The sequence below is a fragment of the Ciconia boyciana genome, chromosome 1 (genome assembly GCF_034638445.1).
Source record: "Ciconia boyciana chromosome 1, ASM3463844v1, whole genome shotgun sequence".
In the NCBI taxonomy this organism is placed as follows: domain Eukaryota; kingdom Metazoa; phylum Chordata; class Aves; order Ciconiiformes; family Ciconiidae; genus Ciconia; species Ciconia boyciana.
Window position 1 is genome coordinate 36,819,685 of NC_132934.1, and position 72,089 is coordinate 36,891,773.

Sequence of the window (72,089 nt, forward strand, 5' to 3'; positions counted from 1 at the left end):
AGTTCTTCCTACCTTTATGGTCTTGTATTTGACTATAATACAGCACATTCTGTTTCACTACAAACAATTCAGTGTACCCTGTGCTATTCACCTATCCTTGTATCATCTAAAGAATAAATCTGATTTTATTTATCCCCAGGTTATTGCTGAAAATAGTTAAGCTTAAAAACAGATGTCCATAAAAGGCTGCTTAGTAACAGCTCTTCTGAACAACAGTACATCTTTAAAAATTGTTTTCAAAATCAGCTATTTATCAGTTATTTAACTTTTTTAAGAAGTGTTTTATTGTTCTTATACAAAACTATTTTGAAACCAAACTATTATGTGCTACTAATCCCTTTGATAAAATGTATTCCATACATGAGATTTCCAGTACTGGTCATATTTGATTATTCATTAGAAAACACCACACACAGATTTTATTTATTTTCCATAAAACCACACAGACTAGTAGTAATCTTATCTATGAGCCTGAATTCTTATTTGCTAGCATATTAGAAAACAGGCTGGCCTTGGAAATCTAGTTCTTTAAACTTCTGATCTTAACCATAATAATAATAGTAATAAAATACCTATAGTTCTGAGCTGAAAGTATTTATCTCAAGTTTTGCTTCATAAGAATGAAGAGATTCACAGTAATTGTTTTGATTTCCTCTATGCCCCCTGAAAATATTTTTCTGGCAATAAAAACTGACTTTGTGAGTGGCCACATCATACTAGAGTTCCTGGAATTTAAATTTAAAGTATTTAATTTATAAAATACCTTTTTATTAAACAAGAAATGTGAATAGTATAAAAATCACATCTGCTTTACAGTTATCTATATTTGTTTGTCTGATGCATTTACTGAAAACTGTTTTGCGTATTACTTGTGAATGTGTGTGTACATGATAATATGGTTTGCAAAAGCATACCCAAAGTATAATCACAGAACAAGTACACTGTTTCCTTTTAAAACAGTTTTGAAAGTTACAGTCTAAAAAAGCTCATTAGTGGTCTCCTTCCCAGTGCCTATATCTCAAAAATGTTAGGATATACCAAATTCAATTCTGTGTAGTTCCCACTCTGAAGTTTGGCTCCAGCAAGAAATGGAGTCAACTACTGATTGAAAAATGACTGCATTTCTTTGTTAATAGGATACAATATGTGCACCATTTGGTCAGAATATCCTGGATTCAGTACAGATATTCTGGGAAGTGTGCTGCCATCCTGCCTTAAGTTTCTCCTTATTGATTGGCTTTCACCACTGTCAAAAGTAAAAAGTAAAATAGAAAATCCTGATAACTCACAGATCTGGGGGGTTTTTTTTCTTATTTTTAATAGGGAAGCATTCAGGGGGCAACAGCCTATCAAAACACACAGAATCAGTAACAAGGAATATACACTGAAGTTCTAAAGCAAGACACAGATAATTAAAAGTGGCATTCTAGATGTAATGTCATAAGTTTTGAGGATTCAGTATTCAAATGCCAGTGTCTTATATTCAGCCATGAGCAGATGTCAGTTTCTTTTTTCTGTAGAGTCAGGAACAGGGACCTTTAATAACTTAACATACTATGAAACATCACCAGCATAATTATTCTTACCAAGCTTATGTATAACCTGAAACAGATGCTTGCATGTATTGATTGTCTGTCATTATTATTTGTGGCAAACTAAGTATGGGATTAGAAAGTGCTTTACATACTTGGAAAAATGTGTCCACATCATCAAAGCCACCAAAGGTGGAAATCATTCTTTAAAGATTATGGGCCTAATCAATCCACCTTGAACGTGTTAAAAAGTTTACATTTAATATTCTGTCCATGAGTGTATTCAAGCGCAATGACTAAAACCTCCCAAGCCACACGAGTAATACTTTGAAATTTTAAATACACTTTCACATACTTTGAAAAACCATTTTGTTTCAGCCAATGTTACAAAATAGCACAGTGTTTAGCCAATGGAACCAGATGCAGAAGAGCTCAAAAATACAAAATTTTCCCCTTCCATTTTTTTCTCTCCCCCTTCTCTTACAAAGCGATTTAGCAATGTGTGTTACTGCTTCATTATCAGTCTTTGGCATGCAGAACCTCTTTAAATAACAATGCTAACATATGTTCAGTAATTCTTCATTTGGCAGACTGGTTTCCATTGTTAGAGAATCCATTTCAATACCAAGAAACTGTTATCACCTGTGGTAGACCATCATGATTGGACTTCATTGAGGACAACGCTATTTCAGTTGTCACCTTTTCAAACACATGTGCACAATTACACACCGAGATCTGTGAAGGCTTGGGCCTTCATCCAAGTGGAAAATCATCTGGAGCATCCTAATTTACTGTGAAATGTGCAAATACTCATTCATACAGAAATTGAGACCTTCACAGGAAGCATAACCACAAATACAGAGAAAAAAATCTGTTCATTGGCATGTAACACCTAACTTTCTGAACTTCTCATCTAGGAGCTGAGCTTCAGCCTAGTCTCTTTTTCACTGTTGATGAGTAAATCAAGATAATTGCTTGATCAGTGTTAAGTGCCACAGAGGACAGATGCTATTGAGGTCTTAAGAAAACAACCTGTAAAAAGAGGATTCTCTCTTCATAAAAAAAGAGAATGATGACAAATATATGTCCTTCTTTTCAATTAAGATAAAATCTGACTTCTTTTTGAAGACTAGTCTAAAAAGAATGGAAACTCCTCTCTGCATCAGTTTCTTACTTCCACAACTACTTTCTTACCAAAAAATTAGTAATTCTAACTGGATTCAGGGTTTTGGGTTTTGGTGCACTAATGTGGGCCACCAGTCTTGGCTTCTCTTTCCACCTTTTCCTGAATGCACACTGCAGCTTCAGGCACCAAACTCTTATCTATATTAGCAGCTGTGATTCACAGTTATAATTTTGAAAATTCCTCCCCTGCCTTAATTCCCCCCAAAACTTTGCATACTGAAATCATGTGTAAGTAGATCTCCTACATGCTGAAGTGATTGCATATGACCTAGGTCCATTGAATAGGATTCAGGGTATATGACAGAAAGCACACTCTCCAGCATTTTAGAAATCTCTCATACCCCAAGAAAATGAATAAAATTGAAGCCTCTAAATTGAAACACTTCTTATTTTGATGGCATTTCTGTATAATAAGGTTTATGCATCCCTTACTTGTCTTTAAAAAATAATTACTGTATGGCAACCAAAATTTCTAGTAATTAATACACTGCTTAAATTAATCAGGGTTCAAATAATTTTAGCAGGAACTAAGCCCACCAAACACCTACAAAACCTCATTTTCACTTCCCTCAACATTTGGGTTATTTACCCTGCTCTTTCCCTAAATACCATCTATGTCCCTCATATCATGCCAGAAAGTCACCAGATCTGAGCTATTTTGGAGCAGGTAGGTAGTGTAATGTTTTGAAATCTCACTGATCTAGAAACACTCTCCACCAGCTACATCTTCCTTTTTACAGGAAGAGGGGACCACCCCCAGGACTTCTGCTGACTGCAATATGGCAGAGGAATGAGCACAAATACCATACCCTTCATATTTCAGCATCATATACAATCTATCCAGATCAGTTTTAATCTAATTTTAGTGCAGCAACCAATGTCTAGTTTTCACAAAGGTATCAAAAAATATTAATATATTTGATACAAAGTTGTTCCGCCATAGAGAAGATAATTCCTACAGTAATTGTGTGAAATCAGAAAAGTAAACACTTTTTATAGGATTTGTCTGCTGCTATTTTTAACTGCTTATTTATAACTTCAACCACCCTACCACTAAGTTGCCTATGGCAAGGGTACAATGAAAAAAAGATGGGACTTTACGCTATCTGAAATAAGATAATGTTTTTTATATTGACAGTATTTGAGGCAAACAGCAATGCCAACGATGTAAATTGTGAGAAACAGACAGAGATGGCAGATAAATTTTCCCTCCAAACAACATATTGCTATAATCACTTACGTCTTGAAAATGCTAGCCCCAGAAACCCAAAGGAACAATCACAAATAGAATAGATGGTTTTATCTTCCCACAAATATGCTATTATTCATACACTAGATTAGAAATTAATTTACAGGAATGATCTACTTGAAATTACTAAAATAGCCCTCAACAATCTCCTTTTATACAATTTAAAGCAAAGAAACCATTCTAGAAAAGAAAGCAGTTAATTAATTTTTTTAAAAGATAATTGGAGTTGGAGAGAACAATAGATCTTAACTATAGCTGCTGGCAGAAAAAACAGAAATGGGGATCATCCTGAAGGAGGATAAGCCTTAGTCCCCAAGTCTTGTAAGGCACTAACGAAGGTCAAGCATTTAATATTCTATTCATAACTTACAATAAAAATGAATGAGCAAGAAAATTCCATCCCGTACGAGTCAGATTACTATGTATCACTCATAAAGCTCAAGAGTTTTATATGTGGATCTATAGCTCTCTATTTTTGCAGTCCTTCACTATATAAGCCTTTGGATGTAGACAATCTTTTATAGAGACTTAACCACAGTATCAATGACTCACTGCTTTGTATGAATGAGTAAAAATAATTCTCTATATAAATGCTATGCACATAATACATTATTGTTACAAATAACAGTAATATTGTGTGTGGGAAGAGAATGTGTAAAGATGTACAGGATGAGAAATGCTGGCAATACATATGGAGATACCATGGGGAAACTTCCAGATTAAAAAAAGATACCTTGATGCTTTTGTTTCCTCATACAATCCTGTTTACATAATTAGCAAGTTGAATTATTCACTAAACTGCAATATCACTTGGTTACAGTAGCATCAGATAGCACATAAATTATAACCTGCACATCTCCTGAATTCCAAAGACAATAGCCAAGGAAACTGTGACAGCTACTTAATTTTGTTGTCCATTCTCAATTACACTGCTCATAACTGAGAGGGTTGCTGGTTTGAATCAATCATCTCTACTTGCTAAGTTTTCAAAGGAAAAAAAAGTCTCTAGCTAATTCAGGAACAGAATTATTTTAAGCAGCAATTTTAACATATTCCTCTATAATTGCCAAATTAAAAAAAAAATGCCAGTGATGTCACTGATTTCATATAACATGGTGCATGGCAATCAGTTTTGAGCAGAGAAATCTTATCAATATGGTTAATCTTTAACTCATTTTAAATATGGCCAAATCATGGGATTTTAATGAATTCTTTTTTACTTTCATTCGGGCAAACTCTCATCAACTTTACTGGCAATCTTATGTACTTTCCTTATTCCTCATTTTGTGGAACTGACAAAATGGGGAGTTTGCCTGGGTTAGAGGTGAGTGCACTCGGCCAGGATTAAATGCAGTTTTATAACCAAGAGTAAAATGGAGCTTAATCACTTCTAGTTTTACCAATACAAAATTTATCAACTCTGATAGATACTTAATGTCGTGGTATTATTATTATTATTATTATTATTATTATTATTATTATTTCTCAGTGTTATGCTACTGTTTGACCTATTCAAACAAATTTAGTCTTTGGTTTTAACTTCTTACTTTGCCTTAACAGTTACAGGTAGATAAAAAGAAAACAAACTGGACATTGTTAATAACCTGATTTATGAGGGTTTCAGAAATAGACTTGTGTCTCTCTATTAATAAAAGCTGAAACTGCACATAAACATCAACATAAGCATCTGTCTTACCCAGAGCAATAACATTTTAGATGGCTTGTGTCTTCCAAAGACTGCATAGTAAAATGCATAGTCATAATATTGCTGGAGTGATACAGTATTATACAAATGAACTGTTCTGTTTCTTTTTTTAATTTAAGTGCTTTTTAACATAGGTAAGACTTATTCTAACCAAGGATATAGCTTGGTTAACACTGATTTAAAGGCTGGATAGGAAAGAAAGAATATGCCACTGGTGAGGGCATCAATAGGGACCGCTATTGGGAGTGCTCTATGAACCAATGTTAGATTTAACATTTAAATAAATTGGAAGTTTTTTACTCTCTACTAACCTATTAAAACATATTCTTACTTTATGAGTACTGTATCATAGTTTAATATCCCTTCCACAGTTAGGTATCTGCAACTTAGGTTACATAACAGCTAATGCAAAACCTCTTCATAAAAATCTTCTGCTAGGCAAAATAGATACATACAGTGAAAGTAAGAACAAAATAAGAAGTTATTCACAATTCCCACACTGTTAAATTTCCCTGAGATCTCACTTACACAATTAATTTTAAGATGAATGGCCATTTAGTAGAGTTATAATTCATACACAAAGCTACTTCTTCAGCAGGAAATATAATCTCATGGGAGACATCAGTGAAGCACTGGCCACTTTCAAAATAATAACTACAGTTTAACTGCCTGTACGTAAGGTGCTTCTGTCTGAATGACCCAAATTTCCAATTATTTTCTGTTACAAAACTGACCATCCACTTAAATATAACAGAGTCTTTCTCTGACTCCTGGAAATACAGAGAATTCCTGTGTTTTATTCCAGCATCTTATTATGGTTAAAATGAATGGAAATTTAAATATATTCTAGTATCAATTCATGAGAAGATGCCCAAACAACATTAATCTTGTCTAGTAATGATGATATGATGGAAGAAAACACTCCATGCATTTTCAAATTAATTTGCTTTTATCTGATGTCTAGAATATTAAGAAGTTTTTAATCAGTCATGTTATTACTGTTATTATTATCAGATAGAGCTTATATTATTTGTATACAGCATCTACATTTTCATACCAGAAAACTGTTTAATATATTTATTTTGTCTCTAATGCTGAATATTCTGTGAAAATTTTTATTTATTTGGGGAATTATAACCCTGTAATCTGTTTTATTGCAAATTACTGATTCATAAATCTCTCTCAATTAATTTTTTGCTTGTGACTATTTTATTGTTTTAATATAACAGGATTAAGCCTTCCTATGTTCAGCACTGTGTCAGACATTTAGGAAAATGTTGTTCCTGCCCCAAGGAGCTAACATTCTGACTGAGGATTTACCTGTGATATTTGTTTGTGAAGAGAGAATGTAAAAGGACAAGTTCACTTTCCTCTCTGATTATTTTCACCTTTTTCTGAAGCATTGCACTTAAACTACAAAAGAAGAGCATAATGACTATTACAAAAACATCAGCAGCTAATCACGTCTAGTCAATATATACAGTTATATTCTAGTATTGTGTAACCTCCCTTTGATATAATTTTTAAGACATAGATGTGGCATTCCTGTTTACTGTCAAGCTGCAGCATAGTTTTTTCCAGTAGGCCACCGATGTGTCTTATGTGGCTGCACATTTTTTAAAATGTCGACATTAACTCAGCTCCTCATTGTTGTTAGAGAGCATCGTTCTTCCTGTAGATGCAGATATTCAGGACGTGCAGTTTTCTTGTTGCTGGGTTGGTTCTTGCTCCTGTTATCTGAAGCACCTGCTGGTTCACTTTTAGAAATGTATTCTTTCTCATCTGTTAGTTTTGGCAACACGCCCGCTCACAAGGTTGTATGTTGGTGTGAAGAGGGAGTAAATATCATGGCTGAAAATAGGTTATGAGAATTAGCTTTCAAACAACTGAAACTGATACCCCAGGTTCTCTCATGATGGCTGTTTGGAAAAGGAGTCTAGCTTTCAGTCTGATAAATGCTATGGGAGCAATATAGTAAGATAGAATAAATGATCATTTAATTCATCATTTAAATAAGCATTAAACAGTATTTTGAATGTAGAAATTATGAAAACATATGCCATGACTTTTTCTTCTTCCTCTCTCAATCATGCACACAAACATTCTGTTCAGTCACAGAGCAACGATTCACCACTCAAAGAGCAGGAGATGACTGACAGAAACTATACATTTTTTTCTGGCTGTGTGGCCTGGTGAAGAAAAACACAAATGTTTTGTTTGTTTTCTTCAGACAAGCTGTTCTTCTCTTGGTCATGGCCATCTTTTTCAAACACTGCACAGCCAGGGCAAGAGCTGGAGAAGAGGATACAGCCAACCATACATCATTATCTCTTGCCTAAAGAGATTCTAAAACAGCAAAGATGAAGGAAGTACCTCAAGGTCAAATCGAGGCTGTTTGTGCAAAACTTATATTAAAGTATCTCAGAGATTTCTGATTTGCTGTGCATCTACACATCTTTAAAAAGCTGGAGCATGTCTTTCATCACACAATATTTCTGTATGGTAATGGTGGCTTTTATCCATAGTTCCCTTCTTCCGCTATCTTAGGAGTTACAGTAGATAAGACAAAGAAGCAGATAAAAGGGAGCATTTGCTAATCAGGCATCACAAGAGGCAACAGCCACACATTTTCAGTCTTCCTGATCACGTATCAGGTTAAGTTTTGTTTTGCTTTAATGGGCTCAGCAGAATCAGAAATGAAGCTTCATTTGAATGTTATTTTCTCTGACTTTATTGATGACTTGGAGTTTCAAAAGAGCAATGTATTTTTGTCTCATCTTTGAGCAGCTATATCGTATGTGAATAATTTGTTGGCCTGCTGATGCAACTCTGTCATGAACAATTTAAAGTGTAATGTTGTCTTCGCACTGATGCACCCAGCATCTCTGTAATGGTATTCTGCTAGCCTTCTTTAACTTTAGATATGGAAACAAAGATTAGTTTTAATTCTGTTATAAAGTAAATTTTCTATCATTATTGTTTATTTAAGTATTCAACATGACAACTTTGATCACAGATTTTATTTTAATTTTAAACAAGCTATATCTGTTTTCAGAAATGGCAGAATAAAACAAGATTGGTTAATTGACACCATAAAAGAATGCATCCAAATTTTCTCAGGTTCATACTGCAATAAGTAAAAATAATTTTGCACGTGGGGATGGTTGTACACCCGAGCTAAACTATAAACTATAAACTATATAAGGTTTTTAGTAGTATTTATTCATTGATCAAGTTCTTACTCCATGTAAAGTTCATGTTGCAAATAAAACTTATTTTTAGATTAAAGTATTACTTTCCAGTTTAGAATGAAAATGCAGTTTATTTTTTTACAAATATTTTAAAAGCCCTAGAAAGAACAAATACTTTGCTTTTGGAGTTATTGATCTTGTCTAAGAAATGCTATTTTAAATAAGATGTTGGTAGAATGCTAATGTTGAATGAGAACTTCCCCTGGTGACAATGAACAAAACCCAATGCATTTTTAGAAAACATAAGACTGAACAATGTAAAAATTAGCCAACAATTGCACAGAAAGCCTGCTGTAGCTGTCTTCATATGTGATAGCAGACCTTCCAAAAAGCCTAAATGAATCTGGACTGAAAAGTTATTGTCCAAATACATTTGGTAAAATTTCTGAAGGCAATCACTTCAGAATATTTATGAGTTCAACCACTCCAAACAAGACAAAAAAAACCCCAAGAAAAATCAAACCAATCACTCTAAAGGTTTTCAGTAAACTCTATAAACTCTAGAATGTATATATGCTGGACACTTTAGAATACATAAATGCTATACACATTAGGATTAGACATTAAACAAAAACACATATATATATATATGAAGCTTATTGTTGCTGTTTTAATTAATTTGATGTTTTCTTAAGATGGATGAAAGAAAATTATTAAAGGAAGACGTCAGGATTTAACCAGTAACTGATAACAATCACCAGAATAATTAATGATCACTGGTATGAAATGCAATACTTTCGGTTACCTGGACAAAACTCTGAACTGCTGAAGTTTACAGCTAACTTAAAACAAGTAGCATTGTAAACTTTGGAGCTAATTAAATGAGATTTCTTTTGGATTTGTGTCTCACCTGGATTTCCTGATGACACCTAAGACGAATTCTGAGGTAGCTTTCCCCACTGTTAAGGTCAATTGTACCTGTTTGGTATAAGATTTCCTGGTATTTAAAAAGGTGTGACTTCACTCCTCTTCTGCTTCCTCAGTTAGAAAATCTTTGCAGGTCTGTCTCCTCAACCTGGGCACCCATTTCATATAACAGGTAGGGCCTTAATTTTCTCTTGGTTAAAGTAAGGCAGTTGCTCTTTTGGTCAAAATAGGAGATCAATACAGGGGCATAGTGTTTCAACAGCATGATGGGATGGGAGTCCTCTCAGCAATTTGTAAGTGAAAACAAATTACACTGGAAGCTGGAGTAACTCCAGCCTTATAGCTTGGGACCAACTGGCTGGGAAGCTGCTCTGCTGAAAAGGACCTCAGAGTCATGGCAGGCAGCATTTTGGACATGTGTCAGCAATGCAGCCTTCTGGTAATGAAGTTTAATCACACACTGGACTTCATCAGCAAGAACACATAAAAGGAATGGAGGGAAGTGTTTTTCCATCTGTATTCAGTACTCACTAGGCTGCATCTGGAGAACTGTATCCAGTTTTAGGCCCCTAGTACAAAAAAGACATTGAAAAACTGCACCATATCCAGAGAAAAGTCCCCATGATGGGGAGAGGGGTGGAGCACATGACATACAAGAATAAGCTGGGGAAGCCAGGTTTATTGGGTTTGGAAAAGAGAAAGTTAAAGGATATTAATGTTATCTTCAGTAACCTAATGGGGGTTGCAAAGAGGCAGTCAGACTGTACTTGGAGGCACACAACAAAAGGACAAGACTTCAAGGGAAATTCTGATTCAATAGAAAGAAAAAAAAAAATCCTTTGAGGGAGTTTAAACCCTGGGACAGGTTGGCTGCAGAGGTTGTGGAATCCTCATCCTTGGAAATATTCAAAACTAAACTGGACAAGGTGCTGAGCAACCTGGTATGACCCTAAAGTGAGATCAGATTTTGAGCAGGGAACTGAATCAGACGATCTCCATAGGTTCTCTCCAATCCAGATTGTGCTATTCTTCTGAAGACAAAATGTGGACACACAGATTACACGCACATGCCCTCACACAGACACATAGGAATCACATTACCATAGGATATCACACAAAAAAGTGTAAAATTATTATCTACTGATTTTATTCATGACATGTTCACCTTATTCTAGAAATCACATCAGTGGCAAAATAGTTATAAGAGTTAACCTGAGGCTTCTTCCTTCAAAATGGTCACAGAATTTCAAACAGGGTAAGTTACCCCAGCAGAGTTTTGCCTAAGCAGCAAAATATGACAACCCTTGCACACTGAATGAAATGAGCTTGACCCATAACTATTTTGTGTCTTGCTGAGCCATATATATTGGTGGAAAATAAGTATTAATTGCCTTTATTTTTTATCTAGGAGTGTTCTGAAATGCTATATACATTTAGGTTGCAAAAACATATGGGACAGCACAAAATAAAAATTAGTGGATAGTCAGGATTACCTGACAGTAAGTAATTAGGATTTTATGTCTTGTGGTTTTTCATTTTCATACTAATCTTTCTGCTTGACGCCTTCTCCTAGGTTCATCTTTGTCCTTCAAATTGCCTAATATTTTGAGACTTTCGTTCTTTTTATTAATCCACAGACATGCAGCAAGCACAGATACAAGATTAAAAGTTTCTAATTAATTCACATCTAGGGAAAATCTAAAACCAAACAACAACAAACAACAACAATAAAAAACCCAAACAAACAAACCAAAAAACCCTAAAAGGGTAATGGGGATACAAAATTATTTGCTAATGAGAAACTATTTAGAATAAAATTTTCTTCCTGTAAACTTAATTAAATAATTCTGAGCCCCACATGACCACATCCAGATCAGCAAGCGCTGCAGCTGATCCCCTCCACTCCACAATGTGAATCTCCAAAGTTTAGTAAGCAGAGATGGTCAGGAGATTCTTTTCAAAAGCACAGACCTTCCACCAAAAAAAACCCCAAACCAAACCCCAAACATTTATTCTAATGACATTGCTCAAAACACTAACGTCAATGTGCCCTCTTTTGCTAAGTAGAATGGACTGGAACGCTTTTCGGGATCACCTCCAGTACTGACAACAGACGTAAGAGAGAATAAAAGTTCTGCTCCTGGTCCCCACTTCAATAGATCTGAGGATTTAGTTCATTGATTGCTGCTATATTAAGATTCAGTTTTTCAATGTGCATAACCATCTCCAGCTATTAGAATCCAAAATGAATGCAAAATACTGCAGCCCATACAAAGCATAGAATCCTGATTTAATTGTGTGAGTAGGAAGTAAAACATGAAAGGCCAGATATATTTTCTTTAATGAAAATCTAAAAATATCATTTTGACTGCAAAGGTGTTTTCTAACAAAAAATTGTTTTACTAACATTCTAAGAAAATGAAAAGGCAGCCACATCCAGAACTGTAATAAGCACCTGCATGCATAGTCCTATTGACTTCACAGCAAACATGTTCTTATGAATGGCTCTGCTTTTAAGGTTATAATTCATCATATAAAAAGCAATTTTGTTTAAACATGAAATGCTGTCTTTCATAAAGGTGACTATAAAAAGGGTATCTTTTAAAGTAATTTTATGGAAGTCTTTATGAAGAAAACAGGATAATTGTTTACTATTGTGGGGGGGAATGTATACATTTTATTCATTGTTTTTTGTAAGGAAAATATCAACTCTGGTCTTCCCTGGTTACACTACAGGTCACAGAGAATGCATAGTCTTATATTTACTATCTAATCTAAGGGCTTTGTTGTTACATCATTAACAAAGACTTTCTTTCTTCAAAGTGCTAATTAAACAAAGATAAAATGCAGTTTGAAACTTGTAGAGAAAAAAACTTTCTTCCACTAATTGTACACACAATTGTTGAGTTGTTGGTTTTGGGGGCTTTTTAGCTTTTGTTTTATGATAAACTTGGCTTACAGTTTGACTGATACTACTTCATTACAGACATGCTCCCAACAAAGACTGTGATGGTGGAGATATGGTATTCAGAGACCAAGAGGGAGTACCCAACTGTACTACTGAACATTGAAACTGGGCATGCTCAAACAGGGTCTAGAAGACACAGATGTGTTTATATCCATGCAAACCTTAGATACATTTATTTATAAGAACTATACCAATGTTTCAGTGAAAGAGAGAAATGGAATTCTTAAACACAAGTATATTAAGTCCCCTATAGTTGATTAAACATTTCCAGAGTGAAAAAGCAAACAGTAATAAGAACCTCCATTGAAAAATTTGACTCCAGAAATCTCCTTTCAGGATTTATTTGTGAATTACAATGGTGAAGAAGAAAAGGAACAAATCTATTCCCCACCTTCTCAATTGCTTGTTAAAAAACAAACAGAAGCAATATTGTTCTCCATTCCACAGCAACTCCTGGAGAAGCCAGGAGAGTTGGGAATCTGTTGACGCTTGATAAGTTTTCGGTAGATACAGTAATTCCAAAGGGCAGTTGTTGACAGATTTACTATTGTTCACTGATCTGTAAGGCAGCAGTGTTCTTGGCACTGGTTATGTTAGTATAACAAGTAGACCCATTTGATGTAGCAGCAGTAAATATTGCATGAGGTAGGTCATTAATGGGTCTTTTCGGTTCACGCTGGCAGAACTGTGACGGATCTCCCACGGTTCAGTAAGGTATTAGGCATTTTTCATATCACTTGTTCATTTAATCTGATTCATTTAAAAGTCAGAAATTTGAATTGCTGTTTGTATTTTGTAAAGCTTGATTTTTTTGAGCTAACATATGAGAAACACTGTTACAGATCTGAATTACTACAGATTAAATGTCTGTATTTTCTGCTGGTTTTCAGTATGTTTTTCAAACTGAAGAAGGAAGCAAATATATCAGAGAATAATCTGTCTGGCAAATGGGCTATAGAGTGTCCACTGATGTATAAGTATGAAAAGAGATAGTTTAACCTGGTATTTTCCTGGTGTTCAGGAAATAAATTACTTATATAATATTACACTGCAATGGGAAGGACCCTGCTAATCTCATGTCTGTGCTACTTGAGTTTAATTTTATTTCTTCTCTTGCAAAAAACATAAGTAGTGAATTATTTTTAACTACAACGATCAATATAAATTACAATTAACTTATTTTCACTTCAGTAATGCCAAAAAATTTGAGAGGCCTTATTGGCCTAGATTCAATGAGAAGGTTGAGCTGGGTTTTGCCATTATTCTGGTACTGAAAGCATTTTAATTAAAAAATAAAAATATGTTTTTAAATCATGGCTATCTGAAAAGGCAATTGTTCCCATGTTGCAGGAATTTCTTGCTTCCCGCAATCCACAGGCACTGAGGCAAAATACAAGTGCTTAGCAGCTTTCTCCTAACTCGTGATGAAATTGAAGGGGAAGTACTGGTTTTGGCTGGGATAGAGTTAATTTTCTTCATATTAGTTTGTATGCTGCTGCGTTTTTGATTTATAATGAAAACTGTGTTGACAACAAAGGGATGTTTTAGTTACTGCTGAGCAGTGCTTACACAGAGTCAAGGCTTTTGGGCTTCTCACCCCACCCCACCAGCGAGCAGGCTGCACAAGAAGCTGGGAGGGGACACAGCTGGGGCAGCTGACCCCACTGACCAAAGGGATATCCCACACCATATGGTGTCATGCTCAGCATAAAACCTGGGGGAAGAAGGAAGAAGGGAGGGCATTCAGAGTTAGGGTGTTTGTCTTCCCAAGTAACAGTTACACGTGATGGAGCCCTGCTTTCCTGGAGATGGCTGAACACCTGCCTGCCCATGGGAAGGAGTGCACAAATTCCTTGTTTTGTTTTGCTCACAATCCCAGCTTTTTTGCTTTACCTATTAAACTGTCTTTATCTCAACCCATGAGTTTTCTCACTTTTTCTCTTCCAATTCTCAACTCAACCATCTGGGGGGAAGTGAGCAAGCAGTTGTGTGGGGCTTAGCTGCTACTGGGGTTAAACCACAACAGGCAAAAAGTGAGTACCTTGATTGCCAGGCTTGGGTGCTTAAGTGTCATTATGTAAATCTAGGCATTTGAGAATTTTCAGAAAAAACATGGAGGTGGCTTTGTGACCTTTTGAATCTCCAGTGCAGAATTTATTGCTGTCTTGAAATAAAGACATTAAAAGTAGCCTAACTCGGATTTTATCTGACAAATCTTACTCTTCATCTTATTCTAGGTCCCTGTTTAAAGGAATTAAAAGTATATTCAAAATGGTCTTTTTACAGTAATAAATTAAACAAAAATTGAATTTTAAGATTTTTTAATTTAATCTATTTACATCCTTTGTTGAAAATGTTATGGCTAGCTTAAACACAAGGTTAAATGTTTTGCTGAATGAAGAACTATATGTTACATAAAAACAGAGTAAAGAACCCACAGTTCTTGGAGAATTTTAGTTTAATTATTTTTTACCACACTCTTCCTATCTTGAATGATAGCTTAGCTTCTGTTACAGTTACAATTTGTTCAGCTTTCCAGTTGGTGTAACAGATGTGTTATCTACCTTAGAAAACTGTAGTTACTGGTACTAAACATAACAGGTTAGTGTTACTGGCAATATTGCCATACTGGCACAGACCTGTGATCCACTTAGTCCAACATGCTGCCTGTGAGAAGGGCCAGCACCAGATCTTCCTGATGCAATTGACTACAAACAGAAAACCCAATAACTTGTAGAAAGACACCAAATGCCTCCCACATAGTTTTTTTCTGTGAGCGTTACTGTAGCAGTGTAACATTGAACCTACCTCATGAGACTCTACAAAGACGCCAGCTCCATCAGCTGCAGCACTGTAGGTGCTGCAGCTGATCATGATGTAAGGCACGTACCTTGCTTAAATTATAAGCTGGTGTGGCAGCAAGGGTGAGGATGCAAGGAAAGGCCAACTGAGAATGGCCCAGAGGGCCTGACTGCTGGAGGGATCCCATCCTCCCTTGCCCTGTACAGGCAATACATAAAGCACATACACTTGGACTTCTCACTGATGGACCCTGAGCCAAAACACCAAATAACACCTGCAAAGCCCAAGTAAAAAGTCATTTTCAGCCCAGTGCTGCCACAGTTGCAACTTACTGTGAGGCATATTGTGTATGAAGGCATGAAGAGACAGTACTGAGAGAAACATAGCTAACTGCTCTGTCGTGGTTTAACCCCAGCCGGCAACTAAGCCCCACCCAGCCGCTCGCTCACTCCCCCCTGGTGGGATGGGGGAGAGAATCAAAAGAGTAAAAGTGAGAAAACTCATGGGCTGAAATAAAGACATTTTAATAGGGAAAGCAAAAGCTGCACACGCAAACAAAGCAAAACAAGGAATTCATTCACTCCTTCCCATGGGCAGGCAGGTGTTCAGCCATTTCCAGGAAAGCAGGGCTCCATCACACATAACAGCTACTTGGGAAGACAAACACCATCACTCTGAACACCACCCCCCACTTCCTTCTTCTTTCCTCAGCTTTATATACTGAGCATGACATCATATGGTATGGAATATCCCTTTGGTCAGTTGGGGTCAGCTGTCCCAGCTGTGTCCCCTCCCAACTTCTTGTGCACCTGTCAGGGCATGGGAAACTGAAAAGTCCTTGATTTAGTATAAGCACTACTTAGCAACAACTGAAATATCTCTGTGTTATCAACACTGTTTTCAGCAAAAATCCAAAACATAGCCCCATACTAGCTCATATGAAGAAAATTAACTCTATCCCAGCCAAAACCAGCACATGCTCCCACTTGCAGCCTTTCAGAGTTTGGCCCCTGCCATCTTGGGTTTTGCCATCTCTCTCAAGGTGAGAAGATGCAACTCCCTCCAGCTCCTCTCCTCTCTCATCTCTGTTCATTACCACCTCATTGCTACATGTACTGCCTCCCCCAAAACTCCTTGCAAACAGTTAATTTCTGTCCAAATGAGCTGTTACCCTAAATAGTTACATAGCCTTTGCAAAGCTCCCCCTGAATGAGAACTAATACCTGTGTTTGAAAGCAAGCATCTACCTGCTACACAGAACCTTCCATTTGTCCCTTCCATTGCTGTTAGAAACTTTTCCAAAGGCAGCCCTGAAGTGTAAATATGCTTTGTGAACATTAAAATGTCATTTCAGTGCTTGTCTGGGTATTATTGATTTCATCTAACAACTAGGTGAAAGTGTCCATGGAGCAATGCTGTGTAACTGCTGCTGTGACACAGACAGCCAGCACCACGCCGGCCAGAAGTTTTTTGATCATAATCAATACCGAGTCTACCTCTTTCACACTCAAAGTTCCTTCAGTAAAACATGGACATGGACAACATCAAACAGGCAGGTGATATTATTTGCACTTTGACAGTCAGACCTTCATATCAACTCGTTAGGAAGTTTGAAATTTAAAGTGACATGTGCCTCTTTTCCTTTCTATCAGCCTCATTTTTTACTCAGTGAAAGCTCTGTCTTTTACCCTGTGGATTTTTTGATGTCTTAAATTGATTTTATTTTCAATTTCAGCAGACTTCCTATTTGGAAGCAATGGAAGAATGCAGTTTCAACAATAAAATACAAAACTGTAAATCAGTGGTAGTTTGGCTCTTTCCACAATGAAGAATAAATGAAAGACTATGAATTTCACTTGTACTACACCAATTGATAATAGACTGACTTTAAATACACATATTGATGTGGGGGAGAGTGAGTAGTAAGGGGGTGTTCCTGAAGTAGTCATATGTCTTTATGAATGTAAGAGGGAGGAAAATTAAGTCTCCAACCTTTTTTCCAAGATAGATTGGAGTAAAACTCGTACATATGACTGAGAAATTAATCCTGAATTTGCTTCAGTAAATGTCTGCTAAAGTGTTTTAAGTATTCAAAAAATCTTTTTTCTTCAGGATATCCCATTATCTCTCCTGAGCCAAACTTGAAATTCAAGCATAAATACACCTGTTTCCAGGAATGTTTTTACGAGGATGATTATGTTCCTGAAACAAAAGTAGTGAAATGACCCCATAACATCCTGCCTTTCCAGTATCCATCAGAATGTCAAAGATTGGAATACAACATGGCAGGACATATGACCTAGCAAATTCTAAGCTTTCCATCTAAAGCACTCATGCCAGATTGTTTGATGAATCATGGCCTATATCTTTGGATTCATCCTGGACAAGTCTAAGGCTGAAGCCTAAAGTTCGGATTAACTTTAACTCCCACTCAGCTGTCACTGGAGTCAATGGAGAGTGATGGAAATGTGTATTGCTCCAGACAGATACCCATGACTTATGACTGTCTTGACTAGTAAAGTAGCCTATGTTGACATTTACCCTACTTCAAACAGGACGGGTGAATCTAGGCTTTTCCATTGCACCAATTGCAAATTTGGGGGGGTGTCTGTACTTCAGCCTTGGCAGGATCATCTAAGCCTCAGAAAAATAAAATTAGCAGTGAATTTACTCCCTCCTTCACCACACATTACTTCTAGCAGTTGAAGAACAGCAGGCAGATTCAAAACTTTCCTCATGACCTGATCTTCCAGGCTACTTTTCCTTAGCCATGAAAAATAACCTGTAAAAACAGGTACATGTTACAGCATCACATTTAGAAGAATAAAAAAGTTTCTTTCTATTACATCACAACACTGCAGTTAGGCTATGAAAGTAAAAGGAAAATTACGCAACTTCTTCCTTAACTTCTTTTTGACACATGAAAATGAGCTTAAAAAACGTCTTTTTTTTTCTTTACTTTTTTTTATTTAAGGATCATTTGGCACTTGTATTGCACATTTTGTTACATGGCTGGGCAAGAATTAATGCTTCTAGAAAGAGAGAAACTTTAATTCAGGCATGGAGAACCATAGCTTTGTATAAGATTTGGTGAACATCCTACTGAAATAATACACTTTTGTCAGCAACACAAGATCTCAACAATAGGCACTTACATTCATGTTTTGTCTGGAACTTCAGTTTTTTCACTCTCTGTTTTATGACGCAAAGTCTGGTAAGACGCTGGGCTTGTACTGGACTGCAGAGGAAGCCAGTATTTAACCTATCAACGGGATGTCCCTAATAATCTAATGCCATATTTAATGCTGAATTTCTGTGAATAGGGGCTGGATTAAAGCCATTCCTGAAAATACAGCATCCTACATAGGAATCACCTATTTCTGCTTAAAAAGAACACACAAGGAGAAAAGGAAATTTGCATAATTTCTTTGAGAAATTCCAAGACTGACACAATCAGTTAACGGATTATGCATGTACTTTTTCTTTTGTCCATAAAACAATGAAATTGTGGCTTTAGTTTGTCAAGGATCCAACATTACAGATACTAATACCAATTTGCTATATGTATAGGAGACTATGATACTGCTGAAAGTAATTTCTGATATTTACAATCCAGTAAACAGCCACAGTGGTTAGAAGGGCCTGGTTGCAATTCTTCTTTTCTTTGATTCAATTTATATTATATCTTGGCATTTCTTTGTTCAGCATCAGCAAGTTGGAGAAATAACTGTATTGTCTCCTCTTCCCAAAAACTCTAGGGAAAATGGGTCAGAAACTTCAAACTATGTATTCTGTTCTTACCATCTTCAAATCTAACCCATCCAACAACGGAATACTGCTCATAATTAAGTACTATTTAGTGCATTAATTCCATTGGGGATTGTTGATAATTATATCCCAGTATGATTTCCTCAAAGATATCATATAGGCCATTGATAAACAGCTGAGGAGAAAAATCAGGGGATTAACTGTAATTATAGCAAAGTGGCTTGCTATTAAATTAATTGAATAAAAAGTAATTGGATTATGTATGATCTTCAGCAGCTCCTAGACTTTAAACTTTAATTAAATTATCATACTTCTCATTCAAAAATTGAGTGGTTGAACATTAGCTATTTTGACACTACTAAAGTAGGAGAAACAAAATGCAAAATATTTGTGCTGAATGCAGTGCTCAGTGTTAGTATAGTACAGTAACAAAAGAATCTCTCTTGCCCAGTTCACTCATTATGTTAAACTTTTTATTTTTCATTTACATTTTATTTAAATATTACTTCCTGATTAAAAATTTCATAACTGACAAAGGTTCTCTTCTTCTTAAACATTTAAACATATTACATTCATTAAGCAAAACCTGATTACCTAATTTTGTCTGAAAGTTTTTCAAATGGGAATCTGTTATTTCCTAGTAGAGATTACATAGTGTGTTGGACCAAGTAGAATAAAAAACATCTGTTTGTTTTACTATTTTATTAGGCCATAAATGTACTATGTATAAAATATTCATTTTTTGGTTTTAAATGTACTATTATTAAAAATGTATATATTTTTAATTTATTTTTCCCCAAATAAATAATTTTTGGAGGGAAAAATAAAATGCTTTTTCAATTAAATGGACATGGAGGCTACATGATATTAATTTCCTTTAAAAATGAACCCTTTAAATACAATATAAAAAAAAGTTGTTATTTGAGGTAAGATGAATATTAAGTAAAATTCCTGAAACAAAAATACAAAATATTCCCCTAAATGCATTAAAATAGCTTTAGAATAATAATAAAACACAAATGAAAAAATGTTTAGTTCAAACGAAATAATCCAATAGATAATCCAACAAAAAGGCAAAAAAGAATTGGAAATAAAGAATGGACTTGAGCATTCAGAGGGGCAAATATTTTGTGTACATACCTTGTCTGTATGTATACAGGTACTGAGGTGTGCAAGCATAGCAGATATTCTTTTTGGGTTCATTATACCTTCATGCCATGCTTTATGGCTATCCTTAAAAGCTAAAGTATGTATGCAGTGAGTTATTCTAAAAAGATCATAAGTGTAGAAAATAACTGGCTGTCTGCATAAAGACTCAATTTTTTCACATTATGGATGCCGTAAACTCTGATGTATAATCAATAAAGGGAAGGGTAAAAGGTAATATTGTCGATGACACTGTCTAGCACAGTTAGACGGGGCCATTGAGGTACTGTTGGAAAACAGAATAAAAGACAGAATGCAATCAAAGCATTGCTCAAAATTTAAATGTTGTAACCTCTGTGTGTGTGAAAGTCTCCAATAAGATAATGAACTGTCTTGGCTGAAGCAGTAAATAAAAATTGATGGAAGGTAAGGGCATTCAGCATTTTATAGGATTAGACATAACTGGAAATTGAGGCAATCAGGATTTTTGGAGTAAAAAAAATTCTCCTTGTCTCTGCCTTGTTCTGAGGGGAAAATGCTCTGTGAGGTGGACTCCTGGTGGTTTAACTGGAAGTGAGGCAGCCAGACCCAAAGGCTTTCAATGGGAGTTAGCTGTCTACCTTTGAAAACCTCTTTTGTTAACCTAAAAGCAAACCTAGTGTATACGGTGTGCTCAGGTTCATATTCCAAGCTTCTGTGGAGTGATAGATAGCCCACAATCAACCTATCAACATTTCCATCACATCTATTAAGTGATATTAAAAAAATAATTAAATGTAAAATGTCATATGAGGTTATATAATTAATGCAAATATTTAATTCACTTTGGCATTACTTTACCTTACTTAATCTGTATTTCTTCCTTTAATCTCTCTTTGGCAATTTCAGCACTATAAACCCAGCATTCAGAACTTAGGATCAGGCTCAAAGAAGTTCTGTAGGGAAGACCTGGCAAAGGATCCTCCACAGAAGCTGTCCTAAACAAGTGGGGTAGACCACATCAAGCAGGTATGCTGAGCTCATTGACCAGGATCTAGTGCCCTAACAGAATTAAACTGCCTAAATTGTCATCCTCCTTTATTCATCCACTTAAAACCATAAAGTATTTTACAAAGTCCATACTATCACTGTTAAGCTACTTCCATATCATCTCCACACATGGCTTCAAGCCCATCCAAATCCTTCCAACACTTCATCACGGATCACAGACTATTGATGTCTTAGTGTTACTGACAGATAATGTAGCAAGTGCAGAAGCAGACGTACTCAATAACTTAAAAGTTATCAAAAGATTCATGAAAAACAGCTCATAGAAAAGATTGTAGAGATAACAAACACTAATTAAAATCAAGTAAGACCTTAATAACAAGAAAAGGAGGTGAGCACATGCAATCAGTTCTGAGAAATGGACTACTTAAACCCTTAACTGATTTAAGAGTCAATCAAGTTTACTACATGGATATAAAGAGGCAAGATTTCTCATTGCATGATACATATAAAGCTTATTTTATAGGGGTAGATGTTTCAATCTTGAGAAAAAAATGTTAATTTTCCTACATCATTTAACTGTAGTCTCTGGTCATGTAGTTAGTGGGGGATCAATCTGGGCCTGTTCTCTAGATCCAGGTTTGTCTCATACTTCTAACATGGGCAATAAGATTTCAAAGTTTATGCTGTACTCAAAAAAGAAGTGAATGTAACAAGACTAAAATTGGCATAATATGCTCATGCGTTTTGGTTTCATAGCCTTGCAGCTGAGTCCTGAACTAACCAAAGCATATTGATCAATTTGTCAAGCAAACCTGCTGAGAATGTTACAACAGACCAACTGAGTCATAATAAAAGAGTGCGTTAGCTTTTCAGAAGCATATTTGAAATACAAGGTAAGACTTAAGCAGTGTTTCTCAGAGATCAGAAGTTAGATTTAACTGTTACTTTGAAGATCAGTTCGGAGATGAACCACGAATAAAAACAACACACCTGGACAACATAAAGCTCTTCCAGGTGTCAGATATCATTCATCAAAGTAATTTCCAAAAGTAGGTACAGTTCCAAGCTAGTTTTTGGAGCCTTGTGGAAGTACTTCAGTTTTAACTGAGTTCAACCATTGAAAACCTTTTTTTTTTGGCTGTCTTGATGTATATTAAACAAATCCTCAAACTTAAGCCTATTCTACTAACATTATCATTAGCATCTGATGCAGGACATTTGATGGCTAATCAACAGTGACTGGATCAAATTTCACTTTTAAAATATGTCTTCACTATTCTCTGCAATATTCTGTCTTTACATTTGGAAGGTTAAAACACACAGAAAGACCATATATCTATTAAGTATTGGATACAGGCTTCTCACATTCAGCACAAAAAATATAAGAAATACAGTCAATGTTTTTGACAGGTATAAATTCAGAGAGTCTTCAGATTTCAAGGGCCAGTAACATGCTTGTTTGTATTTAATACATAGTGTGTGGTTTGGTCCATATTTTTATGGCACCTCATTTTATCACTATAAAATGACAAAGTAATGTAAAATACAGATAAGGTTCTCTTAAAATAGAGATAAATAATTAATGCTGTCTGACAGAAACATTACGCTGTGTTATTGTGACTTTTGCAGCAATGATTATGAGACAATCTTGCATCAGGAATAATTACAAATTGGAACAGAGAAAAAGTAGTCATTTCAGATGGACCAAAGACAAAAAAAAAAAAGATTCCTGATGGTCTATATTCCAAACTCCCTGATGTCTGTGGGTTTTCAGATGTAATATGTAGGCTTACGTTATAATGGCAGTCCCTGGTATAAAATTAAATCTGGTTGTAGGTTTTGTACTGTACCTTTTAAACACACTAGAGGTTTGTTTCTACTTATTTCAGCTAAGCAATGGTAAACTCAAATTTCTAAATTCAGTTATATATATTTAATTTCTTTTTTTCTTCAGAAAATAAATCTGACCCTAACAATTGTTTGATTAATATTTTGTCTTTTTGCTTACCAAAATAAATTTTACTACAAAATTCAAGGGATTCATCATTCCACCTGAGATATCAACAAGAACATTCTCACGATAGTTATGTGATTAGGAAAGGCGGAGACAGAACTAAGTACTTCTGCATGAACAATATTGGCCACTTATTAGTATCACATGCCATATATTGAAGTTCTATTTCCCTGTAATGTAAGAGACTACAATTGTGGACAGTCACTTTATTCAACAGGATGCTTTAAATTTAGTTAGAAAAATCAGAACTAGTAATCAGATTTTTATAAAAGCACAAAATGGAGAAAGTCTTGACAATTCCATTAAATTTGTCCTTTTTGGTCTAATAGTAAAAGAATACAGTGACAAAACAGCTTGACTATTAGGCTTTTAATTTAAAATAATCACTTTCCAAATATCCTTGACAGTCTTAAAGGGTAAATAAAGATAGAAAAAGGTGATGCAATCTGTTTTATCTGTTGCCCATACTCACAAAGAAACTTATTCAAGCCAGCATATGCTAGAAGAACCTATCAAGCTACTTCATCACAGTAGTCCTATCTTCTACCCTTAGACATAAGCAAAACATAATTGAAACAGAACAAATAGTCAACAATCAAAATTTAGAAATGTCTAAGGCTTTATGTAAGCTGGTAAATGGATAGTTTTATATTTAAAGTTCAATCTTTTTCTTCTCCCTTTCCTTTTCTGCTGTCATCCTTTTCTCTGTACTGTCCCATTTCTGTACTATGTAGTCATTCTTCCTATGCTTTTTCATGCTATAATGAAGAGTATATGGCATGTAAAAATATTCCTCATTTTGACAAATAAAGATATAGTTCTGTTTCCTTCCTCTTTTCCCTGCTCCTCTTTATAAAAAAAAAAGAAATTTTCATATAGCTTTCATACTCTGAAAACAGACAAATCTATTAGCCTACAGTAGGAGCGGCCATGCTAATCTTTCTCATGTGTGAATAAAATTTCTAAAAGAAGCCTAATTTTGAGATCAGGCTTTCCAAAAATAATTTTGTCAATAAATAGCAATTCCTAACTATATATTACTGTTCTTAATGAGCAAATATAAACATTTGTATAATTCGTGTTACTTTCTTTAATTTGTCAAATATTTTGACCATTTAGAAAAACTGGCTTTCAGAACTGTGACCTTGCATGCCAAGTCTGAGCTTATAGCAATTTTTACAGCTGAGTTATCACCCCTTGAAGACTGGCATTATAATGAAAGTGCTGACACAACCTTTACTATAGCAATGCTGTTGTAATAAAATTTATAAGGGGCAATCAAGTCTCTGGGATGTCTCAGGCACTGTCATCTCTTGATGCATTTCTTGGTACCAAAATGGATCAAAAGAGTGACAATTCAGATGATTATATTATTGTAATAGCTTATCAAAGCAATGATGGAAAGAACACCGAAGTGATTTAATTTTGAAGAGCTTTTTGTTGTTCTTTTGAGAAATACAGAATTATGTAATTCTTGTTGAAAAGAAAAGGTAAGAATTGAACCGAGGAATGATGATCCTTGTAGACTACAATTATCATTACCTCTTATTCTTACCAAAATGTGGCATGGCCTAACATATCACAAAAAGATCAAACCACCAATAGGTTCTTTAAAAAATAGTAATCAAAGATGCATATAATGCTGAATTTTGACTTAAAAGGAAATAGGAACTACTGCACAAAACAGGGAAATGTTAATCATACAGTGGTAGCCTATCCTCTCAAATATTTAATTCAATTCATTCCAGAGAAAGAAGTAAGGAATACATTACTGACAGTATGCAAAATATGAAATGAGAAGGCAAACACTGTCTTCCTTTTGAAGAACGTTTGTTAGGGGTTGCAGACTGATTGCTTAGTATATACTTTGAATTAAAGGGCATTATAGCAATAAAAGCTAACTGAGAATCTTCCCATTTGCTATTCAGAATAAAAAATGTTAGAAAACGTATGAAAGATGTGTATAAGATGAATTTCTAAAGAGATGACCAAAAAGAGTTCTCACTATTTGGATGTCAACTCTTAATACATGTTAGTTCCTGCTGGACACTATTTTGTGGAAATTCATGTATATGCATATGCATTCAGTTGGAAGCCCATATTTGTGAATAAGAAGACATAAAAATTATGTCATGCATTTCATATTGTTGAAGACAAATATCTCTACTACCATAACTAGTATTGGAAAGCTTTTTCTGTTTTATATTACTAAGAAAAAATTAAATTTTTTTTAAGCATAAGTAAAACACTAAACCTCAGACTAAAATCTATGTTCAAATCTTTCCATGCTTGAAGAAATCCAGATTTCATCTGTGTCACTTGACCCACATAGATGGAGAACTGCCAGTTTTACCATGTAAGTTAAAAACGCTAAAAGAAACGAAACTTGAAAAGTTAGTGAATGAAATGATAACCAGACAAGATCAGAATTCAGCTTATTTCAGTAATATAGTGGTTTTGCACTGTAAAGCACAGTGGGGTCTATTCAAGGTCCTTTGACCTCACTGAGAGCAAGTGCAGATTAGCTGTTGATGTGCATCTTACTGAACATCCAACAGGTTTAGAGAGTTTCTGTGATCCTCCTTTCTTCTGAACATAGCTAATATTGGTTAATGCTGATAAACCATCCACAGCAAATCACATCATTGCATACCACCTTGTATGTATACACACCATATAGTTGAACATCACAACACATTTTTCAGTGTCATGTATACTTGTCTGCAATTTTATACTGTAATCGATGTCCAAACATCAGTTAAAATAACTGCAACATAGCTCCAGACAAAGGGTCTATCTAGACCAATATTCGGTGTAGAGGGACACCATTTACACAAAGTTCATGCTGTCCTAGTTGGTCCACTCTGAAGACACATCCTTATAGGCATATCTCTGTCACAGACGCTCAGGCTGAATAATCTGAAGACACTGCTAAGCTTCAGATAATACCCTGAAAGGTCTGCAAAATTCAGCCTCATGGTATGCTTTTTTGCTTTTATAACACATCCCCACAAGATACAAACAAGAAACGCTGCTGCATTTTCTGAAATGCTTTGTCTGTCACATATTTTGTGACTTTATATAAGTATACAGCTTTTAACCTAGTGTGTTATGTTGCGTGTTTTGGATGTGATGTGGCAGTGTCTGCCTCATGAAGCTGCCAAGTATCAAGTAACTGTCATATAATTTATGATCTAAATCAGCATATTTCCATTTCTCGTTGCGCAAACCTTATCAAATTCCTAACCATGAAGTAAATCCTGAGGGAAAAACAAAAACATAACAGAACAAAATACGTTGTATGTAACTAGCATGGTTATTTTTTTCCTTTGATAAATCAATTTCTGCAAAAGTTGAAAGCCATCATGTCAGCAAATTATAAACATTCACCATGCCTAGAAGGTAAGAAGAAAATAAGAATGACAATTGTAGGGAAATAATAAATGAACAAGCAAAAAAATTTTCTCAAATATCGAAAGAAAAATAAGACCCATTGTGTGAAGCAGCCCAGATGAATGTTACTGATGGCTAGAATAATATAAGCGTTATGGGTTGTTGGTTTTTTGCCATGCACTGAGAAGGTACAACAATAGTATGAATATTTTTTCCTGAAGAAACACTGTCATGTTTCTTAAATCGTGCATTTATTATAGTATTTGAATATTTTTAATACTTTCATATTCTAAGGAGTGAATATGTACACAGTGCTATGTAAGAAAAAGCAAAGTTTCAGGAGTAAAATTCTGAGACTAATCCTTTCCTAAACAGAAACAATATCACAATTAGCTTTCTAACTTGAGCTAAAACATTTTGGAATTTATGGATTTTATTTATTTTTATGTAGGGGAGGAGGAGGATGAGTACAATCAATATTACAGCAATTCCTAAGACTGAACCTGAATGAGGTTGTTGAACTGAGCAGAATTCCATTTATGAAAATGAAATCAGAGAACTGGCAGATGTAGAGGTACAAAATCTAAGCTTTGCCCATTGGTATTCTGTCTGTTCTTCAAAGTTTAAAGATGGGTTAAAGTGACCTTTTTCAGTTAATAATGTATTTCAAGCTGTAGCTGAGGTTTCACTTCAAAGCTAAAGGCTCAACAAGCACAACACATTTATGTAGCTGAAGAAACAATGTTCAGAAAAAGAGACTTATTCCTATTTGGCATCTTGGTGAATCTGTAAGTTCACATTTGGGAGAAACACTGCATTAGATAAGTTTTGTACTTGGGCTTCTGCAGTCCCTGGGGACATGTCAGCATTCCCAGGCATGGAGAGACAAAAGGTAGAAACCACCTCTGATTCTGAAATAATTTAGAAATGCTAGTTCACTAGAAACACTTGTGCACTAACAGCTTCTAGAATGACCATGTGGGGATTTGTTCCCTTTCAGCTCAGAGAATTAATAGCTCTAGCTTGCAACCATCTCACCATATAGGCATCCAGTGAGAGACTGACTGACCTTGCATGATTTGCATGGTTCTATAAGACTGGAAGCACAGATTACATTCTCCTTCCAAAGAAGAGTTGAATGTGTGACGGTGATGACACCAAGAGAGCACACCCTGCCCTTGCCACGGGAAGAGATGATAGGGCCTTGGTAGACTGGAACACAGTCTGTGTGTGGAAGCAGTTCAGTTGTATCACCTGTTTCAGGGAAAATTAATACACAAAGTGTTTTGTGGGGTTTTTTGTTTGTTTTGGGTTTTTTTGTTTTCAAATGTTCCCTCCTGCCTTATGTAAAGGATAAAACGCCTTGAACACAAGTCATGAGAACAGGACGTCATGTGGAACTCAGCAGTAAGGAGTAAGCTACATCACGTTACTATCCAAAAGGCAGAAGATCAGAAAGTCCTTGTCTTTTGGGACCTTGTCTCTGGAGTTGAATATAGTTTGTATCCCACTATCTCATGGGAGTTTTTCTGAGTCAATGCTCTTAGTCTCCTCCAGCACTTTGTATTAAAAGGGTCAACATGTTCAGATTGATCAAAACCACCTGAAGTTATATTAATTGAACCAACTTTTTCAGTTCATATGTCTTTAAAATACAGAATTAGGGAAGGTTTAATATTGTGCATTTGTGAAAATTGTATTACAAACACTGAGAGCTTCACCTCATCCTTTCTAACTTCATGTGTAGATTTGTTTCATATGTTACCTGGCAAGTAAGTCACCACTAATGGTGATTTTAGAAGAGCAGTTACCCATTTGAATCTATGCTGCTGCTGACATCTGGTTGAAGGGTTATCTAACAGTGTGCAAAGAAAACTTGCACATCTATCTAGCAGTGTGTCTTGGATGAGATGATTCCTGGTCTATACCCCTACACACAGAAGCACAACTGCAATCTTATTTTGGAGTCTCAGTCACTAATGCACACTTGTCTGTCCTGTTTCACACTCCTTTAAAAGGCATGAGAAAGTAAGCAGCAACAGTGACCTACTGAGCAGCACATTTTATTCCTGGAGTTCTGAACTGGGTTGGCACATGAAGTTGTTTGACTCCTTTTTCTTCTCATTTAGCAAATACTCTCTTACAACAAAACAGCAGTTTTGCAAAAGAGGTCCTTACATTTTAAGTAGGTTTAGTCCTTACCGCATCTGTTTAAAAATCTCTTTCTAGTCTTTGTTCAGTTAATATTTAATAATCCCAAACTCTCATGGACCCTGACATGGTAAGCAGAGAGTAAAGGTCCTGTCAAGAGTAACTCAAGAGCTTTCTGTATGTTCACAATTACTTTCCCTCTCTACCTTCTTAGACAAATTGATCTGAGGCTTTCATATGTGTAAGAGTTAGCATTTATTCTGCTTGCAGAGGTGGATGAGAGGAAATCTGTACCAGACTCCCTGAAAGCAAGCCTCGGCTTTTCCTGGTATAGTACACCTGAAAAATAGAGAATAGTTAAGTGTCAGTGTAGAGGTTCTAGTGTTTTTTATGAGTCTGTCATTCTCCATACCTGCCCTGACAGTGTCCTAGGACTCAGGTCTTCATGGTTGAGGCTGATCATCGCTCAGTGCATTAGCTGTTTCTCTATCTGAGTTATAGTTAAAATAAAAAGGAGAGGGAAAAAAAGGAAAAAAAAAATCATAGTTGTAGGTTTATGTGAGAAAAATGGACTGATTATTCATGATTCATGTAGAGTGATTTGAGAGAATAAAGTACATACAGCTTCCATATAGGAAAGGAAACCTAGTAATTATTCCTTGTGAATGGATGCAGTCTTATATATCAAAAGTGAATGGAATGATTCAGATATAACCTGAAAGAGACTTTTTTGTGGTAGCTGTGTGTGGTTAACTGGTATGTACAAATAAAGAAGATAACTGATGTGTGTGTCTGTATAGGTCAGTATTCTTTTCTCCTTAAATACAGCTAAACTTTAATGATAACTTTGCAATAGAAAAACTATATATGCAATATATTAGAGTCCAATAGAGAATTAAGTAGGTAAACTCTGAATAAAATGCATTGCAGCATTAGCAGTAGGACAATAACAATAGGTATGTATAAAAAGATTTAAGATATAGAAAATAAATATAAGGGTAGCTTAATAATTCTCTCCTCAATATGCTACTCCAGACTCTTTCTAGGCAGCAGTTTGGCTACCTCTCTGACTTTCGCTCTCCTTCTCCAATAACTTCTGCTGACCCATTGAAAACAAAGCTAAGAAAGGCATTTAGGTGCCCAAAGATATTCAATTCTCATACTTTTCTTTCACAGCACAGTGAAGGAAATTAACAGTTACCTTTTCTTAGCCTGCTGGCTGTTATGTCCAATAGCACAATTCTTCTATTTGTTGGTAGGGAATTGCAGATTATGTCCTTTTAAAATAGTCAGCTGGGCAGGAAAAAGGTGTCCTCTTGTTTGTCTTAGCTGAAGGGCATGTGGTTCAAATGGAGGAGAACCCTTCTGGAGGAGATGGCTCTTTCCCTGAGAGCAACGAATGGTGAGAATGGGCAAACCAGAAGTCTGCAGCACAACAGACCGAGAGACTCCTGAAAAGAGCAGAGAGCAGACATACGCTCTAACTTAACACTAGCAGAAAAGAGGTGATTTTCCAAAAATCCAGATGTGACTGAAAAATGGTTGCAACCATTTTCAAGAACTATTCAAGGACATGGTAGGAGATGGGAGGATTTTCTTCGAAGTCTTTCTACCTTATCACAGCCTTTAAGTTATCCTTATTCAAAAGTGTTTCTTGTACCAATTGTGTTCAAATAAAACCTATTGTAACCTGTAACACCTTTCAGTGTCTTCAACATGTTCTAAAAACAACAGCTACAGCAGTGATCTGACTTCAAGCCCATCACAGATGGTCAGTTAGCGTGTGCAACTGGATCAGTGGCACTTGACACAGAACCTCCTGCCATTTACAAACCTGGTAGCGGATAAGTGCAGGAGAAACCTGAAGGTACTAGCAGCTTTGTAGGGGAGCAGGAAAATGGAGGGGATAAGGGCCAGGGAGATGCTGGAGTTATCTGGTCTTCTTCATGACTAAGTCACCCAGCTCTAGAAACTAGCTATTGACCAATCTAATTTACATGACCTGATGATTACTCAAATGCTTCATTTTGGCATAGGCAGGGACACAGCTTCCTGTGTGTAGGCTCCTTTCAAAAAAAACCCACCACCATCACCAACAAAAAAACCTCAGAAAGCAAAAGATTCACTCAAATATTTAGAAGTTCCCATTCATCTTATCGCAGAGTGAAGGAAACATGAATGTCCTGGACCTGTATCGTCTAATCCCAACAAAGTACCTATCTCCACTTGTTGACTTCGGAATGTCTATGAGAGACTTCCTCAGGAAAGATTTTGGGCTAACAGGAAGTACAGCAGTATTCACTTTCGAAATATACAGCTTGATACTTATGGTACTGAGACTTCAGATAACAAAGGAATCCCAAGAGACCTTACACCCAAACTTTGGAAATATATCAAAACTTGTAACGAACAACCTTCAACACTGAGTCTATGGATTTAAATTCTTTGCTTGAATTATGTTTTCTGGGGTGCTGAAAGGACAGTACAATCCTTTCTTCTTCTTTGTACAGAACCCACAGTTTCCATTCAAATAAGAAAACAGTGAAAGAAGGTTAAAAAATTTTTTTTTTCAATTACACATTGCCATTGTAATTATTTTTTAAATACAACAGAGATGTCTTCAGGTCATTCTCAACCATGAAGCAATCTGTATTTTTAAGTTTTTGCTGTACTTACAGCAGATCAGTTGGAAACCCACATAAAAAATAGCTTGAGAGCTGTACAACCTGTTTGATATATTTCGTATTTCTGCACCTAATGTTGCAGAAGGATTTGTCAACTAAGTCCTTGCAGAACAACTAGCAGAACATCTGGAAAACTGTAATATGCAACATATCAGCTGGTCACACTCGCACAAAACAGATAAGTAGTAAATAATTATGACAATTATCTTTCCTTCCAGAACTCTGTTCATTTCTGCCTTGGGCCTACGAGAACTATTAACACACAAGGAATAAAATACCTCAATAAAGTATTAAGAAGAGAAACGATGTAGCCTGAAGTAGAGGTAACTAATAGCTCTTGTAGGGAAGTATGGTTATTTGTACATGCACAAGTTTGCTTGTACTTTGAAGAGGAATTAGGCATAACAGAAGTGAAAGGGTTAACAAGATTGAAGTACTGAGAGTTTGGGTTATGCCTGAGGGAAGGAGGCTGTGTGTCAGGAGTAGGAGTGGATGGGATTGGAGAGAGATAGGTGAGCGCATGATTTTTTGTTGTGAAGAAAGGAGCTGCAAAGTTGCAAAAAGATAGCCAATTGTATTAGTTGAAGGAACGCATGAAGGACGTGTGGACAAGACATATAAACCAATAAGAGTTCTTTCAGTAGCGCATGTACAAACAATTAGAAAGTATATAAGCCATGTAATAGTTCAATAAAGGGTCTTCGATTTATCCCAGCACCGGAGTCCGTGTCTCATTCCCTTCAGTACTTCACAAACAAGTTTCATTCCAAGTAGAAGTGCTTCAGAGAAATAACAGCCAGCGCATCTCTGTAGGCTATTCTCAGTGCCTTTGACAAGGTGGCAAGATTGATAACAATTCACCTCACCTTGAAGAAAGTTCCCTGACAGTAATTCCCTTTTAGGCATCTCAGGGGAACTGCAGAGCTCCTATATGAAGGTGTGTCCAGAGGCGGTTCTTTTGGATAAAAATCTGAGGTTTTCACCAGCAGATATAATGGTAATATTTGAATCCTTTATTTTTTTTTCAGATATAGTGGAAAATACAGTTATGATAAGATCTGTAGCCATTTCTTTCAAGTTCTGAATATAACCTGATGATCATCTAATACCACAGTCTTTTCTTCTGGAATCTAATGGAAAGTTTGTCACCTTTTACTTCAGCAATATTCTTGTACTTAGGCCAGAAATGGACACTTTGAGTTATGTTTTGTCCCAATCAACACAATCAATTTACAGGACTTTTACAACTCAAACTCTGCCTCTAACTCCACTTTAATTGCCAATTAATTCTTCCTACCAAGACACAGGATTTGACACAAGCTTTATTTCCAATAGCAAGTACCTTGTTCATTCAATCTCATGACCTGACATTGCCATTAGGTCGTTACACTTTTTCTTTAGTTCCCCTTTTAACTCATGTCATTCAATCTATTGACACCAGCCTTCACCCTCAGAATTGCTCGCATATTCCAGGGCTTAAAGTCCTGATCAAGTTACTGCAGCTTAACTTTGGCTGATATGCAGTAACTGTTTATTTGTGCATATTTTGTTGCAGCAATGTAAGTTAACACATTTAAAGAGCTGTAGTATTAATGTTGTTTGGTCCACTTTCATTGCAAGCTAAATTAAGACACTTTAATCCACACTGTCGGTGAACTAAAACTGTGCACATATCGGTTGTATTCAACTGATGCATGACAAATTGTTATGCATAATAACATAATGGATCAAGACTTTATGTTTTATTAATTTATTTGAATCAAGTACCTAAACCTTAACCATCTCATTTGAATGGCAGTCTGTATCTCTCCTCCAGACTCTAGTTCTGCTCCATAGGCAAACCTACTTTGGTCAGGGAGACTGTTGTGTATGGGGCGAGCAAGATTTTCAGTCCCCAAGAACTCATTGCCATTTCCATTGTGATGAGCACAACTGAGATCTAACTTTGTTAGGTGCGGCATTTGTCTTTCAATTGTCTGAAGTAGATCTAAAGAAGTTACCATAAAAGTTGACATCAGGATTTTTAGCAACATGAGAACAAAAATCCCTGTTTTATGAATGGCACCATTTTATGAATGGTAGTTCATGGTTGATCTGGCTTCTGACCTCGTGTTGTCCATTCCTGTCCATCCCTTACAGCTTCCCAAAGGTACAGACCTATTTGTTAATCTCCTGTATCTGTCTGTCAAATAATGTCTTACAGAAAAGTAAAGCAGTTCTTTTTAACTCTTCCCACTCTTTTACTCGTACTAGCATTATTAGCCCCCTTGCTGTGTTTTGCTAAACAGGCTATCTGCCGTGTCTCTGACAAGAAATGCAGCACTGTATTAAATCAATAAATTTTATGTTAAGTCATTTAATGCATGGTTTCAAAGTGCTGTTTTGATCATATGTATCAGAGGTTAAAATACTGAAGAAAAGGACAAATAAGGGAAAAGAAGCTTTTTTGCCAACTTTCAACATACACTTCACTTAGATGTCTCAACTTAAAGAAAATAATTTGCTTTCTATCTGACAATGCATGCAACTATAAATGGTAGGCAACAAGCCTATACATGGTAAACAAAGTTCTTCTGAGAAAGGTCAATCTTAAGTCAAAAGCCCCACAGTTTCAAATCCTAAAAGTGGAATTTGACATTTTTATTTACAAAGGGCATTAAAATAACCAATCTATACTTTTTCATCTATTTGAATTTGTGACATCATTGAAAAAAATTGCAAGACAATGGAGAACTGCTATTTAAATCATGGTCAGATCTCTCATAACCCTTATTGCAAGACTACTAAAAAAGTCCCAAGTAAAACATACACATACACATACACATACACATGGCCGATAGCAGGCCATAGTTTTTCTTTTCCTTTCTAGTAGAAGGAAAGTCTACTTACACACAAGAAGTTCCAGCCCCATGATAGAGCATAAAATGCAGGGTAAAGCATTTTTTTTCTTGCCTCTGAATTTCTGGAAAGCAGATTCAGTTCTGCTTTCTGGCTAAAATTACCACTGAACTCACTCACTAAAGTTACATTTCAAAACATCGTTGACATTTAAATCTATTTTCTATGTAGTATGTCTCCTAATTCCATTTCAATTTGAAAATTATTTAATAGGCCACTGTTTAGAAGGGTGTGCGATAATTCTTTGCTTTTCGTCTGGTTTATAGATACATTTCATACATTCATTTCTCTAACTACAGAACTCAAGTCGCATAACTGTATTTACAGGGGAAAAAAACATCCTTAGTGTTAATTAAATTTGCCACTTCTACAGACTGTTAATTAACTTGTGACCCACTTTGTGAATATCCAATGGCATTAGTTGGTTTCCAAAAATAACAAACACATTAAGCATTATGAGACTAGAAAGATGCATAAAATGTCTGTCTTTACACAAATTGTCCACTGCCATCTTATAATCAGAAGTATTTACGTGAAATATATTGTCTGGAAAATTAATACAACCTTGTTATTATCCTAAATGGTCATTAGGTGTCATTATCATTGTTACCTGGGAATATGGTCAGAATTAGTCTTACATGTGTTATAAGAGCTCTTATTTAAGGCACAAATTCTCTTATGAAATGTTATGGGTAGGATACTGTCCTAAGCAAAATTTATGATTTTTGCAGTTTCCCCAAGTTCTGTCTGAGCAGATATTCCTGGGACTGGATTCAAAAAGGCTAAAAATAGTTAACATTGTACAAGAATAAAGCAATGGCACAAATGGAAGAGAAGAAAAAAAACAAGGAAATTTTCATGCCATAACTACAATTATTACCTTGATTTGTATAGACTGTGGATAGATCTGAATATAAAAAGGTACTAAAAACATTAAATCTCCCAGTGATGAAGATGAAAGAATTCAATTTATTTCAGTGTCTTAAAGCATCTCAGCAATTTGTGGTTGTGTTTCCAAAGGAATAGTCTGTCTTAAGATCTTAACTTGAACAAAATCTGCAACTAGCAGGTTATCTACTGAATCCATTAAAACAAAGATTGGCCTCTCAGTCTTACAACTATAAATTACTTCCTGATTTTTGAGAGTATCTTCTCTCCTTTAAGGTTTTACATTTAGCTCACAGACTTGCCTTATGATCCCTTTATCTAGAGGGCAGGAGGAAAGAGATGCTATGGAGTCCTCATGGCTATCCGAAGATGACCGTAGAATAATTTAATGACGGAAACAGCCACTAGATACCCTTTGGTATGCACTCAGGTCTTTTTAATCAGATATTTCTAAAAAGGCAAAAGTGATGGGTGTATTGTTTTCTCCATGTGCATTTCTTCACATGTTCGCCTATATTACCTTTGGGAAGTGTTAGGAGGATAACCTAAGAAGCAGAATAGTTATTGCTGGTGACTGTGGAGACTGTTCACTAAATTTCATTCCTACAAGATAGACCAAATGTTTCATGCCAGAGAGTTTTATTTCTTACTGCTTTGTCCTAACTATTCGATATTTAGAGAAAAGTTTAGCACGGCTTGATCCGTAAGATCTAATATTAGAAGAGTAGCAAAAAAGCAAATTTTACAGGACAAAGGAATATTCACAACAAATGATAGTGCTAGATGTGCATTATTTACTGCAAGAGAGCCTTGTGAATCTGGAGAGGAAAGAATATATAGAGTAAAAAAAAATTTAAAAAGTCAGAGCAGTGGCTGAATCACTGGCTTTTCTTTTCTAACTTGCAGAATGCACATTCCACAGAGAATCTTACATAAAGAACCAGGGGGTCATTTTAGGAACCTGTGTTCTCACCTTACTGTGTTCTTCATCCCATCTGCCTCTTTTTAGAGGGCTTGTATCCCTTGGAGTTAGTATCAGAAAATACAAGAAAATTATAAGCAGCATATTTCAAGACATGATTGTTGCACTGTGGCAGAAAAGGTGAATCATTTTCAAGTACAGGAGTACTAGCTGACCACGTATGCTAACTTTCAACAGAAGTTGTGTTGTGAAGGATCTTATACTTCTTACTCACCTTTCAGAATGGCACTATCTCGGATCAGAAAGGTTATTCAAGCTGCAAAAGAATGTGATGCTCTTCAGATTTTAGACCAGCTGTACAGAAATGCCATGTTATGCTACCTTTCGTAAACCCAAAAAAGCTTCTCTGGTCTTTGCCAACAGATTAACTAGTATTCTCCAGTGTATATCATTAAAATAATTGTCTTGCAACCACTACAGAAATTGGTCTAAAAAGGCTGAACAGAGAGTCATTGTACTGTATCCTAAGTTGCAATTAATGCCATATATTTAAAAATTAAAAGGGTCCTAGTGGTGATATTTCACCCAACTCCATGCCTTTCATTGCATATGGCAGTAGAGATTTTCAAACGAGTTTATGGGAATCATAAAATTCCTTCATTTTCTTAATAAACGTCTAGACATGACAACAGCAAGCTATTATTTCAATAACTGGGCAACCCTTTGTGATAAAAATAGGAATCATTCAAGATTTTGTTCATACAGACCTGTTCACATGAACTGATGTGTGTCTATGTCTTTGTACTGTTTCTCTAGCCAAAGGCTTACAGCAAGTGTAATTCACTATTGCATTATGACAGTTCATGCTGTTGCAACTTTTTGTAAATCAGTGTGTGATCCATGTGCAGCCAATGTCAAATCAGTGTCAAATCTGGTCTTATCAGGGCAATTCTTCTATAGGAATATCCGCAATTATAAAGACAATGCTCTTATATTAATCTTTAGTGACTAAGATGTCTTTATATGCATTGTGTATAACCTGAAGCAGCTTGGAATATATGATATAAACTAGGTCCTAGATAATGCATTTTAATACAAAATTTGTGGTTATTTGTATATTTATTTTCTTACAAGCTGTAGAGTCACCTTAAAGAAGAAAAAAAGGAAATCAGCCAACAGGCTTGCCAGATGCTTTATGGTCATTATGAGCACTTTTCTAGCATTACGGTCATCACATAAGAAGTCTGCATTGCTAAATCTGTTTCAGAACTTAATCATATTACTTGTACATGCTATCCCTCACCATTAGTTGGAAAGTAAACTCATGGTATACAGAGAGCAGATTCAGATAAAAAACTGTAATTGCCTTTGATAAAACATAAAGCTTTACAATACTTACAGGGTAGGTAGACACCAGCACCAGCGTCCCCAAGCCACTCTCTGCCCCAGCTTAGTCGTTTTTGGAAACTGGTTTTATTTGTGCCCCCAAACCAATTAAGCCCATTGGACCACTGCTAAAAGCTCAGATCATTATTTCAATTCTTCTTATTACATGGCAACCTAATAAATTTCATTTTACTTGCTGAGAATAAAACAAAGAAACAAACAAAAAACAACTGAACAACAAGGTTTGGAATAGGATATTTCTCTGTGGCTTAACTTTGAGGTTTGGGATAGGAAATTTCTCTGTAAATTAACCTTGGAGGGTTGTTTCAGATAACTATCCTCGGAGCCTATAACCTCTCTGAGGAATGTGCAGGCTGACTGGCCTCCCAACCCAACAGCTTGCTGCCTCCATGCAAACTTATGTGCTTTGATGTAGCTCCACTGTCCCTCTCTCAATCTGTATGTAAAAATTAAAACAGCTCTCAGCTAAGCCTCCCCAAAGTCACAGTAGAGAAAGAATGATTGAATAATGTCACAACTGCAAAACCATTCCTTGTAGAGATAGAAAAGAATGGATTATTTTATATTTCACATTAACTTGTTGCACATCTTCATTTACCAGAGGAGTGACATTCACACTGTAATAATTTTAAGTCCTTGTGAATACAATAAATGGTTTATCTCTCCAATTATGTCCAAAACAAGAATAAAACATTTTCAGTATTATTACTTCCTTTTTAAATATAACAGTGTTTTAAAGCCATCCTTAACAAAATTATATAAAACGTCAAGTGAGTTGTCATGTAAAGCAAAAGCGGTAACAGAAGAATTTCAGGCTTTCCCTGGTAGTTTCCCTGGTAGTTTTCCTTGGTAGTTTTCCCTGCTTAAAGCCTTTCCCCTATGGGTCTGTCTAGCCACTCATGCCAAAAGAGAAGGGATGCAAAAAACCATTTTTCCTAGATTGTAGGGTTCTTTAAATCCACACAGACAGAAAAGTGCACAATCCTTTTTTTGCTTGGCAAAGTAGAAGGGAAAGAAGTATGATTACAGCCAGTTTCTGTGATGACGCTACTAGCAAATTGAGAAGAATTTGAATGGGCACAGAGATTATTCTCACTGCTGGATGGCCTGATCAAAGCAAGGCTGAGGCCCAAGGAAGGAATGACAATGGGCCCTGTGAATTTGCGGCAGATTCCCTGCAAGGTCATTTTAGGACTTTGGGACACTTAGCTCTAAAGAAAGAACTCCACAACCCCAAACACATCTGTGTTCCTTAGTTCTAAGTTCATCAACAATAATGAATTGTTTCACCACATGGATCCAGAACTATTTTTGACAAAAATGGTAGTATTTTCAGATGTGCTATTTTATGGTCCTTAAAATGTATCTAATGTATGGTGTGCACTATCTCTGCAATTTTTAGAGGAGCACGAGTCAACAAATGGGAAAAGTAGGTATTCAATTTCCCATATATTCCTGCTTCCAACAAATTGCTATTTCTCTGTCTCTTCAGGAAATAATGTTTGCCACCATTTCAAGGTGATGTTATAACACCTTTTTTCCTTTCATCCTGTGGCTTGTCACAGGTTTGGTTGTTGTTGAGGTTTTTTTTCCCTTTTTTAAGACTATATGGTACAATAAATCATATCCAAAGCTGGTGATTAATAATGAGACACTTCATAGTGAAGCCTCTGCAAAGAAGGAAATTGTGCAAACAGGCAGAGTTATCTGTCACCAGATGACAAAGTTCAAGTTTAAGAAGCTGCTTGTCAAATACAATCGACTGAACGAGTGATAGATTAGATCTTAATAGCAGTAAAAGTAAGCTATAAACCATTGCCTTCCCTTACAATATAAAAGCCTCTCCTTTTAAACACTCTATGATGAAATGCAGTAAAACAAAATAAAAAATGGTAGTGGGAGAACCAGTGATGTTTCTTCCTTACTCACAACACAGTTAACTGTGTTAATATTTTTAATGCTCAGTTCCTGTCAAGGTCAATTTAATTTTGTTGTTGTTGTTGTTGTTATGAAAAAGGAACCTAGACAAAAATACATCTAGCCACTTTCATGATTTCTGTAAGCTTGCTAATGTTTCAAAATCTCTCTTTAATTCTGCAGCCTGTAAGCAGCTTTGGCAATAATTACTTGCTACATTTTTTAGTTAGGTTATTTAAATGTTACTCTGTTTCTCCTGAATGGTATAAAATATATTATCTTCCAGTGGAAAAACACAGAATACAATTCCATAATTGAATGGTGAGTTTAGAGAAGAAGTGGATTTCTATGGTTTAGAAAACTCACATATTTTTAGTTTATTTCCATTCTGAAATGTAAACAATGTTTTTCTTCAGTTCTTCAGAAAAATAAAATCCCCCAACACACGAGATATCAAATCAGACAAAACATTTCATTTGAAACCTCAAAATCTTCCTTCTTAGTTATATACATTTCTATTTATTATAAACAACATGCAATAAATATATATTATGTTGTTGTGTTATGATGTACTTGAAAAACCCTTGAGTGGTTATTTAGTCCATTTTATTTCCCCAAGGCACCTTTGGTATGCACTTCAAAGGGCACTATGGAAACACCATGTAAATATGAGTTCACAGAAGGTGTCTCAATTCCTTCTTATTCCATTAATATTGTTACAATTATCTCACAAGGTTTATTAATGGTTTTATATTATTTATATTATTTGTACCATTATTCTTTGATTTCACTGAAACATTAAGCTGTTACTTTTTCATACATCTACCACTAGCTGAAAGAAGAATCAACACACTGCAATTTACAAGCCGCAAATTTGAGGTTTAGGGAAGATTTTGTAGCCCAGCTGCCCTTTTTCACTTCAGTGTAGCTGTGCAATAACTTTTTGTTTTAGTAGTTAAGGCTAAGAAAACATCTCTAGGCTCTGGCAAAACGCTTGCCTCTTCAAAATGAACTTTGCAAAATGCAAGAAGTTGCCTAATTTCATTCTTCAGTATTGTAGAATACTCTTAGTTTGTGGATAAGTGTAAATAATGTATGAACTCAAACTGTTAAAGACAGTGCAGTCTGAAGACTGGAGTGCCAGACTAGCACTCCTGGTAACTATTCACAGTTTTGCTATGGATCTGCTGTGTGACGTTGAACAAGGCACTTCCTTGTGTTCCTACTGTCTTTACACACAAAAAATGTACGAAGTAACAGCTACCCCCTTGGAGAAGCACTCTGAAATCACTGGCTATCAAAATTAGCTCAATTAGAGCAGAAGATTTGGGGACTGATTCTTTACCAAGACTTTAGTGAACTTTATAAAAGTTGTCGAAACATCTGGCCAAGCTTTATTACCTCTGCAGTTGTCAGATCTGCCCTCCCAAGCACAGATGTTCTGAGTGTTACAGAAAGAGCTGTATGAGCTCTGAAGGAGCATCACAGAGACAGTGCAGGAAATTGCAGGTAAACTGCTGGAATTAAAACTGGAACAGAAATAAAAGTAATTGAAGAGAACTCTCATCAGAATTTAATTTGAATGTGCTTTACATAGACTAGAGTGTTTGCTTATAAAATTTTACCAGTATCAATGTTTGGTAAACTATATATATTACATTTTAATGTTTGATATTAACATTTCTGGGAACATTTAAGGACCTTTAAAAAGAAGAAGTGGAAAGAAAGCTCATAGTCAGAAAACATAATTATTACCAGATTGCCTCTTTTAAAAATGTATGGGAATTCTACACCTCCACTATAGTTCAAGGAACTAACTTCTTCTAGGTCCTTATCAGGAATCCAGGACAAAAGCAACCTTAAAGGTCATCAGATACAGTCCCTTCCATTTACGTGATAAAATTTCAAATAAACTCTTTTATACACTAAACAAGTGTCATTTTAAAACTGGTCAAGCTTCTTCTAAAACCCTCTGAAGATTAATACCCATAAGTGTAATTACATGCTAAATTAATTTATTTCCAGCTTATATTTAATTTTTTTTATACCAGTATTGTTCTTCTGTGTTGAGCTTTTCTGTATCTCCAGCCATTATTGCCAGTTAGTAGAGCACAGTTACAATCCTGTTCATCTTCATTTTGCTGCATCATATGCGTTTTCAGTCCCCTTTGAGAGAGTGTCCTAAAATGGTCTTCCTAAAATTACTTTTGCACACATGCTGAAGGTTAACTTTCTTCTTTTTCAAACATTTACTACCTGTCACATAAGCAGTAGCTCAGGTGAACTCTTATCACTCCTTCCTGCAATAGCATTGATGTTTTCATTCACCAAGAAATATTTGCTCGGCAACTCCTCACACTACATTTCCCTTTTTCATGGCAACTTTACAGTGGCAACAAAATGTTAGCCATCCTTCTCTGTCATATCCTATTGATGTATCCACAGTTACACCTTTTTGTTTTCCAGGGTTTTTTGGTTTTGGGGTAGGTTTTTTGTTTGTTTGTTTGTTTGTTTTTGCTATTTGTTCACAGATACTTGATCTTGTGCATTACATTCTTAAATGTCATCTGTTTCACAGGTTTTCCTAAGGCTTTAGAACTACCAACAAATATGGACAAGATGGTACTTAGTACTGAAATATGTCCTTTCTGTTTCTTGATAACATCTCCAAAGTTGCCTGGAAGATTTCTCAGGCTTTCAGGGAAGAAATACGTATTTGATCTCTGAGGGACAACTTGTGATACATGTTTCCTTGCAAGTAGTGTTTGAAACAGTGGACTTATAAGACAACTACATATCTAGCAATTTGGAATGCCAGGAAAAAAAATCCAGGCTCCAAGATCCTTAGAGTTCATAAAAATCCAGGTTTGCTCAGTCTGAAACTAGCAACAGTTTGTGTTCTTAAGAACTTGTGAGCAGCCTTCAGAGCTTTAGAAATGTATAGATCTGTTATAAAATGGAGACAAGGCCTATGTTATGCTATTATCTTTTAGACACATTTTCGGAGCATCCAAGAAATCACCACAAACTCCATGTAGAACATGTATCATTTTGCATCCAATATACAATACATTTCACCCTTATGAGGAACCACATAGCGAGGAACATCCTGTTATTTCTGCTTCTCCTTTCCTATACTTCTAGGAACATGTCTTATTTCAGTTTTAGATTACCCTAGCAATATTCCATTAGACTGTCTAGGCAACAGTTTGCCTGATCCAGTTCCACATGTTCACCTTTCTAACTTCTTCTGTAACCCATTTCAGGCCATTCTAAGGAACATACATTTCTTCCAGTATGTTTAAGCATTTTTGCACATAAAAATCATATTTACAATGAAAGACAGCAGAACTACTGTAGTTTCTGCACACAAGTAAAAAAAAGGCTTCTTGTCAAATATGTTCCTGAATTTCTGTACTCTTTCTTTGATGTACCTTGTTTATTATTTTTTAGATCTTCACAAAGTAACTAGAAAATTCTAAGTGATCTTCACGCCATCACTTAAGTATGATGACTTTCTCAATTCAACATCCAGACTATTCTGCAAACAAACACAATAACCCGAAAAGAAAGTCTGCATCTTCGAGGGTGCTTGCACCCTTTCACATAAACTTTGAATTTCTATCAGTGCATGAACCTGAAGTATTTAAAATTTTTTTTCATAACATAAAAATTAGATAAAACAAACATGCAGTGCAAATAGAAAATGTTTCCTAACTGGGATAACCAATTTGAAGTACACAGGTTCTCCTTAAAATAAATAAATAAATAAATAAATCTGGACTTGCCATGGACAGACTTTATTAACATCCATTGAATCACCTTCCAATTTAACAAAAATATCTTTTTTGTTATTCCACAAAAGTAAGGTTTCTAAATGATCTCAGTGCACTTATCCCCCAACAAGCAACTTTTGTTCTCTTGGGATTTAAGCATTATAACCACAAAATTGAGTGAATCAAACTTTTTTCTCATTCCCATGCATTCCCTTTCTAACCTGTACATCAAAACTCCCTTTTAATGACTATAATAACATTCACTAACAAACCAGAAGAGATTTATTCTCACATGATGGAGATTACTGTGAAAACTGGGTCACTGAACTATTATTCCATATCTATACCTATTGATAAGATCTTGTCAGAAAAATGTCAGGAAGAAGTTCAGGAAGAAAACAAAGGGAGGTGAAAAGCCACGCTATTTGACTCCTAACTGAATTTATTTCTGTATTAAAAGATGCCAAAAATGAACTACTGTAGACTACCTAATGATATTCCTACCACATTCCATTGCAACTTAATAGGGCAAGTTCTTGAGCCAATGAAGCTTCAGTGGCTTCCTGGAAAACCATCTTAAATGAAATGTATAGAGCCAGCCACAACTAGTAGCAGGAGTACCTTGTGTGGGCATCAAGACACACCATGGCTGTCATTTGGCAACAACAGCGAATAGTTGTTATGCTCTTGGATTTCTGGCACACGTTTTATTAAAATAGGTCATAGGCTGAGTACCACCGTTAGTGGAACATACCTGGAGAAGCTCCCAAGGAGAAATAACTACTTTGAGTTTCAGTGATTCCAGTGCTTCAAGTTAAGCTTTTAAATGAACTCACAGTCCTGTCCTTTTCCCCCACTTCTATGGAATCTTATAATTTCTAGGCTTTGCAGCAGAGAAATACCTACATTTTATGCCATCACAGAGCACAAAGCAAAGCTAGAGTCACATCTGACCACTTCTGCTGAAAAAGCTGAATCGGAATGCACAGAGTTCATATCAAAACCTGATAACTTTCTTAAACAGTGGTGGGGATTGCCACTTTTTGTGAAAACCTTTTTCCCTACCAGACTGGGAGGTAAGCTACCAAATTGTGAAAGAAATTGCCAAAGTAGGTGTTGCGTTAAGAGTTACAGTCGCATACAAATAGGAGTCTGAGGAGTGGCTGGGGGGGGGGAACCTTCCCGTTGAGTCACGAGGTTCAGACAGGACCCCCTTGCTTTCTAAACTCCTTCTCAGAGAGGAGTCTAGGTGCGGCTAGGTCCAGTCTTAGTCTCAGACTTGGTCAATGGTTTATTTTCTAAGGACTGTGTGTATAGCCACTTATTAGTTCAGGGCTTTCGTTAAGGCAACAGCATCAGTTTTACACCCCCCAGTCTGGTCGTGTTGAAGGAACTATCACGGCCAGAGCAGTGAAGAGTGCAGTTTATTAAAGCAACAGACACACAGATTCTTTGGATTACCGGTGATAAATTCACTGTCTGCAAAGCACATACAAATACCAAGAATATGAGTATGAATAACATGGCCGGACACGAACAAGTATATAACACGGCCGGACAAGAATATAAGTAACACGACCGGACACAAACACGTTAAAAGAACAAGAAAGCAACTCTATAGAGATTTCTAAGTTTTCCGCGGAGGCACTTGATATAACCAAGTGTTCGACTCTTACCCAAAGGCATCCCGATGGGGGGAAAGAGAGGCTCAGCCCGTCGACTGATCCCAAACGTCAGAGTGGTACGCGATGGTGTCTTCCCCAACATTCTCTTTCTCTTAAACCATTTTATACTATCTTTCACCTTTCGGGTGGAGCTTGAGTGACTCTAGTCATACATACCTTTGTTTAGGATTGGTGCAGAGTTTTCTCACTTCACTTTTAAAGGTATAAGCTAGAAAAATTCAGTGCGCAAGCTCAGTGAGGGGTGGTCGCACCTTGGAGGCGGGTAGCTTTTGGGATGGAGGTGTGTTTTGGTATTATAATGATGTTATAATGAGCAAAGTTCACCAAAAGGACAGCATTTCGTCAAAAAAGTGGCAGGCTGTTGGCCCAGGGTAGTAAATATGCAGCTTATCAGTTCCATGACACCTTTAAGTTCCCCTATTATTGCAGAGCCTGGCCGCGGCACCTCCACACTGCACCACCCTCCGGGCAGCGCCTCTTAGAGTCAGCACACCAAGTTCCCCTGGCGTTACCAACATCTAAGTTTGCAGGCCTAGGGAACTCCCATGGAATGGATTCCTTACATGTCAGCCGCATTCCACCTGGGGAGCTTCTTCAATGCTGTGCCTTACCTAAAAGTGTGAATATAAGTTCTAATTTTAAGTCACCTCAGCCATTACCCCACAGTAGGTAAGTGCTAAGCAACCCTATACTGGATTTACAGAGGTCCTGCATAGGCTGGAGTTGCTACATATGAACAGATCAATTGTAACACCTGGGACCTTGTCCTGACGACTCCTGGACCTACCAGTGGTAGGATGTCTACATGTATATTCACCAATGTAAGCCTTAAAATGCACCTCAGAGAACTGTACTTATTGGTTGCTGTTTCTTCTACTGTTTCATTTCTGGGAACACAGTGAGACAAAAGTTGAAGGTGTAGAAAATCTCACTCTAGATTAATAAATACATAGAGAAACCAAGAAATAATTTTCTATATATATTGCAACAGGAAGAGAAGTCTGTGCATGCCTGCAGGGTAAATAGGTGGAATCAAACAACTTCTTTCAGCAGCTAGGAACACTTTAACGAGGAAGGGTTTCAGCACAGAGCAACAGCATGCATGGAAATAGTTCATATTCTTTTCAGCTGTGAACATTTTCAGTACAGTCTTTCCTTATCACATCAGCTGGTAAGACTATTTGGGCTTTTGACCCAACAGGAATGTCATCTGGGTCACAAGCTTCCAATTTCTCACTGCTTGAAATCTGTCCATTCCAGTAAAGGGAGTTTCCTGGAGGCAGTCATGAATAGAAACATAGACAGATAAGCCTCTTATATGCATAACTACACTTTGATAGAAATAGGACAAAGTGTGTGAATCTGAAGTGCACTGAATAGACTTAAATTTGCATCTAGAACATCTGATATGGTTAGATTCTTCATTGATAAAAAACCCAAATCAATAAACAAAAACTGAATAAAATTGTGAAAGGAAATTAAAAAAATCCAGAATAGCAAATAATAGGAATAAGAATAAATTGAAGCTACATCTTCAGACATGATTAAAACTTAAAAAAATTTATTTCTCCTCTGTCAGAGGGGAATGGGAACTTGCATGCACTGAGAACACCATCTCTTCATGGCATCCTTTGGTGAGACTTGTAAGAATGCTGCCACAATATCCTGCCATTGAGTGTTTCAGGAAAGGAGGCAGCTACAGGTGGATGCATTAAATTCACCTGCCAAAGTAATGGTTTCATATATTAGAATGTCAAGACCTTGCACTACAGGCAAGAGAACGCATAGTAGATTAATGACATCTAAATTGCCAATGCAAGTAATTGCGACATATTTTCCCATGCTTTTTTTTTCCCCTTACAATAATGAACATGCTCATGATTTGTAAATATTATACAATAGCTTAGTAGTTCCTATCTTGAAAAAATTCCTCAAATCATGTTCTTTATAGAGTGACTTAGTGCGAGTTCAGTATTTGATTAGGTCAGAAAGGGTATTGCTACTGGGGTAGATAAAATATGCAAGAAAAAACCCTCTGTTTGCACTACCTCCTTACACCAGACAGATTCTGACAGAATCATCACTCCTTTCAATATTTCTAGTCAGCTTCTGAGCTCTCCAGCAGAGGTAACCTTTTAAAAAAACCCAGTGGAGTAATGCAACAGCTGGTGCTTATCTCAGTCAGAAAGGTTCTCTCATCAGTGTTTCAGCACTGGCTTTTGCCTCTCTGTTAAGAGCGAGGCCTGGAAAGGACAGTTGGCAACACCCCAGACCATGATGAGATTGAGAGGGGGCCTGGACTGGGGAATTCAGGTGCAACAGAGAAAGTGACTCTACATCTGCAAAGAGACAATTATTAGCTAGCAAAAGAGATTAAAATGATCAGAAAATAGAGCAAAATATGGCTAAATATATGTAAGACCGAACACAGAGGTGCCACATGTGAATTGCAGTTTTGCTGTATGTTTGACTAATCAGTGAAATGGCCTCTTGGTATCTCTAATAAAGTTTGTAATTAAAAAAATACCAAACAAACAAAAAAACCCCCCTCTTTTAAGAAGAGTCTGATAAGCAGGGGCACCAGCAACATAGCCCAGTGAAGAACACTGAGCAATACTTGCAGAAAAATGATGCAGGTCATTCGCTTTGGGATTTTCACAGCCAGTCTTCTCCAACCTGAGGACCTCGTTCTCCTGCATGTGGAAATGGTATGTCAAAGGTCTAAAAAACATTTGAAACATTATCTGGGAAGGAGGAACACTGAAATGGAATATATATCTTGTTAAAAATCTTTCTGAAATAAAACTGAACTTTTTTTTTTCATTATTATGACATCCACATCCTAGAGCTGGCAGGGCCCTGCAAATATTAAGTTCTATCCAAATCTCCATGCGAAAGATAAAAGAGAGGCCTGGGAATCTACGCATGCCAAGCATTGCTAATTGTTTTTATATTTGAATAAACAGTATTCAGAAAAACAGCGGGGGGTGTGGGGGTGCAGTAAGTCTTTTGTGTGTGTGTGTGTGTGTGTAAACTTATTTGATCACTGCATTAGCCACTGGTCACTGCTTTTAGAAACCTAGAGCTGCAGGTCTTATTCACCTAACCCAAACATGCAGTAACCACAGCAAGTACAAGCACAGAAAATGGATAATCCAAATGAATCTTAGTATGGGTTTCCACCATAAAATCTAGACTGAAAGCCAAGCAGCAAAGGACTCTTGAAGTCAAAAGGTATTACATGTACTGTCAATAAACTGCTTTTTACTTACCAGCCAGTCTCAGGGGATGATAGAGGTGAAAGGGCTTCAGAAAGGAGAAGAAAAGAAGGGCATGAATAAGTGTATAGGCACAGAAAAAGAAGAAACAAAACATATGGTGAAGCAATGAAAATAAATCCACACTGTAAAATAACACCCAAAGAAAACAGACAGCTGGGAATAAAGAACGAAAATATGACATTCAACAGGAATAAAGCTCTCTAAAAGCAAAAATGTTTGAATGTTGTTTAAAAAAAAAATCAGCTTTGAGCCTGCTCAAGTCTAGTTTGTTCAATGGGGTGTGGTGGTTAGGGTATGCCGGTTTCTCCAGCCAATGCTGCCCAAATTAGTGATGTAACTAAGGTTAAGTCTTTGAGTTACAAAGCCATCTGACTAGGAACCCATTTACATCTGGGAGCTGGAAACAGAGTCTGAATAAGACAAATGGACATTTTGAAAACATTTATTAAAGAACAGCTGTGAAATACTATAATCTATATTAATACAAAAAAAGGACAAGAATACTGCAAAATATTATGTCATTTAAAATAGGACATTTGATCATTTAGAGTCTGCATGACTTGTAAATAGCAGCATTGTTTTACATAAGTGGATAAAGAAGATTCATGCTGAAAAATTTTATATTTGATGTTTAATGCATGTTATTAAGAGGGGAAAAAAAGTATATAAATGAAGGAACAAAAAATTTAGAGGAAAATACAAGAAAGATACCAAAGTCCCAATATAGAATGTCCTAATAAAATAGATTTAATAACAAATCTCAACATTTACATCTGTATGCCTAGATTATTATCCTATTAAATGGGATCAATAGGAAATGTTCTTTGATTATTCAGTCTGTGAACTTCATCTTTGCCTCTGAAGTTTGTTATTTGAGAAGTTAAGTGCAAAGGTGCTCATCTTTTTTTCCTGTGATAAGACCTATCTTACACATCACAACCAGGCTCACCCCTGCTTTAACTCTAGAAAAGAGTGGTTGGCTAATACAGTAACACAGCAGCTTAAAGAAATCAGCCAGCCAGGGAACTAAAGGGAAAAAAAATCAGATTACTATGAGTTGGGCCTCCAACTGAGATCATTGTAAAGATGTAGTTCACTTCTTTTCTTGTATAATTTATCACAGGAGACTACAATAATGCAGAAATTCTGAGCTTTGCCATTAATTCTCTCTAAATGGGTGAATCCTCTACAGTCTTCAGCGTGTTATTTACTGACATGGAAATGCCAATATGGTATTTGCCATTTTTAGAATCTGAGAAACTTAATATACTAAATCATACACAGATGAGCAAATCTTAGTCTCTGAAAGCACTTCCTGAAAACCCACAGAACGAAGCACAGTAAGGTTTAAAAAGACAAGGTGTAGGAGGGTTCCTGAGAAGAACGTTCCAGAATAAAGACATCAGTAACAGAGCAAAACTAGCCCACAACTTTTCCTGTTGTTTTCCTATTTTGTGGGACATAATAACTGAAATATAACAACAAATAATATATTTTCTTATACATAAAATAATTCACCATCTTCCTTCGTTTTATTTTGCAGTCATGGGGTGCACACATTTCTTAAAGTTCAGAGAAGTTATTTTGTCTGGTTACGACTGCTGTGAGATATGAAAGACTGTGAAAGTCACATTCAGTAAGAAAACTGGACACTGATATAATTATGTCTGAAAACTTGATTTCTTCACAGTTTAGATGGCTTAAGAAGTAATCAAGAGATCCTAAGTTATTTTACCACATGTATATTGATATGTGGTAAAACTGATGCATTGAAATGCCATTGATAAAATATTCTACTATATGATAGCATATCCATATATTATTTACAATAATATATAACTGGCATAAAGTTATAAAAATGCACTATATAATAGTGTGATCTATAAATAATGCAAAATATATATTGCAAACACTATATTAGAAGAGCTCTTTACAAGAACAACATAAACCTACACTAGTCTCAAATAACTACTGAGGAACAGTATGATGAAAATTATCTGTAGCAGCATCTTTGTTTTGGCTCCCTTTGACATCAGTAATTAAGTACTTACTTACATTGATAAATAAATATGGAAGACCCTAGTAACACAAGAGCTGGAGTGGCAGACAACACTCAATGGAGACTAATTAACACAGACCCCCCAAGACATCAGCACGTTCCCAGCGTCTCTAGTGCCTCCCTGGGACGAAATGTCAACACTTTGTGGACTTCACCTTGGCCTCATGGTGTCCCATTACTGTGGATGCAGACAGACATATTTGGCTGTCCTCCCACAGATGAGAAATGCTTCCAAAGACAGGTGTATTTTCCTCTCAAGCACAGACTGACTTCACTTACTCCTTCCTTCAACCTCATCCAGAGAGTTACCTGTTCAGAGGGGGGTGTCTCTCATGTTTAGCTGTCTAAAAGTTAGGCATTTAGTCTATGAAAGATAGCTAGGTAGGCTCCCGGGGCAGTCAAATCACAGACAGGGGCACCTTCAGTACCTCCTAGCATAGTTGCCACAGCAGCGGCAGTGCTGGACGTCCCATTCACTCATTCTCTTTCTCTCTCTCTCTGTTTTCTTTCTGACACTAGAGGAGCATAACTCGCCCTTACCACTTCCTTCCTCAAATTATCTGAACCAAACATGGTATCCACATACTGTTATTATAGAAATAAAAACATTTCCAAATGTTTCATACAAAATATTCATTATTAGCCTCAACTTCTGAGTAGGATAATATTTCTAGATGTCAGACCATCCCACAGGATGTGAATACCATTTTCTTGCCAGTAATCTTTACTTACAATGTGGTGCATGGTGTCCAGATATATAAATAACTTCAGGTGGAAATGCACAAGACAAACACAAAAGGATTACAGTAGCAGATGAAAAAAAGTGTTTATCTCTTCATCATAAAATATCACAGACAGCCTTTCTGATTGTCAGTTGTACTACAGTCGTCTGAATGAATTGCTGTGCCAACTGTTTTTTTTCCTGAAGAAAGAGAGAGGGAAAAAATCACCTGATAGAATAGAATGGAAAGTTAACCTGACATCCAGTTGATTGCTTACCTGAAAAAATGGTGTACATGGATATACAAAAAGCTACATATATATCCTCTTTTTTTTCAGTGTCCTTTACTACAATTCATTTTGGCTCTTTATTAAGATAGCAGTGAAAAGAAGGTTACCAATAAGTACTTAGCACTGATGCAACTGGAAGTTTTGTTACGCAAAATACTTAAAAAAGATATGAAATTAATTATCATCCAAGGAGAAGTTTGCTCCAACTTTACTACTGAAAAAAAGATAGTAAACAGGTGCCTTTATTGTACTGTCTATGCACATAAGTTATTTTCTTTGACTGGAATAAGCAAGAGGTCCTTCCTGTAGGTGCTGCAATGTGCCAGATACACAGAAAAGTATCAGTAAGTCATCGGAATGTAACAAACTCCTATGGGTGGGAGCCAAGGAAAAAGATTCCTAGTAAATTGGACATCTTAAGATGTGGATTAAAAGTTCAGGTGATTCCCTGAAGAAAATGCTCACTTTTTACTAAAATATGTATGCACATAAGATGTTTCACATTGAATGATGACATACCTTATATTGTGCATGTGTATGCATGTATAAATATAGAACTATATGTGTATACATATATCTTCCTAATATTGATATTTTCTCATACTGGAATGATTTTTTAGAACAGCAATTATAATTCATACTATTCATAGCTATTAAACTTATATTCATAACTGTTAAACAGCATACTTTTAGAATACTGCTAGTGAACTAACAAGGACAGATTGGCTGATTAAATATGTAAATTTAAGTTTTATCCTACTATGCACTTTCTATTTGTATATTTTACCATAAATACTGAAAGACATGTGGTAAGCTTCAAATGCTTGTAACTATTTGGCTTTTCTTTCAGTAAGCCAGTAGCACTGTTGATCATAGAAGTCTGTATATCTAGTCTTATTAGAGAGATTCTGTTTTCTTTGAAATAGGGACTTTCCAGGTACTGGTATTTCAGATGCAAGCCAACGTCTATTAGCAGCTAGCACTGCAAAGCTGCAGGCTAGGTAGGACTCGAGTAATGACTCCTGTGATTGGCACTGTCAATTGACTTTTCCCCAAGTTCTTGTTCTGGCTAGTATTCACTAGTTTGCTCTGTACTCTGGCTTTTTGCACATTACACTGCATCAGTGAAAACAAAAAAAAAGTTGAAATTTTGAAGAATTTAAAGAACTCTACTTTTAATGTGACAAATTTCTCTAAATAAGTTGCTTTATGAAGCCATGGAATTTCTTTTCCAAACAAGCCTGCCAACCACACAAAGAAATGTCTTGGTGTTGGACTAGAGGCAATACGTGAAAACTAAACTCCATATGAAAGCAGAGAACTTATTTCTTTTTTTTTTTTTAAATGAGCAAGCACTTATGTAAAATGAAAGGTCTGGAGATATTAGTTATCTCTCCAGTGATAGAGGTACACAGTTTAAATTGTGCTTGAATGTTACAAACCTCCTTCTGAAATCAGCATAGCTATGTATATGAAAGGTGGAGTGTCATTACAAATAAATCATCGTTTTGTCTACTTCTAGCCATTCAATAGGCCTTTGGTCTAAGCTCGTAATCTAAACAATTTACAGAGTCAGTGGAAAGAGCCAAACACTTCCAGAGGGGGAGTCAACCCTCCTGTGTAGGTGTCTAAACCAGGGGGCATAAATTACCAGCAAGAGATGCCTCACTGTTTAGAATGACAAGAGCAAGAAATAAGTTAAATAGCTTAGACCAGATGCTAAATCTTAGACAACTAAATTTAAGTAAATCTCACACTGACTACCTGCACTAAATAGGAAAAACTAAGTTGTAGAATCAGTGTTGCTATGACCAAATTTGCTTAAATTTAGTGAGAGTTTTTTCTTCTTTCATATATCTCAAATGACGAAAAGTTGAACATCACTTTTATTGCATTGTGCACCTTCTGTTTCATCCATTACTTCTTATAACAATAAAGTTAGAATTATATAGTTACGTGGGGATTCTGTTTTGAGAGTTTCCCACATTTCTTCACTGAGAAAATCAGATTTCACTTTGGCCATGCAAACTCCTTTGTTACTCACTAATCATATTCACACATTAAACAGGGCTTCGCAAAAGCCCAGCATTACACTTCAGAACTGCAGAGAGAAGTCTGGAGGCTTTGAAGATTTGAAGAATCTTTGAAAACGTGGTCTGGTGACCCCTTTCCAGAGCCCGCTGGGGTCACTGGAAATCTTTGCATGTACTTCAAAAGGCCCTGGATCAAATCACACACACTCCACCTCTCATATACATAACTATGCTCATTTCAAAAAGAGTTTTGTAATATCAGAATTGAAGGAAAATTTAAATTGACTACACAGAGATACTAAATCGCCCCAGACCATCTGCTTAAACTGAGAATATATAAGCTCCACCATGTTTCTATATTGAAATTGGCTTTGCTACTCCATGCTAGAAAAAAATGTTTAACATTCTGCAACTGTCTATGCAATGCTGATCTGCAGCCAGAATGAATAATTCTAAAAGGCTGATGTTTGAACACATACTACAGCACAGCAGAATTAAAGGTGAAAGTTCAAGTGCTGCAATTTCAAACTATTGATCAATGGTAATTTTTAGCACCCTTGGGTTAGTCAGGCTGGCATGTGGCAAGCAAGCAAACCATGAAGGTTAAGTATGAATCATCAGTACCAACGTAACTCACCTTCTTTAGTTTTCTTAGATTTACAAAACTGTTGCTGTTAGGTTGTCTTTTTCCTGTGTGCTTGCTGTGTGCATCAAGACATGCAAGAGCAAGGTGTGAAAGTGTGCAGGCAAACGTACAAAAATGACCCCAAGTCAATCCTAGAGTGAGGAAGGAGTAATCGTCAACAAGAATATCACATGCCTCTTGCTGAAAGACTCCAGATGCCAATGACTCACTGTAAAACCCCACAACCAGAATCAAACCTCCAACCTTACAGCCCAGAGGAGAAGGGGAAGGGTGAGCTCATCAGGAAAAGAGGCAAAAACTAAATGAGTGTATAACAATTTTAAGTACATTATTAGTGTTTCTTTATTCCGTAACAATTCAGTCTGGACTAAGAATGATTAGATTCTTAAGATTTCCATTATATCAACAATAAATTATTGTCTTTGCTTCAATATGTATATGTGTATATAGCAAAGTTTTCATTTCACCTAAACAAGAGGCATGAACAGTTTATAATTACAAAGCAACACAAGCAGGTTTAATATGTGTCTAGGAGAACTTTTCAGCTGTAGTTTTTATTTCAAATCCCATCTGGAAGCTTTAGGGGAGGGTTTTTTTGTTCCAGTTCTTTCTTAAAGCATTGTATGCGACATCAGCAAAGAACAGTTATTGACTAAAGCTGTGAATGAAATCTGGGATAAAAAACGCTATGCATGGAAAATCAAAATAAGAATGTTTTGCCTTTACATAGTTCCACAGGGGAGGGGGGGGAGGAAAAAAAGGGAGAGAGAAAAAGGAAAAGCAAGTCCCTTTTCATATACACAAACAGACCTTTCTTACATAGTCTTTGCACTTTAAGTAAAATAACACTAATGGTAGCAAAGAGTGGATTTTTACTGGATAAGAGTTACAATTGTTCATTTAATGGGGAAAGTGTGGACATTGGAAAGTCAAAGCTCAAACTTTAATTTTTTCAAAGAGCCAATGCGTGTATCATAATTACATGACTATTGAAGTCTCTGGTGTCACGTGTGCAGTACCTTAACAGTGTTCTTTTCTACAACAAGATATTAGGGTTTCTCATATACATAGCTTAAGTCTCGATTTCCTTAACTTACACACTCAGTTTGAGGATAATCATAACAGCTCTGTGGCGCATTCACGTAATGAATGTACTGACCTAGCATTGATGTGATACAGCTTTATCTGGAAAATTAAAAATAAAATAAAATAAAATAAAATAAAATAAAATAAAATAAAATAAATCCAAAAAAGCTCCAAAACATTGAAAAGACTCTATCCTTTCCTTGCCAGAATTCCAAAGGGATATACCTAACATAACACATTCACTGACCTTTATCATAGGCATATAGAAGAAGTAAATTAGAAGATATTTTTCATCTCTATGGAGTTGTTCAAGATAATATTCTCCTAGCTCTTGGGAAAAAGTTCCTAACAATTTTCTTTTTCTGCTTTAACCCTTTTGCCATTTGAAGGAAGAATTTATTTTTCTTTTTTCTTTCATTAAAATCTTTATCCTTCAGGGATTCAGCACCACAGTTCCATTCTCTTTGAAGTGCCTTCATTACGAGGTTGTAAAACTCTCTGAGCAGAGGCTATGGACTGAGGAGATGTCTGTTCCTACATCACTACACATTCCACTATGAAGTGTACAATGGGGATAAAACTAAATCCAGATAGTGTCTTCTGCTAAAAGAGGACTATGCCCATTGAATGCTAGAGTCATATACACTTGTCTCCCTTCCTCTCATTCAGTTACTTATCTCATGTAATATAGAACAAAACCATCTGGGATAGTTTGTTCCACTCCTGCAAGCCTTAAGGTTAGCATATACTGCTAAAAAAGTGAATTAAATCATCTCAGAAAGAAAACAAAATATTAATCCCTGCATTCTTGTACTGTGGATATGTGTTCTAGCTCAAGAATATTATGCCACTAAAGAAGATGTAGGCAATTACGTGCAAGCAACAATTTAAGGATCCAGGTGCAACACTCAGATAGGTACATCAACTGATGCAAGTCCATATCTCCTACTCTACTGACTTTAGTTTTGTGAATTCTGCTTTCACACCTGGGTAAGTACTTAAGGTCCTGCTCAGTGCAAGGCATAAATCCTTAAATTTCTACACAAGATTCTACCTGAACAGCATTCTAGTTGCTTAAAACACTTTTTCAAAAACCCTCCAATGCTTTAGTGGCATCTTTAAAGTGATGGCTAAGCAACTGACAAAAGCTAAAAGTAACTGCTGCTTGGACTCAATTCATGAAAGTCTGCTTTCCCATTTATCTGTGCTATCTTCCCCATAAATATAAAGCATCTAAAGAAATAGATTAAACACAGAAAGAGTTAGCAAAGATAATAGCAATCATCTCACATTGTGTGGGATGACTGTTCAAAGTATATGTTTTATTGCAACTGATATCAAACCTCTTTCGTTGTCCTGCAGTGAGCCAAACAGTTCTGTCAAAAAACAGTTTCCTGTTTTTTTCACCCTCTCACTAGGAAACAGCTACAGTCAACTATCTCTTCTGTCTCTGTCCAAAGGAATCAATAGACAGAACACAGCTTCCAATCTTCCTAGACATTTGGAAGCCTATATTCATCGTAACTGTCAAATTCTTCAGAAGTTAAAGCAGGCACTGAACAAGCACAAACTATTGTCTCGAATATGTTTGTCGTATGCCTGTATTTAAAGTATCCTGGAATATTGTGTTTTAAAACAAAAAAAAAGGGGGGGGGGGCGGACAAAATTGAGAAAAAAAGGGAGAGGGGGAGGAAAGAAAAAAAAACCAAAAAACCAAAAAACCTCAGTATCACTGTTTTTCTTTCTTATGAAGAAAGAAGTCCCTTAGGAGTACAATGGGAGTATTTCTGTCTGCTGCACTTTATAATCATACAGAAACTGAAAGTTTTATAATAAAAGATGACTCCCTAGCCTCAGTTGATGAATGGCTATAATTTTCCATCGGACATCCTGAATCATCTAGCTTGCCACAGCAGAGAAGCTCTCTAACTTTCAATTGAAGGTATAATTCTAAAACATTAGACTCCGCTGCAGAAGGGTAACACATTGACTGTGAATCCTTGACATTCAAACACTGTTGAGAAAAAAACCCTAATGTTATTTATTTACAGAAAACAGGATTCTGGAGTGAACTTAGTCATTTTGATGCAGAGCACAATAAGCTAACTGGGGTCCAAAAGAAGATATACAACAGGACAAAGCAGAGCCCAGGAGTAAGCAATTCCACAGATCTCAAATGTAAAAACATTATCAAGAGTATACACCACTAAACAGGTCAAGACATACTGACACACATTAATAATGTGGGCGTAGGTTTATGGGGCTCTAAAGCCCAGGTAAGGTAATTCCTACTCAAACTATTGTCTTATAGACAGAGACCCCTACATTCTGTAGCTGTTCTGTAGGCAATCTTTCATGCCGTTCTTCCCCAGAAATAGGAATTTGGAAGCAAAGAGGCTGTAATGAAAGGGATCATCAGTTATTAAAGTGGTATCAACAAAACTCTTACTTCTCAGGATGAAAAAGTAATTAATGTTTTATATATAAAACACTGTAAAACTCTAGCATCAGTAGAACAAAATAATGTGATAACCAATATTATTCCTAACTGAAACTGGGTTTGGAGATCACAGTGGGGCATACAGTTGTAACTCAGTGGCAACAACCAGATTAGTGTCTGATAGAGAGCAAGAATAATGGCAATATTTTGTAAGATGGTAAATAAAGAGGAGGACTATCAAGTGAGTGACAAGTGCAAATGTGTAATCAAGATAGTCTTGTGAGAGGAGGGAGGCATGATATAGTTAGGGCACCGGATTAGCTTGATGAAGATCTGAGTTTTGTTGCTGGAGTAGGACAGGCTAAATCCCCTATGCCTTGGCAGTTACTGAAGTCCATGGTCAATGTCCTATGGATCTGAAGGATACAGGACAAATACCAAAATATTTCAGTGCTTCAGTTCCTGCATCTATAGTAAAAAATGCTGCTTCCTTTACCTTTTCTCAAAGCCGCAAGTACATTTGTGACCATGTGTGTGTCTCTGGGATACGTGCTCATGTTTGTTACTGGTTGGACCTGCAAACAGGGATGCAGCAGCCATGTCCCTCAGCCTGGTCAGAGGCCCCAGGTCTCCAGGGCAGTGGGCTGGGCTCCAGTGGCCAGGCAGGAGTCTCCTGGGCTGGAGCAGCTGGAGAAGGCAGCCATGCTCTTACATCACTTAACACTCTCCTCCAGATGAGGTTTCAGCTAGCACATTTGTTGATGCCAGGCAGTTCAGTGCAGAGAACTGTCTGCTTCACCTTCATCATTCTTGTATACCTTTCAGATCTAATCCTTACACTACAGCTCAAATCCAGATTATTTTTTTTTTTTCAATAGCAATCATATGGTCTGGAAGACTTCAGATTCCTCACAGACTTTTCAAACTAGTCAGTCATCAGGACAAAAGAATTTTTCCTATGAAATATAAAGCCCCATGAATATTACGTGGGAAATCCTGAACCCACTGAAGTCAATGACAGAGATCCTATAATGCGGGTGGAATCAGAATTTCACCATCCATATGTTGTAATCTCATACATTTTCCATTAATTTAAAAGCTTGAGACCCACACAGAATTAATAGAGAATAAAACAATCCTGATTTAAGTGGATGTGAGTTATTTCTTACCAAGTAGTAGGACAGTAGTATTTTTTGACTACTAGCCAGCTAGTAAGCTGTTTATTGATTCATAAAGTAAATGCCAGGTTCAGCTTGGTAAGTACTGAATGCCCCAAGAGCCTGGCAAGCCTGTCATACTTGGCAGATTTTTATACTGACTTGCCAAGCCCAAATCAGGCAAGTGAGAAAGCAAACACCAAGCTTCTTTTTTTCCAAGCACTAAACAGATTTTTTAGGAGGGGGAAAGTGTTGTTATAAATTATGAGTCCCTTATCTAGTGCATTCAAAATACAGTTGCGACTAGAGATACGTGGGTGGACTGGCAAATATTCATTCAGTTTCCATTTGAGGGTGGTAAGAAAATCCTTTTTTCCTAAGTGTCAATAAACTCATGGCCAACTCCATAAATAAGCACCAAATGGATTTTGTGGGATGATTTGATTTCCATTAGATTCCAACTTCAAATATTAGTGATGTCTGATTTTCTTATTTTTACTTCCAACAAACAGCAGGTGCTATGAAATGTAGAAATGTGAGAGTGCTGCACTTTAAATGAAAAATTAACTGAAGGCAAAACCCTAAGAGCAGTTTTCAGCTTTTAGGTAGCATTCAAAGCTGCATTCCAGGAAGGATTATTTTAGCCACACTGCTGTAACAGGGACTAAAACTGATATTCAGGTTTCCTGAAAGTAGTACTACAAAGCATTTTAAATAATAACTTGACCCTGTACCTTCAGTAAATTTGTCAAGGTATGATTGGATTAGCCTAGAAAAAACTGAGCATTATTCCTGTCTATTGGAAAGATGCAGGATTGAAAAACAGACTAATCATTCCCAAAATGGATCTGTGCAATTTCTACTGCAACCTGTAAAGCATAAGAAATGAGTATTTAAGGCAACAATAGGTTTAAAAATCTACAGGGAAAGCACACTAAATTGATGATCTTTAACTCTATCTTCCATTAATTGCATAAAAAGATTATATTAAGTGGAAAAAAGGTATTTCCATCACTATTAATCATATGTCTTTAAAAACCATATGCAGTATGCAAATTAACTTATTACAAACAAAACAGTATCTGCAGTATGGAGTGGTTTCTCAATATACTGGTTTACATCTAAAAGTTTAAAATATGGATTCTGAAATATGCTAAACTCCAATGGCTCTGATCCAGTAAAGTACTTCAATGGCTTACTACATAACTACAGGAGATCCCTGCATGCAATACTGTCAAGCTAATTTATTTGTGTATTTTATGTTAGGTAAATCCAGAACAAATAGCACCTCTGAGACACAGTATTTTCACATCTCTCTTGGATCACCATTTGCATAAAGCTGCTTTACGCTTAATATGGCTATGCAAAAATCTGAATAATACTTTCGCCTTGTGTTTTCAGACCCATGTCTAGCTAGTGTATTGAACAGAACAACATGACTTACTTATTTTTTACCTCTCAAGTCTGCAGGTAAAACTGTGAAGAGGAACTTCTGCAAATTATTCTCTTTTCTTTTTTTTCTTTTTGTCCACCATCAACAGAATTATTTGGTACATTTCAATGGTATGCCAGTGTGTTCACACTATTATTATACTGATAAGAATCTCAGATCCTGAAGTGAAGTTCACTTAGCTGTAGTCTGAGCAGGGAGCCAAAGTAAAAAATAGCTGGTAATGTATTTCCTAATAAAGCAAGAAGATATCCTCAAGCTGTTGGTGAAGAAAGGTCACTTACTATTAAGTACACTACTCTAGATATCACAGAGGGCCACTGTTGCATGTAGAAATCTATGGGTGGGGAAAAGGTATCTAATAACAACAAGAAACTAGCTAGTATAGATAGCTTTCTGTACGGCTACCACAGCAGAGGGAATTCCATGTTTCTAGAAACCCTAGCACAGAGGGAAAAAAGCACCTAGGGCACGTGTTGAAATGCAGATCTTACACAGATGTGGCTCCAGAGCCTTCAGATCTTGTGTTCCTGAAATGGGTAATGGTGCCAAATGGAAGAAACTCCAACAACACAAAGTTTCCTACATTTTTTTTCCAGATTAACCTCCTCGGGTTGGAAACAGAGTTTGCATATAACGAAGGATATAGAAGCTGAAGAAAGTATGAAGATAAGGAACTAACTCAGTGACTGGGAATTTGTACTGCCCTTTGTTGCTTCTGTAGTAACAGTATTTTTAAAGTTACTTTCATTTTAATGCAAGTCTAAGCACAGACTGACAGCAGGTATTCTGGTCTCTTATATATCTTTACCCACACATCCATTAATACTTGTATGTCTGTGTACAACCTTATTGACTTCACCGAGAAAATTCAGACCATCTGAAGTTTAATGCAGGTGAATAATTCTAGAAAAGAGCTTATATTTATGAAGTGTATGCTTTGCATAGACTTTTCTTACACTATATATGTATAAAATAATTATATGGGCTATGGAAAAAACATTCCTGTAATTGAAGCTTTGCAGACAGCCAGGAAATGTGTATGAAATTGTAATTTCACTGATTACATGTATGTACATGTGTATGTACATGAACACATATGCAAACTTTCTGATAGAATCAGTGTTGTTATTCTGGTCATCAAGCTTACTTTTTGTTTCATTTTGGAAAAAAAAATTGCTGTGTCCAAAATAATTCATTCAGAGATGGATGCTTTTTAAATGGATTAATTCATTCTATAAAAGTAGGGTGTGAAGACCATATTGCAGAAAATTTAAATTCAGTTCAAACTTTCATACATTTACACTTTTATGACAGAACTGGATCTCAGTAGATGGGTTAAGTCTGTATTCAAAGTAATTTGTACCAAAGATTTTGTAATCACTGTGCTTTTGTTGGTTTTGTTTTCAAGAATGGAAATGGGGAAGACATACACAATTTGAAAGTGGCTTTGTACATAGCACTGTAAGATTTTTTGTACATTGGTTAGGTGCATAAAACAGAACATGAGCCCTTCATTCTTGTTATTAAGATCACTTTTTAAGTTTCTACTTTCTAAGGCAAACAGAAGAAAAAAGTAGCCTGGGATACATTTCTTAACTTTCCATGAAATTTCTCCATCTTCAAGCAAGCAAAGTGCTGAAGCAAAATGTAAAACCAGAAAAACTATAAAACAGTAAAACTATAGAACTATAAAATAAAACAAAACTTGATTGCCACTGGCAAGATCTATTTAAATACTCTAAAAGTTGAAAGTAACAACTTTTTCATTCTGAAAATTAAGCAGGTTAATATGGTGCTGTTAAAATGATAACATCTATGTTTTGCAGAACAACAGTTCAAATTTTGAAACTCAGGAGACACATAATACTTCTACTGTTTATGTGCATAGGGATAACTCCCATTCAGAGAAAAGAAAAACTCTAAAGAGCAGACAAAATCTGACATATGCCTATTAAAGAATTGACTAATACATGAGAAATTAATATTAGAAAGTTAATATTGGAAAGATAAGAAGGCTTGTCTGAGGCATGTGATCTGTTGAATGTTGAATCACTTATTGCACGCATTTTTCGTAGGCTGGGATCAAGCTAAGTCCTGCACAGGTGTTTGGAGGACAGAATTCACAGTTCTAATTTCTAGTTATGAATTCCTATCTTGTGAAACTTAGCGTAGATAACAAGAAACTTAAAACTTCCTGTGGTAAGAAATGTATAGTCAAATAATATGATTTTTTTTATTGCTGTCTCTGTTACATATATTTCTAGCTCTCAGTTTTCTTGTGCAAGGTGTGCATGATTTGTTTTATGTGGTAAGTCCTCAGAGTCATAGAATTCTTAAAATTATTTATTTTTTGTTAGTGTCAGAGTACAGTGGAGGGAAGATATGATCAGTGTCACATATGCAGAAACTGGATGAACATAACGATCAAAACATGACTCACCACATTAATAGCATGCTTTGGGGCATTACAGCAGTATCTTCAAAATTTAAATGGATTCAATCAATCCTACCAACGGTCAAAATACATTCTCAGTCTAAATTGTGTTACTGTGATACAGCACAGTTACAAGAGTCTTAGAGACAGATAAAAAGGAGAAATCTGAATACTGCTTTTCCATATTTTATCAACAAGCCTACAGAAGTCTGTAGGAAAACATAGTATGCTCTGCCTTGTGTGTAGAAAAGCAAACCTGTATTTGCTTTTGTACACACAAACAAAAACAAAAGCTGTATTTAGCTGAGACATTCCAGATTCATGCTGGTGTAAAATGAGAACAGTATTTGACTCTTTAAGGAGCCTCAGTAGGGCAGATGTTCTTATTTCAGAATAATACATTGCAGGAAAATTATCATACTAATCGGCTTGTTATACTTACAGATGATGATTCTTAAACTGCTCTTAAAAATCTGTAAATATTTGATAACAATCTTCCCAATTAGAAATTCTGTCATATCAGCTTTTGACAATACAAATTCCTGTTAGTCAAAACCAAGAAACCTGAGATATATTCAGCTGATGGTATTTCTTTCTGTAGTCTGTTAAATGTCTACTTTACTTATGTTTCAATGTGGTATGAATAACATAGCAAGCACTCACTGTGGCTGAAGTGAAATAACCAACATTTTTGTCCTTAAAAAAAAAGTCAAAATCTCGTTGTCATAGCTAACAGTAAGAAGACAAGGACAAAAGAAAAATAAAATTAGATAAAAAACATACATAAAACCAAAGAAGTCTGAAAAATCTTTTGCAAAGAAAACTCCAAAACCAGGTCTAATAATTTATTTATCAGATCTGAATCTTGTATGAATATGTTTTTGTCCAGCTGAGGAAAAACTATTTTGAAATTAAAGGAATGCTAGACTTCAGGGGTAGTTCCTGAGTGGTAATCACAGGGACTTTCAAGACTTTCTTCATAGTATATTCAAAGCTGTAAGGACCATGGGACTAAAAAATGAGACCAACACAATCTTCATGACAATGCTAAGTTCATGGGGCAGAAAGAGCACCTTGCTCAGTATTTTATTAGAGGGTTATGTATTGAGTCTCTAATGATGTGCATCTCTTATCACTATGGATATATGTCAGCAATTTTTCTTAAAGACTGAGGTAAGAGAAAAATTAAATTGTTAATGTATACAAATGCTTAATGAATATAAATATCTAATGTTCATATTGATACATTAATCAGTGTAATAATGATACTATATTAATTATTTCTTTAACTGCTTTACTTGTTGTCTCCACTATTTACTATGAATAGGTTAATTGTTACAGATGATACCCTCTTCTGTTTAATGCTGAGTTCTCTCTTTCTTTCTCTCTCTAACAACAAAGTGTTTTAATTTATTAAATTATCTCTTGCAAATAGATTCAATCATCTCATCAAAACGTATTCCCTATTTAAACTCATCATGGCAAAGCACTGTGCATACACGATCGGCAGAATTCCTCACCATTTACTATGTGAATGGATGCAGCTCTCATATTTATAACTATTTACAGGCAATGGCTTTGATAACGTAAGCAATGTTAAATTTTATAGACCGATATTTGAATAATTTGTATTTCTGTTTTCTGGCCTATCTGAAATAAGGAGAAAGAAAAGACAGAATAACCTTAAAATTGGGAGGACAATAGGAGCAGATATCTAATAGAATGCCTCTTCTATAAAGGAGTAAAGACAATATATGGCATGACTAAAATTTTGATGCTAATATATGCTTCTACCTCACATTGGAAAATTTATGTTATTTACAGTAATCTGCTGTTTTCATTTATTTTTATTATGTATCTATTCCTTAGTATTAGTCATTTTTCAGTGTAAAATAGGTTAAAACTTGATAGCTCCCTGGGATATAATAGTCATCAGAAACCTAGTCATGAAAACTCCAACAGCAATGCATTGGGCTCTTTCCAGTAGAAATTGTATGTTACTGATGCATCTCCCATGCATGTCAACCTGCTTTCTCAGCCAATCAAGCCTGTTAGCACAGAGGAGCTAAATTTATTGTAAAGTTTTAATTTGGGTTTTAGCTGTCTTTCTTTGCTTTAAATTTAGAAAAGACTGGATTTCCTGCTGGCATGAGAGTGGTATAAACAAAGCTTGCTCCAGCTTCAGGAGCTAACGCTAGCAAATACTGGTAAGACACTGCTGGCCACATTGGTCAGTGCTGTCTTCACAAGGGGGAATGTCCCTATTAAAAGGAGGATGGGTCAAAGTGATAGAGCAAGGAAGTATCTGGAATACAAGAATACAGGAAGGTGTGCTGATGAGAGTAAAAGAAAAATGTATTAAGTACAGAAGAGGGCCTGTTGTTCAGTCTTCAAAATTTGTTTTGTTTTATTTTGTTTTTTCTTTTTTCCTTCTGAACTATCACAGCAAACTCCATTTTTAAAAGTATCATGTCACTACATGTATGACTATGTGAGTATCGAAGCCCTTATCCTTTGGAGACATCAGTTCAAAGACCACGTGGGCCAGCCAATACTGAGACACAGTTGACGTAAATTCTTGTTTGTTCACATCACAGAATCAGGACACAGTTCAGGACATTTGCTGATCTCTGCTCCATGGACAACCAAGAAAATCAAGGGTGGCAATCAAGGGCTGTGAATTCACATAGACCTGTCACAAGCATGGATGCTCGTCTCTGCTATTCATGAGCCAGAGTAGTGCTGTTTCCCCACTACTTTTGAGAAAGTACATTCACTCAAGAGTGATTTAAGAACAAACTCTGTGCTTGTCTGTAGCTCAGTGCTGCATATGCAGATAACTTGACTGTAGCTGACTTAAATGGGATTGTTATGTCTCTTTTACAATTTGTATCTGATACCCCAGGCAGTTATGAAACACAACTCAACGTGTGAATCTGAAAGCCAGATTCACAGAATAGATATTATGTTATTTTTAATACCAGTAAATTAAATATGAGAAAAGCTGATTGAAAGGCTTATTTTCCAATGTTAAAAAAATATCCAGAATCCTTGTGGGCCCTAAGGAGGGCAAAAAATATTCAGTTCATAACAAGAACTATAAGAGTTTCCAGCAAAAGTGAAATACTAAAATTGACAGGAAAATACCATGATGATTTGCTTTATTTTTTTTCTTTTTTTTTTTTCTTTCTAAAAAATGATACTGTGGAGAAGTTATCGAGATGAAATCAAGCCAGGGTACCTTCACTTTCAAGATCCAAATTGTGACAGCATTGTCACGGGCTTGTAAGCATCTGACTTCCCACTTTTTTTCCCAGTCTTTCTGTCACAGCAGACTACTCATAGTCAATATTGATCTTTTCATTGACCTGCGATTTTGTTTTGGTTTGGGGTTTTTTTGGGGGGAGTGGGTGGGGTAAATGAAAAGAACTTTCTTTTCTGTAGTCTGTATAGAATTATACTCATAAAAGTAATTCAATTTTTTGCTATATTCTTATGTATCATCCTTGGATAATACTTTACAAGAGTCAAACATGGAAATTATATCCAGCTTTGTTCTTCCTTGTATACATAAAGCTTTTATGTCTTTAAAGGGAGTATATATTTCAGGTAATACTTAAGAAATGAAATAAAATTAAGAAACTAAATATTGCTTATATTAGGAAATTCAATATATTTTCTCCCTTAAAGTCGTGTCTATATCTTTGCCTCCCAAGACTTACCCACACAAACACGGGGTTTTTGACAGATACATGGAGTATTTGTAACAATTATAACTCCCTTTGTGCTGAGACGTTTTATATCACTTTTTTTTCTCTCTTTTTTGATAGAGGGAAGGGATGCCATCCAGAGGGACACTGACAGCTTTGAGGAGTGGGCCCATGTGAACCTCATGAAGTTCAACAAGGCCAAGTGCAAGGTCCTGCATCTTGATCAGGGCAACCCCAATGTCAATGCAAACTGGCAGACAAACTGATTGAGAACAGTCCTGCAAAGGACTTTTGGATATTGATGGATGAAAAACTGGACGTGAGCTGACAATGTGTTCTTGCAGTCCAAAAAGCCAATCATATCCCAGGCTGCATGGCCAGCAGGTTGAGGGAGGTGATTCTTCCCCTCTACTTCATTCTCATGAGACCTCACCTGGAGTACTGCATCCAGTTCTGGAGTCCCCAGTACAAGAAAGACATGGACCTGTCAGAGTGGCTCCAGAGGAGGGCCACAAAAATGGCCACAGGGATGGACCACTTCTCATGTTGAAGAAAGGCTGAGAGCACTGGGGTTGTTCAGCCTGGAGAAGAGGAGGTTCCAGGAAGGCCTTATTGTGGACTTTCAGTACTTAAAGGGGACTTAAGGGGACTTAAAGATGGAGAGAGACTTTTTACCAAGACCTGTAGGGACAGGATAAGGAGCAATGGTTTTAAACTGAAAGAGAGTAGATTGAGATTGGACATAAGGAAGAAAATCTTTAAGATGAGGGTGGTGGGATGCTTGAACAGGTTGCCCAGAGAAGTTATGGATGCCCCATCTTTGGAAATCAGCTTGGATCGGGTTTTGAGAAACTGATCTAGTGAAAGATATCCCTGCCCATGTCAGGGGGGATGGACTAGATGATTTTTAAAGGTCTCTTCCAACCCTTCAAACCCAAACATTCTACAATTCTATTCAAAATTTAGTGGAAGGACAGCTAGAAAGTAAGGCACTTCCAGGCTTTTTTCAAGACTGTCTGTTTTTATCTTACTGTTTAAGACATATTTTAAATGAAATATTGACAAAAATAAATGTTAAAAAGATTAGAACTGAATGACTAACAACAGAGTCATCAGGTTCCCACAAAATTTTCTAGTCCTGCAGTATACCATAATGTTATAAAAGGTAACTAAACCTGTCACTCAGTGAAATAAAAGGAGGCAGGTCAATATAAAGATTTATGCTTTTTTCCAGAAGACATACATTATATAGAGATGCATCTGCATCAGCTTTTAAATGCTCATATAGCATTGCCTCATTGACATATACTCAAAGATTTATCCACTTTATTTGCACAGATAACCATTACATATTTTGTAATTGAAGACCACCCTCACTGATAGGTATACACAGGATGAGGAATCATTATATTTACATTTTTATCTAATAGGCCATGCTGGACCAGAAATTTAGAGTTTAGGTTTACACCCTTTTTTACTTGGTAGGCAAAGATGAACCAAAGTAACAAATGCAGTCGTGTACTGACCTCAGATAGGTGGTATAGAAATGATGGACAAGCATTATTTTCTGGTTTTGCCTAGTTACAGCAGCCATGTCAAGTCCCTCTGCACTTCTCAGGGCACTGTTGTTTTAGGTGAATAGAATGGCCTCTCTTTTAATTATTTTAGGGTACTTATTCAAACATAATTCTCTTATACAGTGCTGTAATATGTTGCAATATGCAGCACAAGGTGTGATCCAGACACCAGGCCTAGTGACATTGGCAGGAGTCTGTGGGTATAATGGTTAAGAAAGGGCCTTTGCTGCCAGTCTAAGTAGTTACAGCAGTTAACATCTTCATCAAATAAACAGATAATTAGAAAGGATTTGAACGCAAAGAAGTCAGAATGCCAGTGAAGATTTCTTTTTAAGTGCAAAATGCTCATTTTTAGACTTCCACATTCAAGTTTTTAGGTTTAAGTTGGATATCTGAGACTAGCCTAAATCTAGATACACTTGGGTAGATGCATCTAGGTAGACCATGCAAGTTTTTCTCTTCACAGAAGAGGAATAAGGAGTTACATTCACAACAGAAGCAAATTTAGGTGACCTCTGGGAAAACTACCAATTGAAAGTCTGAAGTAAGCACCATCAAAATTAATAAAACATAGTAAGAAGTGCAGCCAAAGCCAAAGATGCATAAGCAATGAATAATGAGGAGTTTCTATAAAATATTGCTCCTTTTATGAAAAATGTGCTTGCAAACAGAAAAGATAGACTGTTCTCTTCATAAATAAAACCTAGAAAGGAAGCAGGCGTACTTGTCAAAGAGATCTTCACTTAAAGCACTTGGCAGAAATGTTTACTTATTCTTAAAAATCACCAAGTATATTAATAGTTTAGCAAGGTGAGCAACATCGTGTAGTTTGAAAAGCAGAACATGTGGAAGGAGGTGGAAGCTTTGTAAAGCAATAGGGAGTCTTTCTCTGCATTGTGGAAACATTTATGCAATATATTTTTTCCCAATGAGGAAATACTTTGCCATTCTGGAATACTCTACATATTTTTTTTTACCTTCTTAAGGACAACGACCTCTATGTGGAACAATCAATATCACTCAATATAAGTGGATGATGATTCTGAAAACCAAACAAAAAATAATCTCAGACTTCCACTAACTCATTGTTAGAGTTTAAAGAAAGGTTCCTATCACCCTACAGGCTTCCTCTGCAACCCAATAGGCCACTCTGCCCAATGTGTGAGGGCTGAAAAGCCTTTTTAAGCTGAAGAGGTCATTGTGCTTGGCTCTTCTATGAAAAAAAGGAGTACACTTCTAAGCTCTCTATGAAAAAAAGGAGTACATTTCTAAGCTCTGGTTCCTCAAGGATGCAGGTGCAACCTACAGAGCCCTTTAATTAGGTTCCTATGTCTTCAAGAGATTTGTGATTCCTCACATATTTTTGTGCTGTTCATTTTAGATAGACCTAGACCCCCAGAGTGACAAGTATGAAAGACCATTTTAATGCACAGTTGTTCCTGTTAACTGTATGTAAAACATAGGCATCTAATTCAGGGTACTGGCTTTTACTGTGTTAACTGGACAGGTGCAAGATAAGCCACGTAGCCACCTTCATTGAATAGGGCTGTAAGAGGAGGGAGAGAGGAAGAAGGATGCTTTTCCTGAGTACTGTGTATTTTAATTACCTAAGGGAAATATGTTTTCAGAGTTAAGAAAGCTATGCTTTTCTTCCTACCTGATGCTGAGCAAGACGGACATCATTAAGCACCATTTCAGGCCTGAAGAGGCACCTTTTTCCTCTCCCTTCTGATGATTATCTCATGGTCTAAAGCTTCTGTTGTTATTAGCACCTATCCTCAGTCGAATGAGGAGCCGTATACTCTGCCATGTAGCCTCCACATATTCCTTTCCACACATCCTTTAGAAAGTATGACCAGTCTCAAGGTATGCTAAAAAAGTGTAAAAGTGGCTTAGGTGTCTCAGTTCATTGCTAAGGTTTGGAAAGTCTTGTACTGATAAGTTTGAGAGTCAGGAAAATATAACATGGAAAAATAAAACTGAAGTGAATACTTGTTTGCATTTTTAAGTTTATTCCAAGTCAATAAGTGAATTAAAAAAAAGCAACCAACAAACAAAAACAGGAAAAAAACTCACCCCAAAAAATCTAAAACCAAAAACAAAGCAAAACCATACAACCCTATAGTAGCTGCACATTTTCAGGTATGAATATTGTTAAATAAATTTTTGGAAGGCAGTTTTCTGAGAGTTGGACTCTCCCACTCAGAAGAAAAGATTTTTTAACTGAAAATCTTAAGACTTGAACATAGATAGAAATCATCAGAACAGGACAGTTTTCACTGAACTTCAGTGTAGCCTTTAACATTTACCATTTCTTTTTGTTGATTAAATAAACAGTTGAGTAATTACAAAAAAAAAGAGAGAACACCTGAGAAAAATTATCTTTTTTTATTATGTAGTATAGCTGGTCCCTTTAGCTGAGTAATAATAAAAATTAAAAATCCCTGCACATCCCTTGCTTGATATTCTAATATATATTTGATCATAACAGAAATTGAAATCACCATAGGCACTGTCTGCCTTAGTTTTGTATCTTTTTTCCCTAACTCATTTATGGGTAAAACCTCTGCTATATATATATATGCTCATTATGACTCTGAAACCAAGTAAGAAACAGCATAGCATCTGAAAGCTTGCCATGTTCAAAAGTAGCGACAACATGAGCTAGAACCCCAAACTAATTCAAAGCATCCACTGTGGTCCTACCCAGCACTTGGGCCACTGTAAAGAATAAGGATGCAGAGTTACATTTACGAACCAAGGGGTTTCTCTTAATAGATATCATAAAAAAGAAGGAAAAAAAAGTGATTAAGTTAGCCCCATCCAACACAGTTTGATTGTTAGCCTTGTTCAACACAGTACTGTTTTTTATCTTTTGCACATTACCTTTCTTGAAAAAAGCATTTTTTTATAAATGATCCTATTACTTTAATAGTCTCCATTTACATCCCGAATTTTCATTGTGTCTGTTATCCGATCCCATTTAAATGGTGAAATTTGTGGGCCTCATGGCTATTTTAATGTGATGCCTTTCATGCCGTAATTGAGAGGAGTCTCCGATGAATAAAATAAATGCTTTCAGAGGAATCTCAAGCCCTCAACAGAAATCAGCTAAAATGTTAAGAGTGCCTCAAAGTCCCTCTGGTACTATATTTTCTAACCATGAAAGAAATGTCATTGTGGTAAATTCTCAGCCTTTGTCTGAAAATCTTGTACCAGTTCCCTTGAGCGTCAGTTCAGTTAATTAATTCAAACAATTTCCTCTCTAATCTCTAAAACATTTTCATATTTAAGACAATAAATGAGACACTTAAGGGGCTCATTCGTTGTTGGTCATTAATATGCCATGGAATTAAAAGAATTACTGCTGGCCTTCGGTGACATGAATAATTTTCATATGGTTTGGACCCATACAAGGTTGAAATTATGACCTCTCAGTGCTCGAGCAAATGAATATAATGAAATCTTTTGAATAGGACTTGCCACTCCTTTGCCTGTCTTGATATCTAATTTGATACTTAACCATATGATTTATGCCAATTTTGGGTTCATATTATTATATGATAACTTTAAAATTAGTAATTAATTTAGCAGTGGATTGATTGCATTTCTCTTGAACCAGTGCGTAAGGTTAATGCAATAGGAGTCTGATGGGTCTGGTAACTTTGACAGTAATTGGTTATTATGTTACATGTTAAGATAGGAGTCAGCAGTTAAGAATCCCCATGAGATTTGCGGGAGACCGTGGTGTGTTTGCAAACCTCTTTTCCTCCTTTCAAACACTTGGTTTAAATTCATAACAGAGTTATTTTTGACCTTCAGGGTGATGTTTCATAAGGCTTAGTTCTAACTAACATACAATATCAGATTATAGCAACACAGCAAAATAATTCTCTCATAGGAAGATCAACAAAGAAATCACAGATTTCCTTTTTGTGCTCAAATGTAGTATTTTGGTGCAACTGTCAAAATAACATGCTGCCACCATAGAAAGCTATGTTTCT